Source organism: Petaurus breviceps, unplaced genomic scaffold, assembly GCF_028583685.1.
Source record: "Petaurus breviceps papuanus isolate PSGF00001 unplaced genomic scaffold, PetGlider_PUasm1.0 77, whole genome shotgun sequence".
Classification (NCBI taxonomy): domain Eukaryota; kingdom Metazoa; phylum Chordata; class Mammalia; order Diprotodontia; family Petauridae; genus Petaurus; species Petaurus breviceps.
Window position 1 is genome coordinate 6,524 of NW_027186492.1, and position 72,089 is coordinate 78,612.

Genomic DNA, 72,089 nt, shown 5'->3' on the forward strand with positions numbered 1-72,089 from the left:
GTAAATCTCACTCAATCTTCACGACAGTCCTGTATGGTAGGTGTTGTTTCATAGATGAGGCAGAGATTGAGTCACTTGCCCAGAGTTACACAGCTAGTAAACTAGGAAGTGTCTGAGGCTGGATTTGTATTCAAGTCTGTCAGTGGTATGTCATGTGTGAGGAATAGCAAAAAAAAAAATACAGTAAAGCACAGCCATAGAGTATGAGAAAATGAGTAATGATATAAACCGTATCATCATATGAGGGCAGGAAGTGTGGATTCAGTGGGAAAAATATGTTAATCTTGAGATGCTGGCGGAAATTCCAGTTAGTATTCAGGAAGAAATTAGGGCTGAATGTATAGATAATTGTAATCATCCACATAGTGATTATGACTAAACTCTTGGGAGCAGATGAGGTTCATCAAGGGAGAGGACAAGAAAGGATAGAACCTTAAGGATGTTCATTTTTAGTGGGAGATGGGTGACAATCTAGCACTGAAGACTGAAGAATGGTCAGGTAAATGAGAGAACCTTGAGAAAGTAATGCCGTAGAAGCCTGGGGGAGAGATTATGCAGGAGAAAGGGGGCAGAAGAGGGAGAGGAGTTAACAATAATCTAAAAAGCAACAGAGAAGACAAGATTAATACTGATAAAAGGTCATCAGATTTAGGAGTTAGTATATTATTGGTGTCTTCTTTGAGAGAGAAGTTTCACAAAAGTCTTGGGGTCAGAAGCCACATTGCCTAGAGTTAACAGATGAGTCAGGGTATAAGATATTCATCTAGTATACATGACATTTTCTGGTTCCTTGACTATGAAATGGAAAATTGATAATAGATGGTGTTTCAAAGAATAACAGGCTCCAATGAGAATTTTGTTTAAGGTGGAGTAGACCTGTAAGATAAATGTCTGAGGGAGAAACTGTAGAAGAGAGGTGAAATATCAGGTGGGTAGCATGAGGTTAGGATGGGAATGATAGAGGAGTCAAATTCCCTAAGAAAATTGTAGGGAATAGAACAACAGTCTTTACCCTAAAGGAACCATCTAATGGGAGGGCAGGTAAGGGAGAGGGCAAAATATATGCAGAATTAATAGAAATGCAAGTTGAAATGTGCTAAGTGCAGAGGAGAGATCATTCAGTCAACAAGAATAACAAGGCCAGGTACTGTACTAGATATGGGATATAGAAACAAAAATGAGACAGTCTTTGCCCTTAAGGAGCTTAAATTCTTTAAAAAGAGATGGTATGTAATTGTGTACAATTCTCTTGTGATAATCAATCTGTGAAAATTTATACAAAGTAAACTAACATTTTGGTGAGGAAAAGGAATGGGATCTGGAAGGCCTCATGTAGAAGATGCAATATGAGCTGAGCTTTGATGGAAACTTGGTATTCTAAAAGGTGGAGGTAAGAGGGACGGGGGAAGGGGGGAGGCAGCACCCACAAAGGCATGATGACAGTCCAGATGATGGTAGTATGTCATGGTGTGAAGGCTGGGGGGAGGGGGAGCTCAAAAAGACCATTGTGACTAAACTAACACGTAGGAAAATGAATAATAATAGAATAATCCTGGAAGGTAAGGTTTGTTTGTTTGTTTGTTTTTTAAAGCAATTGGGGTTAAGTAACTTGCTCAAGGTTACACGGCCAGTTATTTCTGGATGTGTGGTGCTAAGCATCAGAGCCCACGGTTAGGTATTTTATCCTAGTGGTAAAAGGACCTGCTGAAATTTTCTGAGCAGGATAGTGACATGGTCAGACTTGTGCTATAGGAAGATTCCTTTGGCAGCCATATGGAAGAAGATTGGGTTGGAGAGACTTGAGGTAGGGGAGAGCAGTTAGTAATCTAATTCAATCCAGCTGAATGGCACGGGGACCTTCAACTTGGGTAGTGGCTCTGTTGGTGGAGAGAAGTGATCATGTAGGAGAGATGTAGAACTGGTGTCAAGATTTTGCAATCAATTTTATATATGAGGTGAAGAGTTGAGGATGATGGAGTTTTTGAACTTGGGTTTGAACTTTGGAAAGATTCAGAGTTCCATGAGAAATTCAAAGAAATTGAATGAAGGAAAGTGAAAAAAAAGGAAAGATCACTTCTTCAGCTGAGGCATTGAGGGAAAATTTTATGAAGATGATTTAAAAAACCAATTATTGAATGTACCATACCTATAATATATGTATGAAATATTATCAGTTGATTTTGTATTTTTATTTATATTCTCATTTTAAAAAATTATAAACATATGTATGTATGAGTGCTCATTGCAGACCATAGGGTAAAATCACAAGATATAAAAGGAAGAAAAAGCAAATTTGTTAATTACTGTGACTGACAATGAAATAAAAATATCCAATCTTGTTTTGGTTACCAAACCCTAAATACAGAAGTAATGTAAATGTGATAATAATATCCAATCTTGTTTTGGTTACCAAACCCTAAATACAGAAGTAATGTAACTGTGATAATAGCTATCTCTAGTTTGGTGTTTACTTCTAATTATTATAAGGCGTTGTGCCATATGTGTTATATTATTTCGAAAAAATAGTTCACTGGTTTTGTTAAATTACAAAGGTTAAAAACTACAAATGCAAAGAACAAATTCTAAAATAAAATTCAGTGTTTTAAGGAAAATAGCTTATAAAAAGTTGGTTCTATAAACCAAGAGGGAAGTAGAAAGCATTGGAAATTTTATCTTACATGATGAGCTGTTACATTCAATATTCTCAGTTACAAAATAATTTTAATAGTATAATTATTATTAAATCTTATTAAATAAGTTGTAATATTAGAATAAAATTGACCTACATTTTTACCTACTAGAAAACTGTTGTAGAATTTTTTAAAGGATTTCAAAAGATTTTATGGCATTGGGTCCGCTGTGGTTTTGTTTAAAGAGAAAAGGCCCTATCACAGCAAAAAAGTTTTGAGAACTACTCAAAACTGGATTACATACCAAATCCAAGCTACAGTAGTTTATTTTCGATTTATATATGTATTTCTTGTCTTCCCAATTACAATGCCAGATCCTTGGAAGCAGGAATTGTTTAATACATTTTATTTGTATATCTGATGCCTGGCACGGTGCCTAGAATATCGTAGGTACCTAGTAAATGGTTCTTTCATTGATCAAAAGCTCTTCTTAATTTTGCTTACCTTATACTCGTTTTAGTCCAAACTCTCCTCTGCATGTACCAACCTCATTGCATAATTTGTGCCTATTGCCAGATTATTGTTTGAGCACCATTTTAGCTAAATCCTGAAAGGTAGCATCCCAGAAGATTGGAAACCAGCGGATAAAAGAACATGTGAATGAGGTGTTTTTTTTTCTGTATGAATGGATACACTTAATCTTCACCTTAACATAGAAATCTGTTGAAATAATAAAAACAATATTAATATAGAGCAAATATTTGAGAAGAGAAAATAGATTTTTATTTTTGAGTGTTGTTTGAAAGTAAAATTTTTCATTAAAAGAAGCAAATGATTGCTAACATTACATATATAAACAATTTTGTATTTTACAAGTAAATGTTTTACAGCCAATGTCTATAGCTATCACTATCTCTTACCTAGTGCCACTTGTTATAACTCTATGTAATTATATTCTCTTTAAGCTGGTGGCTAGAATAAAGTACATGGTAGTTTAAAAATACGTCTATATTGTATATATTTATCCTAAAATAACTGGTTGGTTTGTTTTACATGAGAAAAAATGTACTCATTTTTAGCTTAGTCTATTTTTAAATATTTCTGGCAAACAATGTAACAGTTTGATGATGGGGGTTTTGCTTTATTGCTCCCAAAATATCTTGGAAATTTTGAGTTATTAAGTGACCCCCCTTTTCCCTTTTTTTGCCCTATAAAATTTTCATCTATGGAGTGAGCAATTTCTAAAAATGTATGTATGTATTTCAGAAGAATAAAAGTTGTATTATTAATATGAGAAGTTCATAGAAACATGGAAAGAGTTGAATGAAATAATGTAAAGTGAATAAAGTAGAACCAGGAAACTGAATTCATGATGATTACATTAACATCAACAAAATTAACACCAAAAAAACTCAGATTAATCAATTTGGATTGATTAATTTGATTGATCAATTTTGGCTTTTAATCTCTTCACCAGAAACTGCTCTCTCTTTCTCCAACTCAGTGAACAGATAATGAATAATTTCCCTCTTTCAATTGAGAATTCAGTAGGGATCTTTGGGTGGAATGTTGGTATGCTGGCAAGAGGTACAGGCAGCTTTGTTTTACTGCCATACAATGTAGATAAAGGTGGAAGGTCCACAAGTGTTGCATATTACACATATTTTCAGACTTTTTTAAGATTGCTCAGTTATGCTGATTTCCATCCCATTTTGGGGGTTGGTTTTTGTTTGTTTGTTTTTGGCTTTCTGCAATATTGTTTGTTATATTGGATGGTTCTCCATGGATGCTGGGGAGTTTTTTTTTTTAAGCATTTGGTAATGTTTAAAAAAAAGGATAAAAACTTATTTATTTCAAGGAGTTCTCATTATGAAAGCGGAAATAGCATGTAAATAATTAAGTAATATAAGAGAGAGAGTAGATGGGAGGTGATCTCAGAAGGGAAGATAGTAGCAGATGGGGGGGACCAGAAAAGATCTCCTACAGATGATTGGCCTTCCAGATAGGTCTATGTGTCTGTAGAATGCATGGAGAAGGGAGTAAAGTAGACCAAGACTGGAAAGAAAAGGAAAGGCTAGTATAAAATCTTTAAATGCCAAAAAGAATTTCTTTCTTTCTTTTTTTTTTTTTTTTTAAAGCAATAGGGGTTAAGTAACTTGCTCAAGGTTACACGGCCAGGAGTTTCTGGGTGGGTGCTAAGTGTCTGAGCCCGGGATTTGATCTCCAGGTAGTCCTGACACTGGAGCTGGTGCTCTTACTCGCTGTGCTACCTGGCCGCCCCAAATAGTTTTTTTGGAGGGGGAAGGCAAGACAATTGGGGTTAAGTGACTTGCCCAAGGTCACATGGCTAGTAAGTGTTAAGTGTCTGAGGCCGGATTTGAACTCCTCCTGATTCCAGGGCCCGTGCTCTATTCACTGCACCACCTAGCCACCCCTCAAACAGAATTTCATACTTGATCCCAGAGGTAATAGGGAACCAGCAGAGTAGGGGGAGGTGATGTAATCAGACTTGCACTTTAGAAAAATTATTTTGGCAGCTGAGTGGAGGGTGGATTGGAGTGGGATGAGACTTGAGGCAGGGAGACCAGTCAGAAGGCTATTTCGGTAGTTCAGGAAAGAAGTGATACAGGGTCTTGAATGAGGGTGATAGTTGTCTGAGTGGAGAGAAGGGTGGACATATGAGAAAGATGTTATGAAGGTAGAAATATGTGCCAACAGATTTAATATATGGAATGAGTCCAGAGTCAAGGGTAATATCCAGGTTGTGCTCCTGGGTGAGTGACAGTGTGGTCATGCCCTCAGTATTAAGAGGGAGGTTTGGAAGAGAGGGGGATTCAGAGGAGGAAGATAATGAGTTCTATTTTAGATATGCTGAGTTCAAGATAACCTGAGATATTTGGGTACAAAATATAGTTACAGTTTAGGGAAAAAAAACTAGGGTAGGATATATAGAGCTGGGAATTATCTGTTTAGAGATTAGCATTGAATTGAATCCATGAGAGCTGATGAAATTACCAATGAAATAATAGAGGGCAAAAAGAGAAGAGGTCCCAGGACAGAGCCTTGAGGGACATGGCACAGTTAGTGAATGTGACATCAATGCAGGAACAGATAAGAGGAGAACCAGGAAAAATTGATGTTATGAAAACATAGAGAGGAGAGAGATTGTACTTAATGAGAGAATAAAGGTCGTGCTTCAGACTGGATGATGAATAAGAATTGAGAAAAGGCCCTTAAATTTGTCATTTTAAGAGATCGTTGATAACCTTGGAGAAAGCAGTTCAGTTCAGTGGCATTGGCATCACCTGGTGTCTGATGCTGAGAGCTCTGTAGCATATCAGGATCATGGATGTATAGCTGAAAGGAAACAATAGAAATGATCTAATTCACACCCCTCACTTTAACAGAAGAATACTGAGACCTAGAAGCTTCCTCAAGGCTACCTAAGATCGCACAGTGCTTTACCCAGGTAAAGTGGGAGTCCTAAGGTGAGAGCCTACAGTCCACGGCGTCCAATCTAGCGCTTGTTCCGCTGTGCTTGATTTTGGGTGCCTTCACCCCGATATTTTGTTCTCTCTCCCTAGGATCCCTGGTCCTTTTTATTTCCTCCACCCCTACTCTCTCTAGCTCAGCTACTTTAAGTAACTTCTTTGACACAAACATAGACCTTTAACTTACATTTCTTTCCTTCCTTTCTACCTCTTAGCCAAGTTTCCTGAAGAAAATGTCTTTGCGCGTTTTTCTGGCACTAACACAGTTCTATTTGAAACAGGCCTGCAAAAAATGTAGAGGAAAACATCCTCTACATTTTTTCATGTTTTTTACATGTTTTCTTTGGCATGCTTGTGGACCATAATGCAGGCCTGCTCTAAAACAATCATAATAATCATTAAGTATTAGTTTCAGCTGATTAATATTAGCGATACCCATATGAAGGAAGAATAAAGTAATAAGTTGAGAAAATAAATTAGATATAACAAAGAATTAATATCATCAACCTCTCTAGAACTCCACTTCAGAATCCCGCCCCCCCCCCCAGTCTCTTCTGCTTTTACTTAAATGCAAACAATCAAATTGGGGGGTGGGGAAAAGGGAAGGAAGAAATTAGCTATTATTCAACTTTATGTTTTTTATTTAAGTTAGTACCATTGAAATTGTATTTTTAATAATAATACTTCAGTATTGTAGGTGCCAAGCTAACCACCATTTCTGTCATAGCTTCTACGGGAAAAATTGGGACATAGCTTGTTTGGAAGTTGGGGACTTAATTTATGTTGAATTCCATCTTTTCAAAAAAAGAATGCATCTTAATCACTAATGGTTTATATCAGTTTTGCCCACAGAAATGCATTTACATTTTGCTATGTGGAAAAGAAATCTCTGTTGCAGTTTGTTGGCTCTTGGTTGGGGAGTGGGGGTAAAGGGAGGGTGTAAGCCAGAAGTGAAGAATAGTAAAGAATGTCATTAAAAATATGTTTGTTTTTTAAAAAAACTCTTGTTAGGAAAGCTGGTTTGTATTTATATGCATATATAGTCGGTGCTTAAAAATTTGAATGGGCAGGCGTGTAGAGATAAAAGAAGAAAGGGGAAAGCATTTATTAAATACCTGCTAGGTGCCAGGGACGCACAGATATTATCTCATTTGATGCCACAACCTTAAAAGATTGGTACTATTATGATCTGCATTTTCATTTGTGGAAACTGAGGCAGACAGGTTAAGTGACTTGCTCAGGGTCACCAAGCTAGTAAGTATATAAAGTTGAATTTAATCTCAGATTTTTCTAACTTCAGATCCAACACTCTTATCTACTACACCACCTGTCTACCTCTAGATATATGCCCTCCTGCTATTTTCCACTAAGAACACAGTTGTGTCATGAATAAATGCTACTATATGAGCTACCCAAAATTTATATACCTTTTGTTTAAGAATATAAAACAGTATATTATTGTACAATTCTCAAGCTCTTCATATCCAAAATAGAACTCATTAGGTCCCAAGAGCTTCACTGGAATTTGAATAGATCCTGTTTCTTACCTAGCACTTTTCTTCACAATCCTTAAGTTAGAGTGGTACCAGATTATAAATTTTGGTCTTGATTCCTAGAAAAAGAAGTTTGAACTTTATTACATGGGCAAAATGAAATCACTGAAATCTTTTTTGTTGTTAAATCAGATTAATACATAAAAAGCAAGAAAATAAATGCAGTATACCACTCTGGTGAACCTCCCACCTTTGCAAAGGAGTGGAATGGAATGTTTCTTCAGTTAGTTCTCTTCTTGGAGACCCTGCTTTTCCTTTTTAATTTTGCCACATTTGCTTTTTATTTTCTTAACATTTTAAATATTGTAAATAGTCATATATTGTTTTCTAGACTCTTCATTTTATACCAGTTCACATAGATTTTTCTGTATTCTTTATATTCTTCACATTTCATAGCATGGTTATAACTTTTGAATTCATGTAACCCAATTGGTTTAGCCATTTCCCAATCATTGGGCATTTACTTTGTTTCTAATTCTTTGCTATCACAAAAGGTGCTACTTTAAATATTTTGGTCTATACAAGAACTTTGTTCTTTTAATCTGTGACCTCCTTAAGCTGTATGCATAGTAATGGAATCTCTGGGTTAGAGGATACAGATATTTTCATCACTTTATTTGCATAATTCAAAACTGCTTTTCAGAATTGTGCTAATAATTCACAGCTTCACCAGCAGTGTGTTAGTGATGTCAATCTAAACAGCGCTTCCAACACTGACTTTTCCTATCTTTTGTCATCTTTGCCAATCTCCTGGGTCTCAGGATTGTTTTGATTGAATTTCTCTTCTTATTGATTTGAAGCATTTATTCTAATGAGATTTCTTACCATGAAATCATGATAGCTACTAATAGTTAGCATTTATATAGCATTTACTATGTGCCAGGTTCTGTGCTAAGCACTTTACAATTATCTCATTAGATCTTCACAACAACCATGGGAGGTAGGTGGTAGGATGGAGGTATCTCTTTTACTGATGAGGAAACTAAGGCAAACAGAGGCCTTGCCCAGGCCACACAGCCAAGTAACTGTTTGAAACTGGATTTGAATTCAGTTCTTCTGACTCCAGGCCCAACTCTCTATCCACTGCACTGTACCACCTAACTGATAAGATAGAATTGTTGAACAAATAACAAGGGCCCAGCTTAGCTGATAATGTACCATGAATTATAGTAAATCCTTGCCTATGGTTGGGACCCAGCATGAGCTGTGAGTGCACAAGCAGTGTGATACTGACTAGAACCTTTCCCATATTGGCAGAACCAAGGGCAAAGTTTTAGCCACATTATTGAAGTGCAAACTATGGGTTGAAGGTGGTAGAGGAACTATATATGATTAGCAGAATTTGGTGGTTGTAGATACAGGTCTTGGAACAAAAACAGCTGGGTAGTAACAATATCTGAAACCAAAGCCTCCAGATTCCATCTCCTTCAATTAGAGAGCCCCGGTCACTTCTGTTGCCCTCAACGTTTCCAATAACAACTGTGAACTCTTCAGTGGTAAATAACTATGTTAGTATATGTCTCCTAATGTCATTTGTGATCCCTCTTACCCCCAGCAAATATAATTATTCTTCTGCCTGAAGGATAATTCTTTCACATGGAAGTTTCTCAAATGTAGCACTTAACAGTGTCTATAAGTCACCTTGAAAAAGGGATCCAGCCCAAGCTATAGCTATACAGGCTACCACAGTACTAACTGAACAATGTCAGTGGGACTGGAAGAAAGGATGCAATGAGTGTTAAAAATATCATTGCTTGCCAGTGACTAGAGGTGAAGGGGAGCACTAAACCCTTTTCTTCCTTAGCTATACATTTAAAATCTTTAGATATTAAAAAGGAGAAAACTTAAAATACTTATAAGGGAAAATAAGAATTCTTAACACATATTGAAATATTATAGAAAGAAAAAGGCCAGCAAAAATGCCAAAACAGTAGTTTAAAAGTATTTATTACAGTTGAACTCTTTGTTGTCATATGTAAAGAATGATAGTTCAACTGTGAAATCTGAAGCTCTTCTCTGATTTCGCTCTAGATGGTATCAGCAAGAGTATCTATTCCCAGACTCTCAGTCCTTCATCTGTTTAATTAAAACACTTAACAGATTGGTAATCATTTCATATCAACTATTTGAGCTTTCATATTGATTAAGATGGTTAATACAATGTTTGGCTTATCTATGAAGTTTGTTCCTTTAAGCACCAAAACTTGTTTTTGAAGACATCTGTCTAAAATATACGTTATCCTTCCCAACCTTTCAATTTTTCTTGATAACTCACATTTGTATTACTGTAAATATAGTGATGTCCTTAGTACCTGTTGAGATTATGAGATTAGAAGAACTTTGTCTTTACTCTTAGTGATCTTGGGTTTCTGGGCTTTTAGTTCTTTTTTTTTTTTTTTTTTTTTTTTTTAAGCAATCAGGGTTAAGTAACTTGCTCAAGGTTACACGGCCAGTTATTTCTGGGTGTGGTGCTGAGTGTCTGAGGCTGGGATTCGATCTCCAGGTCGTCCCAACACTGGAGCCGGTGCTCTTACTTGCTGAGCCACCTGGCCGCCTGGGTTTTTAGTTCTTATGTGAACATCTTAAGAATTTTTCTCTCTGCTCACTGCTAGTGGTATTACCCACTTAGAGGAACTCTCTTTTTGATTTGCTGTTTTATCTGCTGTGAACAGAAAAACATAACTAAGCTTGTTTTTAAAAACGTGAAAAGAGAAGATTAAATAGACTTTAAATTAAAAGTTCATCCCTGTGGCTCAGTAAAGTGCATGAGTTTTAAAACATCACATATAATGTATTAAGCACTAGTGTTTGGAGGCAGTCAAACTGAATTTCATTCCTGGTTACAACTTGGGACTAGTTGTCTAACCATGGGTGATCATTTAATCTCTCTGAGCCTTGGTTTTGACATCTATAAAAAGGAGATAATAATGCAGATGAGAGAGAGCATTCCTGGCATGGGAGCAGCCAGAGAAAATGCCCAGAGCCAAGAAATGGAGTCTTGTTTGTGGAAAAATCAGAAGGCCAATGTCACTATATTGAAGAATACATATTGGGGAGTAAGGTAAGAAGATTGGAAATGTAGGAGGGGACTGGGGAATGAAAGACTTTGACTGCCAAACAGAGCATTTTACGTTTGTTCCTGAAGGCAATAGAGAGCTACTGGAGTTTATTGAACAGTGGCTGTCTAAAAATGAATATATTATTATTATTATTGCACCTTAAGTCTGTCATCCCTCTGGCAAGAGATGAAAAACATATTTTATCATCAGTCCTCTGAAAAATTTATTATTTGCATTGATCAGAGTTCTTAAACTTTTCACAGTTATTTGTTTTTATATTGTATTTTATTCTTGTATACATTGTTCTGCTTCTGCTTACTTCACTCTATCCCATTTTGTACAAGTTTTCCTAGATTTCTCTGAATCCTACAATCCCCTTACAAGTAGGTATGCCTTTTTTTTGTTTGTTTTTGTTTTGTTTTTTAAATGTTTAATTAAGCATTTTAAAATAGTACCAATTTTAATTTATTTTTTTCAAATGCTTTATTAACTTCTGATTTACATCATTCATTTCTGCCAGGTTTGAGTTACAAATTTGCTCCCTGTTTTTCCCCTACCCACTGCTCCAAAATAGCAGTCCCACAAGATATCCCCTCCTCTAATCTGCTCTCTCCCATACCCCTTTCAGCTTTTCCAGTGGATCTCTATGCCCCAGTGCCTATATATCTTATTTCCCAATTACATGTAAAATAGTATTAATAATAGTGTAAATATATATATATATATAATAGTGTATACATATATATATATATATATATATATATATATATTTAAACATTTTATTTTAAAACTTTGAATTCCAGGTTCATTCCCTTCCTCCCTTGTCATCCACCCTTACTGGGAAGATAAGCAGTTCAATATAGGTTGTGTACATGTGTGGCTAATGCAAAACAGTAACATAGTAGATATATTGTAAAAGACTGACTATATTTCCCTCCCTCCTATCCTACGTCCCACTTGTTCTATTCTCTACTTTGATGCTGTCCCTTTTCAAAAGTGGGTGCTTCCAACTCTCCCCCCGCCCCAGTCTGCTCTCCCTTTCATCATCCACCCATACTCTCCTGGAGGGTGAGATACCCTGTTTAGTGTGCATTTCATTCCCTCCTCAAGCCAAATTCAATGGGAATAAGTCTGACCCATTTCCTTTTGCCTTTCTATACTTCCCCTCCATTGTGACCATTTCCCCTTGCCTCTTCTGTATGAGATAGTTTACCCCATTCTGTCTCTCCCCTCTCACCTCTTAATTTCACCTTTTAAGTGTCATTCCTTCCTGTTAAATTGGTCCTATGCCCTTTATCTATGTATACCTGTAAACATATGCCCATATACCTTTATTCATATATATATATATATATATTTCTATTCCCTTCAGCTACTGAGAAAGGTTTCATAAGTTACAATTATTGTTTTTCCATGTAGGAATGTTAATAGTTCAACTCTGATAAGTTCCTTATGATTTCTTTTCCCTGTTTACCTTCTCATGCTTCTCTTGCTTCTTATATCTGAATGTCACATTTTCTATTCAACTCTGGTTTTTTCAGCAAGAATGCTTGAAAGTCCTCTATTCCACTGAATGACCATATTTCCCCCTGAAACATGATACTCAGTTTTGCTGGGTAGGTGACTCTTGGTTTTAATCCCAGCTCCTTTGACCTCTGGAATATCATATTCCAAGCCCTTTGATCCCTCAGTGTAGAAGCTGCCAGATCCTGGGTTATCCTGATTGTGTTTCCACAATATTCAAATTGTTTCTTCCTGGCTGCTTGTAATATTCTCCCCTTAATCTGGGAATTCCGGAACCTGGTTATAATATTCCTAGGAGTTTTCTTTTTGGGATCTTGCTCAGGAGGTGATCGGTGGATTCTTTCAACCTCTATTTTGCCCTCTGGTTTTAAAACATCAGGGCAGTTTTCTTTGAGAACTTCTTGGAGGATGATTTCTAGGTTCTTACTTTGATCATGGCTTTCAGGTAGTCCAATAATTTTTAAATTATATCTCCTGGATCTATTTTCCAGGTCATTGGTTTTTCCCATGAGATATTTCACATTGCCTTCTATTCTTTCATTTGTTGGATCTGTTTAACAGCAGCTTGATTTCTCATAAAGTCATTAGCTTCCATTTGCTCCACTCTAATTCTGAAGCAATGATTCTCCTCATTGAGCTTTTGAGATTCTTTTTCCATCTGGCAAATTCAGCTTTTTAAGGCATTCCTGTCCTCACTGCCTTTTTGAGACTCTTTTGGCATTTGAGTTAGTCTATTTTTTAAGGTGTTATTTTCCTCAGTCAGGCTATTGACTCTCATTTCGTAATTTTCTTGCATTGTTCTCATTTCTCTTCCCAATGTTTCCTCCACTTCTCTTATCTGCTTCTTAAGGTCCTCTATGGCCTATAACCAGCTCGTATTTTCCTTGGGAGCTTTTGGTGCAGGAGCTCTGACTTCACTGTCTTCTTCCTGTTCTATGCTCCTTTTTGTCCCCAGAATAGGAGTGTAATGTTGGAATCTTCTGTCAGCTTTGTTTCCTTTGCCTGGTCATGTTGCCCCTCATTCATTTGACCCCTGGGCTTTTTGCCACAGTAGGACTCTGCCACCAGACAGGGGAGCTTTCATCTCAATCGCTGGGGTTTTCTCAGCTGCCGGAGGTATTAGATGGATGCCCTCTCTGAGGCCTCCATACGCACTGACAAGCTGGACACACACCCTAGGACCTCCACCCTAGACTGCAATTCAGATCCAAGCAAGTTAAAGTAAGAACGATTACCCCTCAGACTGGTGCTTGGTCCCCCTACACTCTGCAGGCCAGAAGCTGAAGCTGCCACGTAGTGCTGGCTGGCTGTGCCAGGTGTCTCAGCATCTTCTCATCTCTGGGGCAAAAGCCACACACTCCCACTTACTGGGTCCCAAAGTCCAGAGTGCACTGACCTCTCACTTTGTCCATAGCATCTATGTGTTGATAAATCTGGAAATGGCCACAGCTCCTGCTGATCTGGAGTCCCTCAGGCCTACTTTAGGCCTGCCTTGGGGCTGAAGCCTCGGTGTGGAGCTGGGCTCAGCTCCCAGAGCGCTTCACTAGCCGATTCCTGCCAGCCTGCTGGGCTGTCCTCAGTGGGAGTTTAGCTTCTCTGTGTCATTCTGTGGGTTCTGCAGCTCCAAAGTTTGTTTAGAGTCCCCTTTTTACATGAATTGGGGAAGGTGGAAGCCCAGATAGGTCGTGCTTCTACTCCGCCTAGGTACAACTTCTTCTGAAGCATTCCCTTAATGCTATTTTCCAATATTCCATTCCCTTTCCCTTCCATTAGTCCTGTAGTTCTCTGCTCCCTTTCTAGTTTTCTCTCCTTTTTCTCTTCCTTTCTTTCCTTCCTTCCCTCTTCTGTCCTCACCTCTCTACCACCACCATAGGGTTGGGGAGGAGGGAAAAGCAGAAACAGATCTATAACTTTTCAGAGTTGGCAGAAATGCTAAAGAATATCAAGACAGAAACTTAGGTGAATGTAGGATTATTACAATTCATTCTTGCTTTCTCCTAATGCCACTTTTGTTCATTTCCTTCTATGAATCCTGCAAAGGGGGTCTACCCAGTATATTGGGGGCCTTTAACTCCCCTAACATTGTGTGTTTTGTTCTTCAATTAACAAAAATTTTCTCTTTATTTCACCACCCTACCCCAGGCCCATAAAGGTATTGATTTCATCTAGGAAAGAATTGAGATTTATTGTCTCCTGGGTTTTCTTACCCAGCTTGTTTGGATCTTTTACAATGCAAAGCCATTTATACCAAATATTCTTGACATAATTGTACACTTCCTCCTCTAGTCTTATAGTCACTTTCCTAGAGCTGGCTCCAGCCAGTCTACATACAACAATTATATTCAACTCTAACTTGGTCAGGTTTGCTGGTCTTTGTAAATAGATGAAAATAAAATATCTTAACTGATACTGATTCTATAAACAATTTGTAAGTGCTTTTGGAAGAGGATGTGGTATTAGTTAATTATGCTGCTTTTAATTATAATATTTATGCACCTTAATTTTAAATTGTCTAAAAATATTGGTCAAGCAATTCCATATTAGTCTTTAGAAGGGCCAGTTGTTGTTATTCACACTCTTTGATTAGAGCTTGATGGCCAAATTGAGGTTTGATGATAGATGTGTGATGTTTTATTTATCAGTATTCATTAAAGTTCTTCCTTGAACGTTCTTCCTTGAACTAGAATAACTATATTCATAATTATTACAATAACATTTGGAAATAGTGCTAAAAAGCAGCTATCTCAGATTGAGTACTATCACCTGTTTTGATGCCAGGGAGCAGATGATGAAACTCACTTTCATCTTAAAGCAGGTTGGTGGGAAGGGAATGACATGTAGATGGTAAATGATATTTCATATGCCACTAGATAACTTTGTATATTTTTTAAAAAGCAGAATAAAAACAAAGTTTGCATAATTGTTTCTCTCTTGGGTTGATGTTTTTCAATATAATGTAATAGATTAGAAAGTTAAACTACAGATTTCTCTTTAAACTTAAAGTTTTCATGTCTATAATTTGTCTTGGCATTAGATAGATTTTATGTTTTCATATTCATGTAAATTGTATGATTGGGTTTTGTTAAAAACAAATCTATAAACAGAAGTTCAGGAGGAAGCACAGACAAGAACTGTTTTCAAAGTAATGTGTGGAATTTTTATATACTTTAAAAAATAAACAATATGGGGGGCAGCTAGGTGGTGCAGTTAATAGAGCACCGGCTCTGAAGTCAGGAGGACCTGAGTTCAAATTCGGCCTCAGACACTTAACACTTACTTACTAGCCTTGTAATCCTGGGCAAATCGCTTAACCCCAATTGCCCTTCAAAAAGCAAAAAATAAAAATAAACAATCTGAAACAGATTTGTGGTTTCATATACAGTCTCTTTGTCTTCTGCTGTATAACCATTTTCTAAAGCCAGGGTAATATGTGAACACCCATCTATGAAATAGGAAGGAGAGTGGAGCCATCCACTATTTTTACTTTTGTTAACTCTCTCTAGCCATTAAGTATCCTAGAACCCTAAATAATATTTACCATAGTGACTTTATCATGTTTATACACTTTGAGAAGTTCCCAACTCAGGAAGAAATTTACCTATTAGTGTTTCTCACTAATAAGCTTGGCCTGAATTTCGGATATAACAATCATGAATTGAACAACTTAAAAACTGTGTTATTATCTCTGGCAATGAGTAAATAGTTTTAGCAAGACTCAAAATTGTTCATTTCTTCTTCTATCAGATATTTCCTGATAAGTGAATCTATTAAGAACTCCTAAGGAGAGTCAGATAAACTTAACTCCTTTTAGTAGATCAGTAATTAGTAAATGACAGACATGCTGACCTGCAAGTTTGTTTGTCTACCAGCATGCCTAAATTCTTAAACTTTTGTAGGTTACTTATCTGGCAATATTGGCTTCATTGATTATACTCATTTGAACAGAACTATATAGCCTTTCTGCAGTTGGTTAAATATGACAGCCATTTTGTGATATTAAACTCATCTGTGTAGAAATTAGGTACCACTACTTTTGCTAGAAAAATCAGCATTCTGCAGTGGAAAATGTCAATTTTATTCCTAGATCTGCCTATATTGTTCAGATGTATTATGTAAATGTGTTGCATGTACTTGCTCCATCTGTAAAATGAGACCATTGGACTGCATGATCTCTAAAATTCCCTTTCATCTCTAAAATTATTCTATTCTACACATCAATAAAGTATGAGTATTTATACTTTGATTCACAGTTTCCTCATTATATGTACTCTCCACCTATGTACATTTGCCAACTCATCTATGCATTTTCATTCCATATAATTCTTGTCCACTTCTGGCTAAATCCCCAGTAGAGGATCTGCACAAGAGATCTAGAGTGCTTCATCCAAGATTTATATTTTGTGGATATCGTTGCTTTTCTTCAGGTTTACATGTCTGTTGTGCCATTCTCTTGCTATATTATCCATAAATTGTTGTGGATCTCACGTGGCTAGAATAAGCCACTTGAAGCATTCTCCCACTTGCTTTGTTTTCTGATTTTGAGTACTGTAGTTTGCAATTCCGTCAAGATGGGGGTAGAGGTGTGAGGGTGTGTTTGGCTTTTGGTGGCATGGATGTTTGGTTGCTTTCCCCATTCTGATACTGAATTGAGCGTAAATTCGGTCCTGGAGATTTATGGGTTGTTTTGCCCATAAAACTACTAGTGCAAAAATAGGAAATAATTATTTCATGTTACATATTAGAAAACAACAAGTAGATTAAACTAGAAGCTTTTATAAATGTTTGATCTTAGGCTATTTGGATACAGTAAAATCTGTAAACATCTTTTGCCAAATAGAAAATTTCAGACCATAATCTGACAGTGGAACCTGAAAATGAGAAAGGAACTTGAGAAGTCATTATTTAATGCAATAAATTAACAAAAGAACCAAAGCTTTCAAATGTTTTATGCCTCAAATGTTTATTCATTCATCAGATATTTATTGGTTACCTAAGTAATTTGCATGTTGTATGGCGAAATGAAACTGTAGCTTCAGAAAAATTAAAAACATGTTACTTAAGTACAAAAAAATTCCCAATATATAATGTAGCCCTGGTTGAAATATTGTTCTTCTTTTCATATCAGAAACACAGGGGCTGTAAGGATCAATTTAATGTTCAGTGATACAGAAAGATAAATCCTAAGAAATAGTTTCTTTTTCTACCTCTATGAATTGAGAAATGATATACTTTTTCTAATAATAAGTTTTATTCTTTGTGAATTCTGGATGTTAAAAAGTAAACTTGTTTTATTTTCTAAATCTGAACAAAATAAGTGATTATTTTCAGTTATGTAGATAAAAGGCATATTCAAAAATCTTTCTCTACTTTTTAAAATTAGTTTGACATCTTTTCACATCAAATAGCACCGCTATTAGTTAGTACATATTTTTTTAGGTGGAATTCTGAATTGTTGGGTTTAAAAAACAAAATAGTATATGTTTTGTCAGAAAAGGGTCTCAAAATTATGTCATTTGGGAATTGTAGATTTCAGGAAATTACTATAACTAAGTTGTTTAGGAGGATTTAAACTGATACGTTGTGGTAAGTTGTTATCTGGTATAAAACATTTGAAAGACTTACCTTTAGAAACTTGTTTGCTAGAATGCAGAAGCAGTTATAGAAGGAATCTGAACTTCCTAATTTAATAATGTTCCAAATATCCTGAAAAAATTTTAAACCAAATGATTTTTCATAGTTTTCACGAATTGATCACATGTTCCTCAAATATAAATTACTTCCCCTTCTCTGTGCCACCCAGACTCTTCATATTTATCATTACAGCCATAGTGATTGGAAATAACCAAATAAAACTAATTTCCTATGGTTCACACCTCTGGGGACACAACCTAAACCCACAAGCAACAATTTAATATGGTTGAATGGCGCTATATAAGAGTCCTGAAATGTTAGTCTCATTTTTAGCAAAGCAGTAATGCTACTGAAAGAGGGATTGTGTTTCCAGTTGTAATAGGTAATTTTCTATACATGATTTTGCATCTCTTCATGAGAGTAGTTGGATACATCTTCTTGTCATATTATGTTATGTATTATATTCTTAATATTAGATGCCTTTTGTCAGGATTACATGAGAGTAAACTCATTAACGGTAGTAAAATCCTTCTATTAATTCAAATAGGATATCAAATAAGATACAAGATATTTAGAAATTGAAATATTAATTATCTATCCATGTATTTAATTGATCTTCTTATAGAATTCTTCTTTATAAGACACTTATTTGTGTTAAGAACGCTTTTAACAAATATTATCTATGGTGGAAACTCCAATAATATTTTATAATCATAATAAAAGATGATCTAGGTCTCCTGATTACAAAGTGTCATCTCTCTAGTCCTTCCCCCACATCATACTGCCTCTCCCACCTTTAACAGCTGACTTCTGATATGTATACCACGTGACCAAAATTCACAGGCAATCATCTGAGTTACAGAACCAGGTGCCTTTTGCTATTGATAGAGGGAGTCCCTCACCACATACTCCCTACAACTGAAGAAATCATAAGTCCAGTCCAAAAAATGAAGCCACATCCTTTATTCCATTGCCTCCAAGCAGAGCCTTATCTCAAATATTTGATATCTATACTGTCATCCATCACTAAGCAACCTTTTCTAACAACTATTAGTATGTGTAAGGTCTTCCTTAAATCTCTTATTTAAACTCACTTCTTTCCCAAAAATGTGAATATCTGGTGAGCGTCCTTCTAGTTAGTATAAAAGCTCTTCTTATACTTGAAGATAAGTCTCCAATCTAGGAATTCACACTTTTAATTTAAGAGAAAACATCTAAGCGTAGCATACACAAAGAGGAAAAACCTGGAGTTTGAAAGTTTTAACTCTCTTCTTTCTTCTTCCTATGCTTTAGGTACAAACCTTTCATTTTAAACAAATTAGATCAAAGTAAGTTACTGCATGCAAGTATAGTACCTCTTCTCTGAGCCTCCCTTGCCAACTTTAATTTTCAGTTACTGTTCGATTCCCCAGGAAAGTGAATATTCCTACTTAAAGGAATAATCTGTAGAGCCATATTCCTAAAATTGTATTTCAAGCATCCTCATTATTTTACTTACCTTTAATAGCTGAACTCAAAGGAAAGATACTTACTAATGATAAGAGCTGTAGTTACAAAATATCCTCCCACAAAAACCTAGGGCACATTCTCCCATAAATACAGTATCAATAAGAAGAGTGGACACATGAAGGAAGGAAGGAATAAGCATAAATGCTAAGGCATATACACTGGTAGTGAGACACATGTAGGAAATATACAGCCAAGAAAACTCATACTGTGATACTGCAGAGTCCCAATTACCTTTGCCTTATCATATGTCCTTCTATTTCTCTCATATGGTCATGGTGTCTCTGCTGAGTGAATAAAGATCCCAGGACCTGCTCCTGTATACAGCTAAACTCATGACTTATGAGTCTATCTTGAGTCCATCCTAATTCTCTTCTCTGCTGCCAGAGGTCACTCTGCTACAGAGCTTGAGGGTCTTTTTTGTTAAAGACCATCAGAACCATGGCTAATGTTTGGTCAGCCAACTGCCTTCTAATTCCATCAGGTGAATCTTCACACTTCATCAAGAAATAACAAAGGAAGAACCCTTCTTTGTGCTTTAACATCTTGTTTCTATTTACTGTATTCCTCAGTTCTTATGATGAAATCTTTGGACTGGGGGAAATTAATGAATCAAGAATGGTCTGGTTAACTCTTCTCCCTTCACCCCCTCTCCCACCCAACCACACAAGGATTAATTCATTGAATCCCAAAGTAAAAATAAATATATTAAATAGTTATATATCTCTTTAGAAAGATGAATCAATTTATATATTAAAATTTTTCATTCTTCTTTTCTTGGCACTGATTCTTTTGAATCCTAACTACAAATGCCATGTACTTTTTTAGAGTAAGTCATGGTTCTTGAAAGGAATATATTAAAAATTATTATTTACAAATGGAGATGCTATGAAATATTCTTTAGCATTTTCTTAGTACATCTAATCCAAGGTGCTTATTTTTTTATTTACATGACTTTTTAAAGAAAATATTTTAACTTTTGTATCACTATACTTTTAAAATAATATTTTAAGCAAAAATGACTTATTTAAAGCATATTCTGAAACATTTAATTTCTGGATTCATTTGATAAGAGTATGTGTGTATTAAGTAGCTTCAATTTTTTTTTTAAATAAGTTATTTGACAATGTGGTTAGCTGCACCACCCACAGCTACCAGTTAGAACTTATTCTACTAGATACTTCAGTATGAGTGCATTAACTTAGGTTTTTTTTTTTTTATTCCTGGTAGGTGGTTTTAGAATGTATGCTAAAGAAGGACCTCATTTACAACAAGGTCACCCCAACCTTTCATCACTGGAAGATTGATGACAAAAAGTTTGGCCTTACTTTTCAAAGTCCTGCTGATGCAAGAGCTTTTGACAGAGGCATTCGAAGAGCTATAGAGGATATTTCTCAAGGTAGGTTTCATGTCTACCTTCTCAATTAATTTAGCCATTATCTGTCAAATTAGAATTACTAGAGTCCTTTAAAGCTCAAATTTTGATTCAACATTTCTTGTGACTACAAATATTGTTCATTAAAAATGTCAAGAAACATTTCTTTTTTTAATGGGTGACTTTCATGACATAAGAACTTGAAAGGAAGATGAAGAATTCTGGGATATATAGAACATTTCCTTTTTAAATAGACTATAAATAAGGAGAAAATGTTCATGTAAAACTGGCTTATGTTTTTTTAAATAAAAATGAGTCCCATTAAAAACAATGCTTTCAAAAAGAAGAAAAGTCACTATAAGATACTGTTTAATTCTTAAATATATCTAATTGATAAAAAGAAGTTTGACCAGTAATTTGTGACAAGATGCAGTAGTCTGCATCCCAATTTTTAAAACATCAGATAAATTAACTGAAATAGATTTAGTCACAGAAATACAAATTTAAAAAGAACAGTCTTTTGGGACAGAAAATGAGTTAAGCATATTAATATCATTTCTAGCATACCTCATTATTCCCACCAACTTCTCACTATAATGTCATTGATAAAATAATACCTAATGTCTCTGTGTTTTCACTTCAATATATTTGTTACATTGTTGCTATTGTACAAATGCTGTATTTAACACAGAAGTTCATACCTACATATATGAAACACCGAATATATTAATGAGTTTAAGTAGATTTTACATATAGACCTGATTTCTGAATCAGAAGACTATTCTATGACATTAATTGTTTTTTTTATTAATCATATTTGAGCTCTATCCTCTCAGTGATTTGAAGACCTTTAGTTCATCTGATTTGGACTCAACTAGTTGGCCATAATTTGCAGGGGTTAAATGATAGTAAGGGAGTCAACAACTGTTCCTCTGCACAGAGAAAATTCTCACTGATTTTTGTCTGGAGTTAAGTTCACGTGCCTGGTGCTTACCTGACTCTCCGGTGGTCCATGTAATTATCTATAATTTCCAGCAGTATTGGGATGACTTAGGAATCAGTTGCATCGTGTGTGTCTGTGTGTTTATGTATAAGGTGTGTTTGTGTATACTCAATTTTGCCTAATTCCTTGTTCCTTAGACTCTCTAACGTCACAGAATGAAGTCGAAGTAGCTGAGGATAGCTTTCCAGTAAGTATTATATCATGCTTTTCATGAGTTTTTCTTTTTTTTTTTAAGGACTTGTGCTCTAAGAAAATGACAGCCAAATCATTGAGGGGTTTTTATTTGCTAATTGTGTTGCTAAATCAGAATCATCTTAAAATTTAACAAATTATAGCCAACAAAGTAGAAATAAAAAAACTTTATAGAAAAATGGCAACGTTTTTGAAATGTATTTAATTTTTTAAAAGTATGTAAAGCCTACTACCTAGGCTTACCCCATAGCCTCCAGCAGATATTGAGACTGAAAATGAAGGAGACTTTCTCTGACTCCTTTGTAGCTATGATGCCAGCAATGATATGGACAAAATTCTTTTTGAATACCATTTTCACATAGTTCATGTACTTTAGCTATATTTATGTTCTACAGTAAGACCCACGTTAATGTTATTTTGCCAGTTGCAGGTAATTCTATGAAACCAAAAAATCATTATAGAAGCATTCATAAGTTTCTGTAGTAATCAGTTAAAAGAGAACATTCTTTTTGGTTTATAATCATGCTTTCTGCTAGAACTGTATTTATAAGTTAAAGATGAATTAGGAAAGAAAGTAGATAAGAAACAGTCAGGAAAATGAAATAGAGGCATTAGTTAACATTTTTTCAATCACTTGGCCAGCCTCAAAATGCTTTCCTCACAACTCAGTTTTTCTAGATGCAGAAACTAAAACACCGAAAGTTGAAAGACTTGCTCAGGGCACATTTTGAGGAAGTATCAGAGGCAGATCTTGAACCCAGGTCTTGCTACTTCTGAGTCAATCAGTGTCTCCAATCCACCTTGCTTCTTCTAAGAACAGCAAAAAGTGCCCTCCTCCCTTCCTAATACTTCTTTATAATGAAAGCTTGCATTATATGTAGTAGATAATATAATAAAACTTCCCTATTACTTTATTCCAAAGAGATGGGAAAATAGTAAAGCTTCCTTTTTCACATTATTATTCTAAGCTAGATTATTTAGCAGATTAAACATGGTAATAAGCAAAGTGTCTTCTTTTTTTAAGTTTAGGAGGGATTATACAAGAGAATCTCTTTTTGCACCTGACATTTATTTCTTTTTAACCTCTGGAAAAAAAAATAAACTGTTTATCTAAACTTCTAATTACAGACCTTTTATTATTTCCTCAATGCTAGCCCAAGACTCAGTTTGTCCATCTCTTTATACCCTTGCTCTGGCAAAGTTGTATGACCAGCACTCCTTCTTTTGTGATTATATTTTACCTATGCCTTTTTTTGTCTATAGATCATCCTTGGCAGTGTGATGTATCCTATGTCATGCATCTCTCCATTGCCCTTTAGGTCACATATCTTTTTAATTGTTTGGATATTTTGGTGTTCTAGAAAGATTTTTCCTATAAATACCAAAAAGAGTATTTAATGCTTTTTAAAAACAGGTTTTTGTTTCAAAGAGAATCTTGGGGTCATTGAACTACTTCACAATGTTCCCTTATTACAGTCGAATTTTACTTTACTCCCTTTACTCCCACTTCACTCCCTTCTTTTAAATTCTGGGCCCAGCTAATTGTCTCTGTATAGTAGCTGACCAAGATAGAGATATTGTTGGACAAATTCAATGGATTGCCCATACTTTCTCTGACTTCCATTTCAAAAGCTTATCTAATGAGAAGTAATGGGAGGTTTTCAGTCTATTACCTGGATAATTTTTTTAAAGTTCAGTGTGTTCATTCTAATGTAGATAAATTATAAAATTTCTAAGGAAAATTTTATTTATCACCAAAGATTTTCATGATAGACAATGATGAATTTATTGGAAGGTTAGATCATAAATTCCTTCAGGGCAAGTATAACATTTTCCCTGTTTCTTAAGATCTATTTTGCAGTTTCTTAAACTAAAGCCTTAAACTTCTGGTATTTGATTCTTTAAAAGATTATCCAGGAATGAAGCTTAAATATTCTTTATACTCATTCTCTTTCTTTAGCTTTTTTTAATGAGCTAATTAGTATCTTTATTTTTTTTTAAAGGCTGGCCTATGCTTGTTTTGAGATAAATTTTACTATTTTACCTGCCAAGACTGCAAGTTCTAACACTGGAAGCTTATTATTTAGGTGTATTGGAATCATCAAGAATCCGCAAAGCTCATCTCACAATAGATTTGAAGTTATAAAAGTAGAAAATCTCAAATTTCATGCTCCAGGCAAATGAAAGATGAGACTTAATTGGTCTTAAACAAGAAATTGACATCTTTTCTCCTTTGACCCTAAGGAATACTTAAATGACTTATTCTTTGTCTGGATTAGGTATTATAATTTTTGTGCCAGAGTGGTAAAAAAGGCTATGATTTACCTCTATTGTCTTAAGTGGTTTTGCTTCAGGCAAGCAGGATGTGAATTTTTCTTGTACTGATTTGCAGAGGTAACATTTAATGAGGATTTTCTGTCTGAAGACAAAGTTGAAAGACTGAAGCCTTCTTGCAAATGAGTTTTATGACACTACTGGTAATAAGTATAATTCTACAGTAATTTACAAAGAATTCTCAAAGTTTTAAGTTGCTTTTTGTCTCCTTATTATGTGACCAGATAGTTTCTGCACAATCTGTTTTGATCGTATAAGATCCATTAAATATGATGCAGATGTAACTATGTTTTTAACTATATAACCACATTCCAGACAATAAAAGGTAGTTACTGACTTTGTTTTTCCATTTATGCAAAATTAACTTTTTCATTTAAAAATTTACGTAGCTTTATGTAGAATGTTAGAATAAAAAGAATTAAAGATGTGTTTTCCCTGTCCGTATTTGTGGTTAGCCATTGTTTTCTAATATGCCAAACCACTTTCTCCCCACATCACACCATCATCAGTTGTCTTTCATAATACCAAAATAAAAAGTTATTGTGCTGTAATTTTGAAACAAAACTTCATTTAAGAGGCAGAAAATGTGTCAGTTAAAGGTTATATTTCAATGAGAATATTACAGTCTAGGTAAAAGTACAGATTTTTAATAACTTAAATATTATAAATTGAAGTTTATAGTCAAGCCTAAAAGAAAAAAAAGATCATTTCAAACATCAGAAACTTAATAAAGTTTTTATCTCTATTTAAATGAAACAATAATTGCCTAAACCTTTCATTGCTGTTTATAACCTAAGTAGAAGAAAACTGTAGCCTCATAGAATACAACCATAAGAAGAGAGTTCTTAAGAGTAATGTAAAAGTCTCTGATCCCTTCTTCATAATCATTTTTATTTGGAACAGAACATTGTTAAAGTGTTTTCAGAATTGAGAGAGGGGGGGTAAGTGAAGAGAAAATCTTTGAAGAAGAGAGCAGCACAGTCTGGTTTTCATTTTTTCTACAGCTGTCATCTGGCTTTGAGTTCTGTTGGACATCTACAGCTGGAGTCATTTTATTGCTTTCCCCAGCCTCATTTTTGCCTTTGCACACAGACATGGTTTAGTAGTCTTAAGGAAAAAAGTCAAAGAATCGCTTAGCAACCACAGGACAATAATTATTATACCAGCAGCTGGGAGCAAACCAGATTTCCGTTGTGCATTAAAATCTGGCGTGCATTACTTTATAGATTATGCAGATTTCCAATCTGTGCCAGCACTTTGCTTTATTGGCTATGGGGTTAAAAAAAAATTGAATGTAGGAGGTATTTAATTGCTTTGGACATTTGAAGACAAGGTAAATGTACATCTATATGTGTAGTTTTTGGTTTGGGAGTGAGGTTTTTTGCATGTTATGCACTTCTGCTCTTCCCAGAGAATCGGTTTTTAGGGTGGTTTTCTTTTTTATGTAAATTCACGCTCTCCAGCTTGTATAATTAATACATAACGCTAGGAGTGCTTTACTTTAGATTATGTCAGTATTTCCATCAAGTGCTACTTTTCAGGTATTTATAACCTTGAAATAAAAGACTCATTGGTTTGCACATGTAAATATCTACATTTGTGTGTGTGTATGTGATCTAAAGTCAAATTTGATAAAAACAATTTAGCATATTTTTAAATTAAGGAATTGCAAAATAACTTACTGAACTATTGTTCACATTCATGTCTTTTAGTACAAATCCAAACCTACACCTCTTTTTTTTTTTTTTAAGCAATTGGGGTTAAGTAACTTACTCAAGGTTACATGGCCAGTTATTTCTGGATGTGGTGCCAAGTATCTGAGCCTGGATTTGATCCCCAGGTCATCTCGACACTGGAGCCAGTGACTGTCTTACTTGCTGAGCCACCTGGCCACCCCTAAGCAATTGGGGTTAAGTAACTTGCTCAAGGTTACATGGCCAGGTATTACTGGGTGGGTGCTAAGTGTCTGAGCCTGGATTCAATCCCCAGGTCATCCCGACACTGTGGCTGGTGCTCTTACTCGCTGTGCTACCTGGCCGCCCCAAACCTACACCTCTTTATAATGAAATTAGGTAGGTTGTGATGTAATACCTATTCATGTGGATATTCTTTTAAGGGGGAGGGAAAAGGAAACTTCATTAACTCATTAACAAGATACTGTCTAGATTTTCAGACTAACATTAATCGTCTAATAACTCTTTATTTCATAATTCTGTTTCTAAAATCTAGTATTGCTATGAATAGGGAGAATGAGAGTCATAACCCTCCAATTACTATTTTAGTTTAAAGAGAAGCAGAAGTAAAATATGCAAGTATAGGCAAAAACTGACTCAATGGTATTAAGAGACTCTTCTCTTTGAAGAGTTAGAATTGCATGTTAAATTGTATATATTGAATAGAAAGGAAATATACCTATAGTTAAGGTATACTATACCTAGAGTCCTTTACCTTTATAAAATTATTCTCTCCAGAGAGGAAGTTAATATTTTTTCCCACTTGTAAATCATTAAATATATCATTGTTTATTGCTCATACTTAACTATAGATTAAACTTTCAGGGGTTACACACTACTTTTCTAACAGTAATTTATTTGGGTAGTCTTTTTTTTTAATGTTATACCTGCATTAAATAATAATCACAATTTTGACTGTATTCTAATGAGCACATTTGTAAAATTATTGGGATCTAAGCTATTTCTAATTTGACAGATTAGTTGTGGAATATTTTGTAGTGCTACATAAGGATAATGACAAAGAAAAATGACATTTTTATTTAATGAAAATTATAAAGTAGGGGTGGCTAGGTGGCGCAGGGAATAGAGCGCCAGCCCTGGAGTCAGGAGGTCCTTAGTTCAAATTCGGCCTCAGACACTTAACACAAAAGCTAGCCGTGTTATCTTGGGCAAGTCACTTAACCCCAATTGCCCTAACTTCCCCCCTCCAAAAAGCAAAAAAAAAAAAGAAAGAAAGAAAGAAAATTACAAAGTCACGTGTCCTGGGTATCTTCATTTTCTCCAACAAAGTCATGTACGTATTTGAACTTCCTCACATTTGCAGCCAAACAATTTACTTTATAAAAACATTCCTCACTTGTGTTGATATCTCAACAGTACCAATGTTCTTCTCAAGCTGCCTTTTTTTTTTTTTTACTCTGTGACAGGCTCCCCTTTTTTGATTATATGTGTATTGAGTGCTGTGTAACTGGTTTTTGGTAATGTTCTGTAGCCTTCTGTAGCAATACATTGCTCATGTTTTTCATTGCACCTTTGCAAATTTAATTCCAGGATTATGGTGCTCAAGACTTACAGCCATATAACGGCACCAGAAAAATATTGCTCTTTTTCCTAGTGATTTTTAGTGATTAGTTTTGGATCAGGGAAAGCACCACAAATTTCCCAAATGTCTCTTCCTTCTCAGTTCTTATACCAATTCCTTGCCATATACAATGACTTTTCAATACATATTTGATGAATTAGTAAAAATTGGCAATACGTTTTTTATCTGCTTATGATTTTTAGTATAGCTGATTAAAATAGTACCTCCTGCATTGGTATGGATTTCACTGAGACTTTGTATTACAGGGTTTGTTGAATTTTGTGCAATGTCATCTGCAAGCAAAAGCTGTAAGTTACATATAAGTTCTTTATAAATTTAATATGGGTATGGAAGGGAATTCCTTATTTGAAAATAATCTCCAAGGCTAATTTTTGTTCTTCTGAGTCAAATCCTTCTTTAAAATGAGTAAATAGGGGCAACTAGATGGCGTAGTGAATAGAGTACTGGCCCTGGACTCAGGAGGACCTGAATTCAAATTCTCTCTCAGACACTTGACATACACTTAACTAGCTTTGTGACCTTGGGCAAGTCACTTAACCCCATTTGCCTTACCTTCCCCCCTCCAAAAAAATTTTAAAAATAAAATAAAATTAGTAAATAGCATAGTGGAATTTCCATTAGTTGAGTCACAATAAAGATAATATAATCTATTGTAGAAAATTATCTGCAGAAATCTGCTTTCTCATGTTTTTACCAAGAATATCCTCATTGTGTTTATAAATCATTTTCCTGAAGATTTTTAATAGAGATGACAAAATAATATGAGATAGTAGTTATTTGGTTTTTCTTGGTCATCTTTTTTTGGTAAAAACTGTATTTGATCTTTTTCATTTGGGAACTTAGAGAAAGGTCGCTCTTCTTTGAAATGTCCTGAGAATTAATCCCAGAGTCCCTTTAAAATTGTGTTGCCTTTAGTCAGGGGTGTGCTGGTAAATAGTTAAGAGCTGTGTCTCCAAGAAAAGAAAAGTATGCATGAAATATACATTTATATTTAATCTCTTATTATTTTCTCCAGTTTTTAAATTTATGCTTAATCTGAGATTTAAATGTTCACATTGAAAATTTAGCAATCAGCCATGGGCCAGTACAAGCTGAGTGCAGCCCATCTCTGCCTGCATAGTACAGATTTCTTTAACCCAGGTTTATTCAGCTACACAGCACAACTTTATCTTTTTTAAATACTGTAACTACCACTTTCTTACATTGTACTTGAATTACGTAGGTGGTAGAATCTAAATGTATCTGTCCTGTTGTAATTAAGCATTGGAATGGGTCCTGTAAAAATGCCTCAAGATTGATTCCATTTGATACATTCATTTGTTTTCTATGTTTACAAATGCCCCCATAATCTAGTATAATTGAATCTTAAGCCAATTACAGTCTATCTTTAACCATTTGGAAAAACAGTGTTTCCTTCCTCATGTGAATATTTTAACTTGTGATTTCAACTGATGTTGTCCTTGACCATCATATCACCAGTATGGCAAGATTGTGTGTTTACTGGCCTGACGTTTTCTAAGTCCTTTCAAGCACGGCACCTAGAAAAAGGTGGATTTGGGGTCTGAAGATTTCCTACTTGTCCACTTACTAACTGTGATTTTAGGCAAGTTACTTAGACTCTGAAAAATGGTGACAAAAATTAATATAGTCACTTTGTATAATTTCTGAAAGAAAGTATCTTATGACTTATAAGCATACAGTTCTTCAGTAGTCTATAAATTATAGATTTGGCCTTTGTCATTTCTGGACCCTTAGTCACATTTTTCAATGAAATTTTCATCAGCTAGCTTTGTGTCTTTTTGTATTTAAGTCACTGAGTATCAAAGTTGTATGTTGATTTTTCTTGAAGAACAGAGGATTCAGATTCTTCATCTGATTTCTCAATTTACTTTTGGAAATATTTTTTCCCTCTTAACTACATATATTTTGCTTATAGTTAGACTCATTGATTCACAGTTAATTAACATGAGAAAGTGTAATACAGTGTTCCTGTATTAAATACAATTTTAAACAATTTAAATAAGGCTTAAAATTGCACTAAAACTTTTGAGATACCTTGTATTTCAATGGTCCTCAGAGTATATTCCTTTTCTTATTTTTTATGTTTTCAACATTTTGTAGTTACAATTTGTAAATCACTGTAAAATTTAAGTGAAAGTTAATCTCACATTATCAAGTGGTTTAAAGTTAAAATATCAAATAAAATAACAAATATTAAAATATTTGTACATATAGACAAGAAAGACCAACAATTTGTTGTTGTATACTATTCTCCAAATTAAGAAAATAAAATAAAATATTTCTAAAAAATAGTTATGAGGGCGGCTAGGTGGTGCAGTGAGTAAAAGCTCTGGCTCCGGAGTCAGGAGGACCAGGGTTCAGTTCTGGCTTCAAACACTTAACACAAAAAAACTAGCCATGTAGCCTTGGGCAAGTTACTCAACCCCAATTGCCCTCCAAAAGAAAAAAATATATATAGTTATGGTATCTAAATTCCTTTTTCTTTTTTAAAGATCCCTTGAGTCTAGGGAAATGTTTTGAAGTCCTTGATGTTAAATTCTGACCCACTAGGTTAGGGACAATCTTCTTTTTATTGCTACATGGCATTTCACAGAACTCCTTACATATTGTGGGTGCTTATTACATACTTGAAAGGGATTTCAGTGGTCATCTAGGCCAGTCTGTACTTTAATAGGAAACCTTTCTACAACATTCCCAACAGGTTTGATATGAAGAAAACCTTAGTCCTAATAATTGGTACTATCCAAAAAACAGAATAACAAGTTATCCTTCACTGGAAGTAAAGCTACACAACTTCTGTTTGAATGCATGCCTCCAATAATGGGAACCTTACAATCCTATGAATCAGCCTTCTCTCTTGTTATTTGGGATATTTCTTATCATTAGGAAATTTATCCTCGTATCAAACCTAAATCTCTCTCTTTCTGCAACACCCCTTATGGAGTTTTAAAGAAACTTGAAATAAGACATGTGGCACAAGGAAATTGATTTTTCATTATTATTTTCCCAAGTAATTAAAGCATTGTAAATAGTGATTGGTATTAAGAATCTCTGACTGCCTCTTTTCCTATCCTACATGACTTCTACTTATATCAGGTTAAAACAAGTCCAATTTTTCTTCCATATAATAATGCCTCCAATTCTTGAAGATAACTGTCACATTTTCACTATTGCCCAGGCTAAAACATCCTCAGCTTCTTTAAATCAGTCTCTTTTGTTATTGTCTCCAATCCCTTTACCATCATCTTCATGGTCTTGTAGGGAGTTAGGTAGTAGAGTGGATAGAATGCTGGACCTGGAGTGAGGAGGACCTGATTTCAAAATCAGGCCTCATACGCTTATTAGCTATGTGACCCAGGGTAAATCACTTAACCCCTCTTCATTTCAGTTTTATCAACTGTAAAATGTGGAAATAGTACCTAGTTCCCAGGATTCTTGTGAGCATAAAATAAGATAATATTTGTAAAACACTTATCACAATGACTAGCACAAAGTAACCGCTAGCTGCTAATACTATTTTGGGCATGTTCAATGTCCTTTCTAAAATGTGCCAGAAACTAAGCAGTTTCCTAAATTTGTTGTAGTCAAGTCAGAGTTAATCAGGATCATCAGTCTGTAAACATTGTTATCTCTCTTAGTTTTGACATTATACCTCTTAATGTCTTTGTTAGCCTTTTTTGATTGCCACATCATTTTGTTGATTCATATTGATTAACTGAGATTTTTCAGGGGAATTATTGCCTAGCCATGCCTCTCTGATCTTATATTTTCATTATTATATAATATTAATTTTTATATTAATTACATTAATGTTTTTAGCCCAACCTAATATAAAACTTGCCGTTTATACTCAGATATTTTCATGTGTCTGTAATCTCACCAATATGGATACTCTTAGCAACAGTGCTTATTATCACAGTCTGTCATCCCATAAATTTGTCACAGAAGTTCCATTCAGGGTTCCAGGGTCCTTCCTCTACATCTTTTGATATTATATGAATACCATTTATTTTCACAGGATTGTAAACTTAGAGCTGGAGAGGACCCCATTCTATCCTGTCCAGTGCCTTTATTTTTACAAATGAGAAAGCTGAGGTCCAGGGAGTTTGTGACTTGCTCAAGGTTACATAGGTTAAATAATAAGTGTGAGAAGTAGAATTTGAATCCAAGTCCTCTGATTCCAGTCAGTTGTCCTTTCTGTTACACCATAGTGTCTCCCTAAACCTCATGTGAACTTTCTATTTATTTTACCTCACACTAGCTTCTTGGCAGACCCTCCTTTTCAGATTCATATTTTTTTGGCATTCTAATTTACTGTACTTCTTGACCAGGATTTCCCATTGGTCATGTAGTATAGCCTCTTTGTGCCCTTTCCCCTTTGAATGACTCATAATTGTGATTCTTTGACGATTATGGTATTCTGTGATTAATAGTTATATAGCATCACCAGAAGAATATTTGTTAATTATAGGGGGTTTTGTATCTTGTCATTAAAAGCACTTAGCAATTTCCCAGCTGTAATCTAGTTTCTTCTCATCCCCCAATTCAGGACTTCAGTCACTGTTTGTAAAGTATATCTAAGTACTGAAGGACCAAGTCTAGAGATTATTTATCCAGTTACATATTATAGTCTTGACAATAAGTGTTTCTTACCCACTGTGGTTTATTCTTTGTGGAAAATCATGTCAAATTCTGGAATGATTAATTATCATTTAGATTTTGAAATGTTTTATGACTTGAGTCACTTCACTTCAATTCAGCAGATACCAGCACAATGTCATCCACAAATGAACATCTGGAATTTGTCCTATCTGTTCTCCATGACAGTGACACATGGCTTTGGCAAGCATACATCTTATGTTATTTCTCATTTGATATCAATAATCATAATTATCAACAGTGATGGAATTTTTTATGATCTGAACATATCCCAGCATCTTGTTGGAGTATCCTTTAAGGTTGCATTTTGCTCAGTCAATTAAAATGCTTTTTAAAATAGTCATCCAGCACAGTGGGTTCTTGTATCCTCTAAATTTTTCAATTAATTGTTTGAATATATGGTCTGCTATAGAATGTTGTTTGCAAAAGATGAGAAAGGTTTATAATCACATTTTTTATTGTGATTTTTTTTCCTAATCATTTTATATCTTCACTTCTTTCATATATCTTTAAATCAATCTTTCAGTGCCTTAACTCTCTATACTTTATCTGGATCAGATTCTTTTCTTTTTCCTTTACTGCCATTTCCACTTCCTTTTTGGAGAATGATTGCTATTGTGACATTAAAATCCAAATGTGGTAGGTTCAGTCTTATTGATGGGGGGGAAGGAAGGGATCTGTATTATAGACATTTTGACAGAGCATTTCTGGTTTGGTTTGGTTTATTATTTCTCCCAGTTTTATCCTCAAAATCTCAGAATGATTTGACTTAATTGGGTTCCACATCAACCTTTATCATCATGTGTTTTTCCTGCCACTACTATTTTATGAGGTGATACTGCTTGTATTTTTTAACTTGCCTACTCTATGTGAAGAGCTTCTATTCTAAATCATTGTTGCTGTTGGCTACCATACCTCTCTGCTTGGCAAGATGATCAGGCCTTTGCTGACTCAGATAGACTTTATGCTCTTTTGACTTCCTCAGTGCATTTCACAGGGTCAGAGGATCACAGACCGGAAGCTGGATGGGACCTTAGAAGCCATCTAGTCCAGTCATTTTACCGATTGGAGATACTTGAGGCCTTGCCCACAGAGGTCAATGACTTGACAACTATAGTTAGGGCATTAGTATTTGTGCTCAAATGGATCTGTGGGCCAATTTTATCAGTTTTTTTTTTTTTTTATCAATGTGAGTATTCCCTTCAGTGATGTAAATTATTACCCATCCATGCCTATTCATCCTGAATGATGCTTGTTTAAGTCCTTCAATAAGTTTGCCATGAGGGCCAACCCAAATTACTGGGGGCCTTCTTCACATTCTCTTGACATCACATTATACCCATATGGATAGTGTACTTGGTGAAAACATGAGAAGAGAACAAACAGGCTTTTTGCAAACAATATTCTATAGCAGGCCGCATCTTTATTATTCACACAGTTAATCACAAAATATAGAGAATACAATAATGCACAGTGTGTGCACTTGATGAATGTTTTACAAAGTATTTTATTTAGTAGAACAAAAGGCAACCTTAAAGGCTATTCCAGTAAGATGTCACTGATGTATATGTTCAAATCATAAAATATTCCATATAAATTCAATAGATATCAAGAGAATATCATCACTGGAATGAATGAATGAACAAAAAAACTTATTATGTGCAACGTACTCTGTTTATAAATAAAAAATAGAGTTACTGCTTTCAAGGAGCTCACACTCTAATGAGGGAAACAACTTTTAATAGGGTTTGGCTGAAGTGTGAATGGCAAGGCTCAGGAATCTTTAGGCTAGGATGACAGTTCCTATGGGTATCAAAAGAGTACAGAGTGGGGCGGCTAGGTAGTGCAGTGAATAGAGCACCAGCCTTGGAGTTAGGAGAACCTGAGTTCAAATGCGGCCTTAGACACTTAACATAAAACTAGTCGTGTGACCTTGGTTGGGCAAGTCACTTAACTCCAGTTGCCCTACCTTTCCCCCCTCTCCCCCCCCAAAAAAATAGGAGTACAGAGAAAGAACAGATGAAAAAGCCTAGGAAGACTATCTGTCTTATCAAGATTCTTGTTGGTGACTCCCTGTTCATCCAAATGGTGTGAGCAGCCCTGGCCCCTCTACAGGAAGAGGGAATAGAAGGACCCTATGTACTACCATTGGAAAAGGGGAATGGGCTTACAGGTCTGAATGGTATTTGGATTCTGGGTTTCTTCCAGCAGGGGTCAGGGTGGTCAGTATTTATCCAGGAATGGAGAAGGGAAAGGAGAAGATCCGCTTGAGTATGAATACTAAGGCCTTACTACTGTGGTCAAGTCATTTATCCTCTGTGAGCAAGGGGTTATACAAGCAAGTTAAGTATCTCCAATCTGTAAAATGAGGGGACTGGACTAGATGACTTCTGAGGTTCCATCCTCTGATCCTGTGAAATGCCTCATTGAGGAAGGTCATTGATAAGGTTGAGGAAAAGTTTCCTATCATACTTGCTTCTCCAGGATTTCTGGCATTCTAATGGGTTATAAATAGCCTATGAAGGGAAAGGAGGAAGAAGTCTACTTTGCCAGTCACCCAGTACCCTTGTGGTTTTGGTGAACCTAGGGAAGGGGAGGGTTGGAAGACAAAATGGAAAACAAAGACTTTCCCAGTGGTTATATCCCATCACCTGACCAGCCCATTTTGTTTTTTCACTTAACCATTTCTTTGATGACATTCTTTCCTTTCTTATTCTATTTATCTCTTGTAATTCCTTCTTCTGGTCACATTACCTATTCACTTCTCTGTTCCCCAATTCAGCTTCAGTTCTTTAGAGATCTTGTTTTCTGGTGTTTGATTTACATCAGTTAAACCTATGCATTAAATTATTATGCTTAATGTTGATGACTTTTCCTTCATCTGTTTCCTAATTTTTACTAGCAATAGTTTATTTGAATGACTTGATTTGGAATTAATTTAATTGCCACTTACTTTCATTTTTATTCTTCTAAATTGATGTTGGTTTTAACTTTGCTCTTAAAGATTTTACTGATTGTAATATTTGGTGCTTGCTATGTCTGATACTACCCCCCAGCTCTCTCCTTGAAAAATATTTATGATGTGTGTTTGATTTCTCTGTAGCTTAAAATCATTTTGTTTCGTTGCGTTGCTTTTACTTTTTAGTCATATTTACCAACATTTTTTGCTATCTTTCCCTGTGTTCAACTTTCAGTTTGTGTCACTAAATATTAAAGTATATGTTAATGGAATTTGAACATTTTCAAGTTTTTTATAATAATTTTTTACCTAAATCCTCTACAATCGATGTTAGCTCTTCATTGGCAATTATTTTCACAGTATCTTTTTGCTTAAAATCATCCTCATCACTGCTTTGGTAGACAACCTGATGTCTAAATGAAATAATGTTCCTTGTTATGTTAGGAAGTATGGGTCGTCATTTGGCTACAACTTAAAGTTCCTTATATCTTCTAGTTTTGCTTATAGACAGAATGTCAATATTGATAGGACTTCTGAGGTCATACCTAGTTCTTGATCTGTTATCCTGTGATATGATTTATTTCCTCCAGTAATGTATCAATTTTTGTGATTTATTGTGACACAAGGATCACACACTTAAAATATGATTAAGTTCACATATAAGAACTATAGGAGTAGATCTCCAAAGAGGTAGAAGGGGTTACCTAAGACTGAGGGACATTCTGTATTTTTCTTTATTATTTTATATTATATAATTACCTTGTTGCAAGCCTCTGCATACTTAGCTAAGCTCATCCTCAGAAAGTAAACACATACAGTTTGCCCTAAGTTATAGCCCAAGACTTTCTTACACATATGATAGAGCTTATGCTTTACTGGTCAAGTCTTCAAGAATCCAAGATCAATTTTTTTTTTGCCAGAATTAACCACAGGAATTGTTTAAAGCTTGACATGTTTATAAATTCTGTCTTTTTTAATTAGTTCATCACCCAACCCTTCTTACCCCATTGCCCTCTGGAATATCTACTTCATAATTAACAAACTTCCTTTCTTCTTAAGCCTCTTCCTATCTCCTTCCACCTTCTTACGGTACTCACTAAGACTTGACTCCTCCTAATGAGATTGCATCTCTGACCACTTTTCAGTACTGGCTGTACTTTCATTCATACCCCCAACTCATTGGTCATAGAGTGAGAATGAGAATACTCCTTTTTTCCCCCATTTCCACTTCAGACTTTCACTCCAGCAAATCACTCAGCAACCTCCTACTTGGAGGTTCACACTGTCCAAATTTATCCACATCTTGTTGGCCATTGTTCTGGCTATTATCCATTGACCCCCAAGAGATTGTCTCTTTCATTAGTTATTCCAATGCCTAGCACACAGTGTTTTTCTCCACCCTTACTCCTGTCTTCATAATAAGGAAGGAACTTTATCATATGTATTGATACTTTCTCAAATACTCCAATTTCCCAGTTCCTCATGCTATTCTGTTCTTGTGACCACCCCACCTCATACTCCTGATGGTGTCATCACATATAATGTGTTCCATTTCCATGGCCATGAACTCCAAAATTCCTTTATCTGATCATAATCTTGTATGATTCTATCTTTCCCTACACCTTAAAATTCCTCACCCTTTTCTTTGTCCTCACCATGACCTCTTTTCTTCCCACCACTTAAATTTTTTCCTCAGAATATCCCTCTTGCTCTGATTACACTCTTTTCCCTTCCATTTCTCTACTCCCAGATTCTTTGCCCCCTGGTCCTTTTGGATCACACTTTGTTAGGACCACACTTTGGATCACATTTAAACTCCCAGCCTGGGATTACTCCTAACATCTCTACCTCCTTCGTTCCTATTCACATGCTACTCAATAGAGTTGGAGGAAATTATAAAACTCTGCTGATTACTTCCCCTCCAAATTTGTGTTATCTAATCCCAACTGGGCCCTCCTTGAAGAAAGGCAAGGCAGTCCTTCTGCTACTCCCTAATTGATGTTCTAACTCACTCTTCACAGTAGCCATTTAAAACTTGATTGCTCTTCCTTATTCCTCCCATGACATCTCCCCTCACTACTTTTTTTTTCTGTGAGGGCATCCCTTTATTTTCCAGTTTTAAAAGGTAGGAATACAGAGGATTGCACATTGTGAACAATTAGAGACTTCAAGGATCATTTAGTAGAAGCTTCTCATTTTAGAGAAGAAAATTGAGGTTAAGGAAAGGGACTTGATTAAGTCAGGGTCACACAGTAAAGCAAAGATAGCCAGCATTGGACCAGACCTTTCAGGGGCCAGGGAAGAGGCCAATCAAGGGTTATAGTAAGTCTTCTCTTGGCCTTGGGATGGGGGCCAGGCTGAGCACCTGGTAGGATAGGAGGCTAATGATCTTTGGTTTGAGGGTTGTCCAATCATATGACTGGGAGTGGTGTAGGCCCCTGACCACTGGAGCAGCCAGAACTCTGTTCAGTTTCTGTACTGAGTCCTGCTTCCAAGGGCTGTAAGCATTTTATTCTGTGAAGCTGGACTGGCCCAGGGGGGCCTTTGGGGAGCCTGGTTCCAGGAAGATGTTCCTAACTACAAATGAGAGTCTGACTTCTTTTCAGAGTTTTGTGTTATCTGGGCATAATCTATATCCTTCTGAGCTGGGAAGTGCTCCTTGGGGAAATCTGGACCTTTTCCTGCTTGAGTAGATCAAGGGGTATTTCACCTGGGAGATCCAGGGAGGATAGAAGGCTATATACCGTTTCACCAGCTGGGGGTAGATAGGGTCAAGCTCTGTCTGCATCTGATTTTTACAGGTTATAATCAGATCCTTTACTTCCATTTTGACTGCTAGAAGGGTGGCAACTCCTCTGTGGTTGGTGGTGACAGTGGTGATGGTGTTGGCAGAGGGTGTCAGGCCCCTTCTCCACAAGGGCTGCTCCCTTCAATGACAGTAGCAAGGACTGCCTGCCAATTCAGGATTCAGGTGTGCTCATGCCAATTACACATGAAAGTGACCTAAATTAGGATTCCGTTCCTCACTACTACATCCCTCTCTTAAGGCAGGAGTTGTTTCTTTGTTTTTTTATCTTTACTCTCTTTCACCCCCAATGCCCCACCCATAGGAGTTGGGGCTTAATCAGTGTTTGCTAAAGGAGTGTATATGTGGAATGGGCTGCCAGTGCTCCCCTAACTGGGAGTCTCTAAGCTAATGCTTGAATGAACGCCTTTGGTAGGGGCTACGAGGATGCTTGTTCAGCTACAGGATGAGCTGGATGGACTCTGCTTTCCTTTCCAGCTCTGGAGGCTTGGAATCCTGAGAATGAGTGAATGAATGAAGGGAGGTGCTGGCAGTGATGGACAGAAGCACCCGAAAACTTCACAGGGTTCTTCAACAGGCAGAGGGAGGGAGGGATGGGAAGAGAAAGAGGAAAAGGATAAGGAGAGAGGAGTGGGGAAGGGAAGAGGGAGAGAATGCAAGAGAGGATAGAGAGCAAAAGAAAAAACCACCTCTCACTACTCTTGTCTACTAAACATTGCTCCCAAGAAAGTTTATTCCATTTGCTTAGGGCTCCTTCTTCTCTCCTCCTAATCTCACATCAGTCAAACATCATCCTGCACTTTCTTCTTCATTCCTTTCTCAAGTAAAAAGATAATTATTCTCTCACCTTCCATACTCCAGTGTCCCTCTTACCTTTGCCCCACTAGCTCTCCCCATATCTTTCCTGCTCTTCTTAGCTAAACACTTCAAGAAAGCCATATCATGCACACTTGGAGATTCCACTTCATCTCATCTCACTCTTATAAATCCTCTACAGTCTGGCTTCCAGACTCATCATTCAACTGAAACTACCCTTTCCAAAGTTGCCATTGATTACTTAATTGCCAAATCTAATATCCTTTATTTTTTTTTTGGAGCGGGGGAGGCAGGGCAATTGGGGTTAAGTGACTTGCCCAAGGTCACACCTAGTATAAATAGTCTTTTAATTTTTAAAAAATATTTTATTTTTCCCCAATTACATGTAAAAATAATTTTAAACTTTTAAAAAATTTTTGAGTTTCAAATCCTATCCCTCTATGTACTTCTCCCCATTTACTGAGACAATAAGTAAATCTGAGATAGTGTTAAACAGTTGTCCCTTCCAAATTGCTATTTTGGTATATCATACGTCAGCATAAGAAATTAGGTGGAGGGGCAGCCAGGTAGCCCAGCGAGTAAGAGCACTGGCTCCAGTGTCAGGGTGACCTGGGGATTGAATCCGGGCTCAGACACTTAGCACCCACCCAGAAACACCTGGCCATGTAACCTTGAGCAAGTTACTTAACCCCGATTGCTTTTAAAAAAAAAAAAAAGAGAGAAAGAAAGAAATTAGGTGGAAATTTTTGGGGAGTTTTGTGGAAGCCACAGGCCAACACGTGAAGTTTCAGCCAAAAAACAACACAGGAAATTTCAAGTTTAGAAATGCATAAAATATATGTATAGTTTTGTATAATTCAGACCTATCTGGTATAGAAGGCCAAAAATTTTTTGCATAGGTTTTCCAGATCCCAGGGGAACCACATCCCTAACCCCTATGAAGTGGAAGGGATAGCTGTAGATGTGCAGTCATGTAAAACGTGTTTTCATATTAGTAATTTAGTGGTAGAAAACTCATTTAATGATTCTTTGAACAAGGTTTTTAAAGATAAAGCAAAGATTCAAGTGCTCTTATCAATAGCATAGTCTGTCATATCCTGGAGTATTCTTATCATTATCTAACCTGTCATATCCTGGAAGTAGCTCAGAATTGGATAAGGTCTTGTTATCTATGCGCCAGAAAGTCTTAGGAAAGGTCAGTTAACTCCTGTCATATGCAGTCACATAACAAAGGATGCTCTTTGAAGAGCAGACTTCAAGGCCGGAAGCCAAAGCTGCATCATCAAGGACATCTGCATAGGAACTGACCCCCAAGAATCAAATATTTTGGCTTACTACACCTACCCTCTCCCCATTTAAGAACCTGAGAAAAACAAAACCCATTTACAAACATGTATAGTCAATCAAAAGAAATTTCCTTATTGGGTTTGTCCAAAACCAATTTGCTTCATTATGCTTGTGAGTCCTTCATCTTTCAGGAGGTAGGTAGCATGTTTCATTATTAATCTTTTGGAATCCTAGTTGACCATTATGCTGATAAAAGCTCAGCACAATAGTAATACATCACATTTATATACCATAGCTTGTTCATCCATTTCCCAGTTTATGGTCCTTCCCTCAGATTCTCATTCTTTGCCACCTCAAAAAGAGCTATAAGTAAAACTAATCCCTCCCTTAATTTTCCCTTCCTCTAATTCTTCTTTCCTCTTCTCCCCTTTCCTATTTTTCTGTTGAGTAAAATGGATTTCTGTATACAACTCTGTGTGTGTGTATCTTCTTACTTCTTTTGACTAGTTCAGATAAGAGTGAAGTTCACGTGTCAAGCCACTCTTCCATCTCTTCCTCTTCATTTGTATAGATTTTTGCTTGTGAACTCTGATTATGTAAGATAGTTTTCCCTAAACTTCCTTTTCTTTCCCTTCTCTCACCCCTAGTGTATTTCTCTTCCCTTCTCCCTTTATTTTCTTAAGATCATCAAGATATAACAGAACCACTCTTAGGGCCTAACTTGACTCCTTCTGTGACCCCTGATGATGATAGGGTTCAGGAGGGATACAAGTGTCATCTCCTCACATTTGAATGTAAGTAAACAGTTTATCCTTGTTTAGTCCTTCAGCATTATATGTTCATGTTTACCTTTTTATGTTTCTCTTCACTCCTGTGTTTGAAGTTCAGAGTTTTGCCACAGCTCTGGTCTTTTCATCGGGAGTACTTGGAGTCCTCTATTTCATTATAGTTCCTTTTCCCCCCTGTAGTATTAGATTCAGTTTTTTTCTGGGTAAGCTATTCTTGGCTGTAAGCCCATATCCTTTGCCTTTTGAAATATTGTATTCCAAGTTCTCTTTTCCTTTATGCTGATGGCTGCTAAATCATGTATGATCCTGACTGACTCCTCAGTACTTGAATCTTTCTAGTTGCCTATAGTATTTTTTTCTTTGACCTAGAAGCTCTGGATTTTGGATGTGATGTTCCTGGGCATTTTAATTTTGGGGTCTCTTTCAGGATGTGACCAGTAGATTCTTTTTATTTCTACTTTGCCCTCTTTCCAAAATATGTGGGCAATTTTCTTTTAAAATTTCTTGAAATAGGATGTCAAGGCTCTTCTTTTTGGTCATGGTATTCAGATAGTCCTGTGATACTTAAATTTTTTCTCCCTGATCTCTTTTCCAGGTAAGTTTTTGTTAAGAGATACTTTATATTCTCTTCCATTTTTTTAGCATTTTGACTTTTTTGCCTCAGTCATTGGCTTCTATTTTGTCCATTTGAATTTTCAGGTAGTTTGATGTTTAGGCAAGGTTTGGTATCTCTTGTGTTAAGCTGTTAATAATTCCCCTTCCAGTTAATTCATTCTTTCATATCTATCAATTTTTTTTCCTCTAGCACTTATTCCATTAATAAAAAATTTTTAATCTCTTTTTATCTCCCAAGAATTCTGGTTGAGTTTGTGCCCAAACTGTTTGTTTGTTTTTCCTGAGGCATTGCCTGTAGATATTTTGGAGTCATAATCTTTTTCTGCATTTGTGTCTTGAGTGTCCCTGCCATCATAATAGCTCATTAGGGTATGGTTCTTTTTTGGTTTGTTTATTCTTCCAGCCTACTTCCTGACTTTAAACTTGACATTAAGGCTGGGCTCTCTTGTATTTTGGGGGGAAAGGTCTGAGTTAGCACTGTGGCTTCCTTTTGGTGGTATTTGAGTGTTCTAGGATCTCAGGGACAAGCTAAGGACTTGGCAGACTTATAGTGTTCTCAAAGGAGTCTGATCCAAGGCAAAGTCTCATCGCTGTCCCCTTGGTCTGAGTCCTGCAAGTTCCTGACCTGGATTTGGGTCTGTGTAAGCATAGCCTGCTGCTCTTGGTTCAAATGGGAAAAATTGTAGACTCTCCTTTGGTCTGGAATTCTTTTCCTGGTTATTTCTTTTTTAGTCTGGGCTAAATGCTAGGAGTTAAATGCTGTTTTGTGCCTGAGATCTGAGCCATATTGCTGCTGGCTTCTGAACTTGCTCCTTTCTCTGTACACTGCCCAGAGAAGAACACTCTCATGTACAGTTTCCCTTCTCATTCTGTCCTGGATCTCTGACCTGAGACTTAGTAGTAAGTGACAGATGTGCTAGTTGGTACCTGTTTCCATTGCAGTGCTCTGGTATGTGTCTGGGGGTGCCATCATATGAGTCTGGGAACTAATTTTATGCTGCTGTGCAACCTCTCGCCAGGTGCAAAAGTGCTTCACCCTAAGTGCCTACCCCAACTGTGTCATCCAATGTCTGCAGACTTCTTTGTCTCTATGCAGACTTGGCCCAAACAAAGGGCTCATTGTGACTTTTTCTGGATTCCTCCATCAGTATTTGGTTTGGTGCATTTTATACATCTCTTTGAAGGAGTTGCGGAAGAAATCCCAGTTGCATTACTTCTTTCTATTCTACTATCTTTACTCTTCTCCCACCTTCTCCCACACCTCCAACCCCATCATAGTTATTTGCATATTGCCTCTACAGTTAGAATGTGATCTTGAGGGAAGAAACTGTTTTTACCTTTATTTATATCCCCAACATTTAACAGGGTGCCTAGCACCTAATAAATGCTTTTTGATTGATGGAGAATTCTTTTTTTTTTTTTTTAAGCAATTGGGGTTAAGTAACTTGCTCAAGGTTACACAGCCAGTTATTTCTAGGTGTGGTGCTAAGTATCTGAGCCCGGATTCGATCCCAGGTCATCCTGACTCTGGGGCCGGTGCTCTTACTCACTGCACTACCTGGCCGCCCCATGGAGAATTCTTTATACCTTACCTTTGTCATCTACTATGGTAAATAGCCCTCCCAGCTTTGTGTTATCTAGCAAATGTGATAATCATGCCACGTCACATCTTACCTGGTTATACTACTTGAGGACTTATCTGACTTTTCTACTATGCTCCAGTTTCTGGTACCTTCCCCTCACCCTGCTTCTCAGCTCTTTTTTGTATGCTGTCTTCTATTACTACATTAGATTTTAAGCCCCTGGAGGGGGTAGGGTTTTTTGTTTTGGTATCCCCAGTGCCTAGTACAGTGCCTGGCACATAGTAAGGTGCTTAATAAGTGTTTATTGACTGTCTTTACCTTTATCCATGTAATTAATAAGCAAGTTTTTACAGTATAGGACCAAGGACAGATCCTGGTGTACTCCATTAGAAAACTTTTGCCAACTTGATACATGGATCCAGTAGTGAATATGTCCGTTCGTGCAACCAATTCTGAACCTATTTAACTGTACTGTCATATAGGCTGCATCTCTATTTCTTTGACAAGGTTAGCACAAGAGTTTTTGTCAAATGTCATACCAAAATCCAAATATACTATATCTATAGCATCCCTGTGATTTTTACCTGATAAGCCTGTCAGTGGAACTTCTTGTCTTGGACAAATATAAGCCTTTTGTTTGTTTGTGTTTCCTTTGTTTTAAAAATTGTATGTTACTAATCATCCCAGTGAATATAACAGTTTTATTTTATTCCATAGGTAGCAGAAGATGATACTTCCAGTTCTCTTGCAAAAGATCACTTTTTCCAACCAGAAACTGTTGTTACCAATGAGCCCTATAGAAGTCCAAATATAAGGCCCTTGCCCTTTGAAGATTTGAATTCCAGAAGAGTGTTCTTGCAGAGCCAAGCTAATCAAGTAAGGACATAATGTATCTTTATTGATATATAATAGTATATTTTTATCTTATTCTATTACACACATATGCACATATCCTAAGAGATCACATAGTCTATCCTTCTGTCTTATCTAAAATAATCACAATAATTCACTAATATTTAGACAACTAATTTATTTATTTGTTTGTTTATTTATTTATTATAAGAGCAGTTGGGGTTAAGTAACTTGCCCAAGGTTACACAGCCAGGTTTTTTTGTGTGGGTGTTAAGTATCTGAGGCCTGAACTGATTCCGGAGCGGGCGCTCTTACTGCGCTATCTAGCCACCCCTAGACAATGATTTAATACGTTTCTTAGAATCTGGCAATTTTTATTTGCATAGGTCCTTTGCTGCTCATATTTTTTTTCACTGACTGAAATGAAGACATAGATGGTATACATTCTTATATAGTTGAAAGTGACACAAAACTAGGAAGGATAAATAGCTAACACATTGAATGACTTAGGATTTTAAAAGATCTGAACAGTTTAAAACAGTGAATCTGGTCTAATGTAAAATCTTATACTCAGATTTTTAAAAATCAGTTATATAAGCACAAGATAGAACAGACATGGCCATAAGGCAGTTTATGTGAAAAAAAAAAATGTGTGGCTTTTAATAGACTGCAAGAGCTAGTAGTGTGACATGGTAGCCAAAAAGACATGATGCCACCTTTGACTGCATTTGGAGAACCATTGTATCCAATGGGAGAAGTGGCAGTTTTAATGAGCTCAGCCCTTGAGGCTATCACACTTAGAGTATTGTGGTCACTTCTGAGAGGTACATTTTGGGAAGGTCATTGACAAGCTGTAGCATATGCAGATGAACATGAACTGAGTGGTGAGGTGACTGGGGACTCAGGTTACATTATTGCTGTTTTCAAGTATTTGGAAGAAAATATATAGAAAATGAATTGAAATTTTTCCACTTGACCCAAAAGGCAGAAACTGGGACTAATGAGCAGAAATTTTTAGAGAAGCAGATTTTGACTTGATTTCAAGGAAAAAGAAAAAAAACTTGATAAAAGTTAGGACTGTCTATATACAAAATAGGTTGCTGTTTTCAGCACTTCTTTGTTACTGTGCATTATCCATTCTCGTTTTTCTTGGACATTCCCTTTGATTTGGATTAAAGTTCCATTATTGAAGGATTTGATTAGGAAGACAACACCAGAGTGTGGGCTGAGATGAGATCATGGAAGCAAAGCACTTTGCAGATTTTAAAATACTATATGGGGTGGCTAGGCACAGTGAATAAGAGCGCTGGCCCTGGAGTCAGAAGGACCCGGGATCGGTTCTGACCTCAGAAACTTAACACCCACACCAAAAAACTGACCTTGTAACCTTGGGCAAGTTAACTTTAACCCCAACTGCTTTAAAAAAAAAATACTATATAAATGTCAGCTATTATTCATCTGCTATATCAGAACTTTGATTCAGAGTTGACATTGGTGTCCATTCAACTGAACAGTGTTAAAGTGTAGCATAAAGTATAGTGAGTAAAGCTTCAAATTTGGAATCAGGTTTAAATCCTAATTCTGAGTGACAGAACTTCAAGCTATTTACCACCTGTGTGATTGTAGGTAAGTCATTTCATCCATGCATGTTAGTTTCCTCCTAATAAAAAAAAAAATGGAAGTTGGACTATACTCTGTATGATCCCTTCCAGCACCGACATTCTATAAATATACCCTCATGTGAACCATGTGAAAATTGCATAATGAAATTTCTTAAGATATTTTTATTACCTTCTTTCTACATAACGTGAACATGTTACCAAAAAGCACTGAACGTGATATGTCCTAAACCATTTTCTGAGAATTGTTAACCCTCTTGTTTTCAGTTTAGTAAATGAAATTGTAATCAGGGCTACATTTCTTCAATCTCTGTCTTCCATCTTTAGGAGAGATTCTGTATTCTTTTCACCTTTTTAAATTTTAAGAGTAGTCAGGTTCAAGTTTGAAGATTACAGACAGTGGTCACACTAATTTTTACACTTTGGCTTAGATGATGCACTTCTTTACAATTGTATGTAGTTTCACATTGTTATTAGCTTTCAAAACATTTAAAGAGATTTCAGGATAAAAGTACAGTAATGACATTTTGGGTGTTAGAAAATTGCTTATGACTTCTGCATTTTTGCCTGAACATGTAAAAGAGTCTCATTATCTATAGAAAATGGAAGAAAAATCATATTGTGATGGTTTGGTGTAAAACAAAAAAACAAAAGGAGTTGCCAGTCAATCCCATTTTTTTAGCATAATCGTTTGAACGGTGGTAGATTTTTTTGGTATCTATTTGTCTTGAAAATATACAGTTGCTGCAGTTAAAATTCCTAGAATCACATAATATTATCATTAAAAGGGACACTGAAAATGAAGTTGCCAAATTGGAGTGCATTTCAGACAGTTCTTTGAATTAGGGTGAAATGGTGGCTTTGTTTGAAAAAACACTTCAGTGTAACTCTTTCTTCTCTGCTGACTGATTCTGCCAATGGTTCCCAGTACTGGTTTGTTGCTACAAAATATCTATGAATCCATATTCTCGTCAAGCTTTACTGTTTTTCAGGTATATGTGTATCTATATGTATGCTGTTGTGATTAATAAAATACAGATTCACTTACTATTGTTATAGCATGCATTGGAGCTTTATGTTATGTATTTTCTAAATCATCAGATACTAATAGTAGCACAACTACTTTCACAATCAATATCTGAGAAGAGTCTCAAACACCAAAAGGTTGGGATTCATTGACCTTTGAATAATTGAATAATTAATTACATAACAACTATGGCTGTTATGTGTCAGAGATATTGAAAACTCCCAATGAAATGAAAACACAATTTAGTAATCCATATATAAAAATATTATAGATTGATTCTCCATTTGATTCTTCCTGTTAGATAGGAGTTGGGTAGTAGAAGTAGTAAATGAACATTGATCTCCCTGAGAACTTAGTCTCACTCACATCTCCCCTGCCCCTGAGAATTACTTGAGATATTTTGTATTTATATGTTTATATTCCTCCCAGCACAATGTGAGTTCCTTAAGGGTAGGAAGTTTTTCGTTTTTTCTTTGTATCTGTTGTGCCTAATATGGTGCTTAATAAATGTGGAGACTTAATAAATATTAATAAATATGGAGACTTAATAAATGTGAAAGAATGAGGAGTGAATGCATTGCTGAAGGCAGATTTCTCTCTTGATTTTTATTGCATGTTAGAGCTATGTTATTCTCTGTGGGAATGAAGTTAAGGAGAGTATGTCTAGTGGAAAATTTTGATTTGGGAGAAATCAGCTCAGAAATATTTTTAAGACATATGTAAATTAAATTTAAGGTATATTTATGGTTAGTATAGAGAGAACATATATGTCAGAACAAAAATTAAGTTAATTCCCATGGCCTAGAAGGCTTTCCTACCCTTTTTTTTTTGACCTGTCCAAACCCTCCCTATTCTCTCATGTTCAACCTTAGTCCCTGACCAATCTAGGTCACAGTGATCCCATCCTCCACTGAATTCTGATAGCACTTATGTCTTTATTACCTATTTGGCAGTTAATCATATATTGCCAGTGTTGATTTCTAGTTTTTTGCCTGCATATAGCTATCTCTCCAACTGTAGACTTTTAAAAAAAAATCTGCAGCAGCACCACATGAAGACATAGGGGGAGTATTGGAGCTTTGACTCTGACAACAAAGGACCTAGATTCAAATCTCACCTCTGGTGTTTACTGTGTGACCTAAGGCAAATCCTTAGCCAGTCTAGGACTCATTTTTCTCATATAAAAAGAAGGAATTGGATTAGATGGCTTCTAAGTTCCCTTTTAGCTCTAAATCTCTTATAAATTAATTGGTCAGTCCATAATATAACACCTGCTTCAAATGTTCCGTTTTTCCTGACTTTCCTGAAAATTTATTGTGTTTTAGACTATATGGTGAGAAGAAACATTAGTGAAGGGGAAAATTGTAGTAGGGGTTCTTTTAAGTGCTGTTAAGAACAGAGCATACTGTATTAGGAACTGGGAAAGTAAAATTTAGATTATGTACAGCTTCTAGTAAGAGGATGAGATATAAACAGAGATTATTATAATACACAATCATGCATTAAAAAATTGTAAAAAAAGGTAGTGTGTGAAGTCTCAGGAGGAAGGTTATTATTGATCCGGGGGTGTAAGGAAAAGGAGATGATATCTTAGTTGTGCTTTAAAGAGTAGAGTACTAGGTTCTTTCAAGCAGAAATTATTCCTTATACTTCATGGAATTCCCCATAGTACTTATAGTTTATTGAACATACTATACATATTCAATAAATATTTGTTAGATAATAAAACTAAAGAAGATATCTTCTTTCTAAGCTAAACAAATGAACCACATGATTTCTAAAGTTCCTTCTAGCTCTAAAATTTAATGATTCAAAAAATGAAAAGGAAATACAAACTATTCTCAAGTTTTTATGTTAATTTGTCAGTCAGAGATTAGTAAAAGTTCTTTTTTTAGCCATTAGTTTTAAGTAGCTTGAAATTTCACTGGATTTTACAATCAGAATTGAAAATGGATTGTTTAATTCTTTTTCCCCTACCTATCACTTGGTGTCATGTGAATGAGACTCAAATACCAAGGAGTAGAGGAGATGATTAAGACAGTGATATAATATGTTTGATAATTAACTCTGTTCTTTGCCTAAGAATAGCAGTGTAGAAGAGGAAAAACAGTAAATAAAATAAAGTCCCTTATTACAAGCAAATTTTTCAGATCTACTAGAAATTATTTCTGGAGTATTAGAAATATAAAACAGTAATGAAAAGCACATTAATTTTTATGTTTCAGTAAAAAACAGGATTACATTTTCTTGTCACTTAATTAGAATGTTTACTATTACAGGTAGCATTCAACCAGCCAGACTTGGACACTTCACTTCAGGCCAGATCTGGGGACTATGTACATCGGCAGATTTCAAAGGAGGGTGGAAGTCTGAAATCCCAAAATCGGGTAAATAACCTGTTCACCTTGAAATACTTTGTAATATGACTCTTTTACATTGAAAGTGTGCCAATAAAAATTGTGAGAGGTGGTATCTTAACATGAGATTAAATCACTTTAGGAAATATGTTTGAAAAACTTTGATCAAGCCAGTTTGTTGCTATAATTGATTATTTCCCTGAGTCTCTGAGGTCTCAAGTAACAGATTTTTCATGTGACAGACTTTATAAAGTAAATCCTATTAGAAGTTATTTGAAACTTTTGTTCTTGTGCAGCCCTCTAAGTTTGATGTCAAGAATGAATCCTTACCCTGAATTTCTAAAAATCCAAAGTAATATTTATAAAGGAATGAAATTTTATCACAGTATCTTAAGCCCTAAAATGTACTTGAAATACTTGAAAAAAGAGAAGAGTTACTTGATACTGCAGAAAACCTTATCACAAGTTCACAATTGAAATTAGGAGAGAGCCTGGACAGGCATGGTGGGAATTGAGCACCCCATGGTGACATCCATATTGCTACAGATTGCAGTTTTGGTGAAAAAAGATTGGCTTTTCCAGCTCCCCTCTGCCCCTTCTACTCCACATTGCTGAAGTGGGTTATGTGCTTAGCTTTAGTATATGAAGTATGCACATGTATAAATTTCTCTCTTTATGTTATAAATCAAAGCTTTAAAGCCAGATGCAATATTTGTAGCATCCACAATCACAATAAAGATATTGCATGATGTTCAATCACAAAATATACCAGATTTTCCAGGTAGAGGACAGAACTGAAGTATTTGTTTAGACACCAGAAAACCAAATCCCAAAACCAGTAAGCTGATTCCATCATAGTACCAAAGATATTAAGAAGCCATAATAACAGTGAGAGCCACAGTATCCTTTAGCCTACCCACAAACCAATACAAGATCAATATCTACTCATGAGCCTGTCTGACTCCTTGCCTGAGGGCCCTCTCTCCCATATCGTCTTGCTAGCTCTGGCTCCCAGCTTCCTCTGGGCTCTGCTTCCCTTCAGCAAACCCCTCCCACCACAGACTCCATGTGACTATATTTAGCCTATTAGGGGATACAGTTTATCTTTACAGCAGGGAAGCTTCCTGTGGGCTCTGCTGCACCCCTCAGCAAATTCCCTCCATCATAGGCTGCATGTAATTACATTGAGCCTATTGGGGGCAGAGTTTACTTTCTAAACAAGGGAGGTCTTCAGACTCCCCCCTAGGTCTATTAAGGGGCAGGGAAGATCTTCAAATTCCCATTCTCATTACACCAGATTATGCCCACAGCAGAGAAGAACAATTGGCAGTTTAATTGGTACTTCTGGGTTAGTTTATAAAGCTCCTTCTCCACGTTGTAGATTTCAGCAAATGATGACTGAACTGTATTTTCTGCTCTTCTCTTTTGCTGCAAGCAACCACAGACCACAAACTGACAACTTGTTAATTTATTTCTTTATAGAGTTAAGGGTTTTTTTTTCCTTAACTTAGTGGACCCTGTTTGTACATAATCAAAAGATTAAACAAAGTATTTCTGGTTGACAAAGTGAGTACCGGACAGTGCCCCTTCACTTTTATTCTAAATTAAGAAGATTGTAACAGTCGGCTAGTGATGATCTTTGTGCTGAATCTACCTAATCATCCCCAAAGTTATAGAATAGCTGTTGAGAAATTGTGTCTTCACTTTAACAGAACAAGACTTAATTCTGCCTTGGAACATAATGTTCCAGTAGGACTTGAGTTTGTTTGTTTTTTAAATTAATTTCTCCAAATAGAAACCTTATCAAAAATGTGTTGTTGTTTTATTTTAAAATTGGAATTTTATTGAAAACTTGATGGTTTAAACGTCTTTTTTGTTGGTGGTGGTGTTAAAAGTTTTGCTGAAGCCAGATTACCCTTAGGTAATAGGGATATGAATCCCTTTCTTTCCCCCAAGTCCTCCTTGTCCATAGCTGGCTATAAATTCCTTCCAATAAAGTGAGATTATAAGGAAACTGACTTTAAAAAAAACCCATGGTAACAAACCAAAAAGAATTTCTGTAAGATGTTATTCATAGTATTTCACAGCATAAAATGTTGAGTTAAGAAGGGTAGAGGTATCGGGAGACCCAGGATTGGTTCCGGCCTCAGATACTTGGCACCCACACAAAATAACTGACCGTGTAACCTTGAGCAAGTTACTTAACCCCAATTGCCTTAAAAAATGGAGGCGGGTAGAGGCTTCCTTTTTCTAAAATTTGATCTCTTGTTAGAGAATTTTTTTTCAAATAGAAATTTCTAAACCCTTCTGACTTTTGTAATTTTTGTATTTCCTTTTTAGGCACCTTTGAAATCAATCAGGCACGTCAGTTTTCAAGATGAAGATGAAATTGTCAGAATAAATCCTCGTGATATTTTAATACGTCGTTATGCAGACTACAGGCATCCTGACATGTGGAAAAATGACTTGGAAAGAGATGACACTGACTCTAATATTGAGTTTTCAAAATCAGATAGTAAAAAACCTGACTATCTGTACTCTTGTGAGGATGTGACTAAGTTAAATGTGCTCAAAGACTCTGTGGTATTTAAGACACAGCCTTCTTCCTCATTAAAATTTAAGAAGTCAAAAAGAAGAAAAGAGGATGGTGAGCGTTCTCGCTGCATATACTGCCAGGAAAGGTTTAACCATGAAGAAAATGGCAGGGGACAGTGTCAGGATGCTCCAGACCCTATTAAGAGATGCATCTACCAAGTTAGCTGCATGCTCTGCGCGGAAAGCATGCTGTATCACTGTATGTCAGACTCGGAGGGAGACTTTTCCGACCCCTGTTCATGTGACACCAGCGATGACAAATTTTGCTTGCGATGGTTGGCCCTGGTGGCGCTGTCTTTCATCGCACCATGCATGTGCTGCTATGTTCCCTTGAGGTTGTGCCATCGCTGTGGCGAGGCATGTGGGTGCTGTGGAGGAAAACACAAAGCTGCCGGATGAAACCAGCTGGTGCCAAAATGAGTCTGAAGTCTTTGTTTCCAGGAATTAGCTAACTTGGATTGGTGGAGGCTTTTGGCAGGCAACGTGGCACCTGGCCTGGCATCACAGGGGGCCAACCATGGGAGAAGCCGCAGAACCTGTCAGTTCTTGCCATTTCACAGATTCTAGCAACCATGCTGGACTGTTTCCTTCGAGTGCATGGCACGTTTTGTTGAAAGTTGTAAAGGATTATTTGAGAAAGGAAGCCATTTCTGGTTATTGGCTATATTATAAGGGTGCAAACTCTGATCCAACTGAAAAGGAATTAATTTGGCATTTTGTACATTTATTGGCTTAGGTGATGGGGAGGGATCTTCCAAAAGAACTGAATGCATTTGACACATAATTAAGCAAAAAAATGCACTAGTGGTGGTTGATTTCAAACTAAGAAAAGTTAACACTTGGCAGATATCAGAAATGAAACTGAAGTGCAACTAAATCATTTATTAGTTGTTTTTTGGAATCAGTTTTATGTATAAATAACAAATGTTTATATTTAACTAAGTATAAGGTACGAATTATTACATAATAAACTTTTCTTCCCCTTCCCATTTCTATAGTAGATACATTTATATCTACTGTCACATTCCATATTTTGAATATTTAACTTGTCTAGTTAGTTGCATTTTTATTCCACGTGAATGAATTGATATTTTCATCTTCATTTCCCTCCAACTGCAGTTTGTATTGAGTTATATCTGTACATTCTGGTAATCTAAAATCTTTTAAGATATTCTAATAGTCTTGAGTGACCAATTTTTTTTAAGCACAGATGTAATTGTCTGATGTTCTGATGGGAACATAACACTTATTTTTTTATATATAAAAAGACTGATTAAATAGTATCAGAAAAAAGTGGAGTTTTGTGTTGTTCAACCAGCAAGTTGTTTTCTTTTGGGGTTTTCTCCTCTAAAATATTTTAATTGCATTTACCGATGCTTAGCAAGTTAAAAGATATAACCAAATAGTTACATAGGATATGTTCTTTTGAAGTCTCCATCTATCATTCTGCCCAACTATGATCATGTTCAGCTGTTTTATTAATCTTTGGTACTTAATCCTAGTACTTGCTAGTTTACCCTACCTACCCTCACCCCCGCCCCTCATCCCCCATGGTAACATCACTTTTTTCTGTTGCAGAATTTTGTTTTTATTTGAACTGGCAAAAGCATAAATATCTTACATTAAAAATGTGGTGTGGTTTAAAATAAAACAGGAAAAAAGTTTAATCTGGGATATGAATGAAATGTCATATGAATGAAAAGCTTTTTTTAATCTGCTATGCATTACTTACTAGATAATAATTGGATAATGTTCTAACAGATTATGTAATACTCCAAGGATCATTTTTAGTATTTCAGTAATTCTTTTGGTAATCAATTTTTAGTCATTTTAGTAATTTTTTTAATGTTACATTAAAACTAACCAAGTTGAGGGGTGCTTTGCAAAAGATTCTCTTGGGGGGAAAGGAAGAAGGGAGAGGGACTGAACTTGAGAAAAATGCCCTTTTTTATGGCCTAAAATCTTAATTATAGGCAGTGAAAGTAAAAAAAAAAAACACACTACCTTTTGAAGCTCCTTTTCTATGCAGGTTTTTAAGGTCATGTATTTCTTTTTACATATCATATTAAAGCTTGTTACCTTCCTTTTCTTGCCCTAAGATCAAACTGAACAATGTATATAACACTATCTGTCTGTAAGATACTTTTTTTTAAAAGAAAGCATTTATATTTATATGACAGCTTGAACTGACAACATTATGTACATAGATCATCTTGAAGTATTATTTCACATTGAAAAGAAGACAAATATATTGATAACTATAGAAGTTATGAAAAAGAGCTTCTTTCTAGTTTTGTACTAAAAATCATTCAGATGAGCTAAGTCCAAGAACATTAACACTGTAGCAGCAGTCTTAAGTCTCATTTTTACAGTTTATATATTTGAAAGCTGCTACTGTGGATAATTTTCACCCATCACATTTTCAGCTAAACTTGATTTCCCAGAATAGACTGTTAACTTTCAAAATTACTCTTCATTGGTAAAATGAGAGTAATAGTTTTTTTCTTGTGAATGAAATTTGATATTTGTAAGTGCTTAGTTTATAATTCAGGTTTGAGCAAGGTGTGAACAACTGAAGAAAAGAACTTGCTGGCTGTATAGGAAAGTGCTGTGGAATTGTACTGTGTATATACTTTTGGGAAAAAACAAACCTAACAATTTCCTCTGTTGAGCACTAATCAACATAGTGCAACTCCTGTTCCCGTACTGTATTTTATATGCAACAAATATGCTTTAATATTTTTAATGAATTTGTGCATTAATATTTTAAATTTGTTTAACCACTTTGCTGCTACAATTTTGCCACCCCCTCCCCTTTCTTTCCTTTACAATCTAAAACTATTTGCTTCATTAAAAATTATGAATATGGATGTTACAGATTGTTATTTCATCCTGGGTCTTTATAAGTTAACTACACCCAGTTTCTATACCAATAACATGATAAACCTAGGAAAATCAATCTATGCCATAAACCCAATGCTATAATATATCTGGATCCTTATGGAAAGGGACAGATTATGTTAAGTTAGCTAAAATGGTGACATGGAATCAGATACCAATATCAGTCCATATATGGGGGAACCAAACATATAACTAAATTAAGCAAGGTTTATTTATACTGCCCTTTAATGCTTGAACTTTCCTCTGAAAAGTTCCTTAGGCTTTTTGTTTGTGAGATTGAAAGTAGAAAATACAACTAGCTAAGTGACATGGAAAGAAACACTCCCATGAGTTTACTGTCGTTTAGTGTTATCATTATTTAGTGGTGTTTCCCTTAGCCTGCCCCTGAAGGGTAGAAGTGTTTGATCTCTGAAGACTGCTCAGCGGTGGCACTTCAGCACCACCTGCTGGAATAACATCCATCCCGAAAAACATTTGAGAGCAAGGGACACGTTACACACCCCAGTATTTACAGGTCAAGGGCTATTAAGGAAAGGCACTTTGACCTTAGGACACCAGGAGTAAGAAGTATGTAGGAAAGCCTATAAATCATTTTCTCCCTAGTGTATCTTGTTGAAGCCTAGGAAACTTTATTATTGCCCTTTTTTGGGTCACTTATGGGGTATATAAACCATGAAGTTTTCATTTAAAAATTAATTACTTAAAACTGGCCACTGTAGTAAGCATTGAATTCTTATATGGACAGATATTAAACCAGTTTCTGCTCTGATAATTTATTTCTTGGCAAAAACCTTAACCACAAAGAACTTATGTGCTAAAGGAAGAATTTTTGAGAATTTTGCCAAGGATTGTAGCAAATTTGTTAGAGATTGTATGTGTATGTATGTGCGCGCGCGCGTGTGTGTAAAAGTAAAGTAATGGCTTTGAGTTTATATTCAAAGGACAAAAGATTGAAATTACCTAGTTTCATTGGTTATGCAAACAGCTATGCCCATAATTCACTCTTGGAGTAACACTAAAACAAGATGCACTTTCTGATCATACTTAAAACATCATCTGTCATTACTAGGGGCTTTTTTGTTTGAACAGCGCAATAAGTTTTTTAAAAATCCAGGTAAGATCCAGAATATGAGAAAGGGACAATTGAAGCATAGCATCACACATGTCCTGAAAAACGTGTTTCACCTGTTAATATTCGTTGAAACTTTACATATATAGTATTGTTTAAATAGCAAATGGTCCATTAAGCAAGCATATCATTTTTTCCTACATTAAAATATGTGTGTGTACATATATATATATGTATATGTTATACATATATATTTAAACATTGGTCCCTTGAAATATCTGAAGACACTATAGTGCCCTTTGCTTTTTTGACTTGAACTTCAATCACTTTTCTGAGAAAGCCCTGAAAACTAGCACAAACATACCATTTCCCCCTTTTTCCCACCCTGCCCTGTGATCCCCACCAATCCTTGAAATTGAACCTTAAATTTTAAAATGATGCCATTGTAACGTGCTTTTCAAGCAGTTTCATACATGAAATTAAAATAGACCATGATGATTGATAGAAAACGAAGATGTTAATAGGCCTTAAGTTACTGTTTGCCTAGCAGCCACATGGTTAGAAACTTCCGTATGCTTTGGTGCACTGCTAAATGTTAGCCTTTGTTCCTGAAAGCTTAAACTAAAAACTTTGTGATTAATTTTGAAATATTCTAAAGCATTATCTAGTGTAAAAACCCTTTGTATTTGAAGCTGCACTATAAATGGTACGTAGATTTTGTGAACACACTGCCTCTCCTTTTTGCAAATAGTGCCATTTGCTTTTTACCCTGACCTCAAAAAGTGCCTCGCTTGTATATTATTCCCACTACCCTCAACTGCTTTCTTTATAATGAGCAATGTATGATTTAGTTTAACTCGTCATAGATGTATTTCCTTTTATGTATACGAATATATAGCTTGGTACTTTTTAGTATATAATGTAAATATGCATATATAAGTTTATAACTTTTGTTACACCATATTTGTGTAATTGGTCATATCAGATATCATAAAACAGTTTGTTTTTAATGGTCCCCACCCTGTAATTACCTGATTAAACCTGTCATAAAATTAAAAAGGGTTTTTTCTTAATGTCCTGGGCATGTTTACACTGACACATGAGGGGTTAGCTAAAAGTAAAGAATAACAAAAATTCTAGCTTTTAGTCATACCTTTTAGAAATTAAAATGTTATAACGGGGTCATTTGTTTTTAAAACCCAAAGTTCATTTAAACATCACTTCAAATAACTGGTTCCTTCTTGATTACATTAAGATGTTTTAGAGCCATAATGAATGCTGCATTTCCATTCGCTGACATGGGAACAAATTACTGTTAATTCTCTAAGATCAGTTTGGGATCACTTATAGCAAACTTTAAATCCCACGTTGCCACATTGTTCCATGCCCTGTGTGCTTCTCAGCCAATTCTTTCCATTTTCGGTTGGCATTTATTCAAGAAATACAACCTAGTTTTATTACTTGCTTAAATGAAGTGTTATGGGGAAGAGGATTTTTTTGTTCCTTGTCCTTCTGAATCTGTGATTTCTTATCAGTAAGGAAACTCCAACTTTTAGTCAAAAAAAAGTTGGGACATTGAGAGGTTAAGTGACTTTAATCTTCCTGAATTCAAGGCTAGCCTTCTCTCCAGGCTACTTCTTAATTAGGAAAGTGAATCCACAATAAAAATCCTGTAATACTTTCCAAGGATTTTTGGTTTATGCATGACATTGCTGGCCTCTGAATATAGATAGTTCAGAATTGACTTCTTATGCTTGCCTTGTATTATTGAATCTTGTTATAAAGCAATTTTTTGCTATTTTTATTCCTAAGTTTTCATAAACATAAGCTTCCTTTATCTAAAGAAACTTTAATGTTCACCAAAGAAATTGAAAACAGGTCTGCTACAACTTGACAATGAAAATGTGTTACAAATAAAGATAATACTTAAATTAAAAGTAATTCTTGCAAAACTTTTTCGGCTGGCCTACCAATCAATTTTTTTTAACTTCCTTTAGATTCTCTCAGGAAATACTCGGCCTGATGAAACCTCCCAAAAGTCAGATAGTTTGACTCTAAAACTATGTTAAAAAGACCAACAGTAAACTTTTATGTTAAACTTTACAGTAGAGGAAAAGTCATATTTAAGTGAACTTAATAGAACATGCTTTGTTGTAATAAAATATTGTTAAAAATCAAGACTACTGAAAAACACAATTCTTGCTTGTTATAATGAATCAGCAGGTGAAAAGAATGTAGTAAGCAACTATAAATGGCATTGTGAGCACATTACCTTCATCCCTCCTCTCTTCTAAAGATGTTGGGGTGTGATACTGTCATGGAGTGTCTCCTAAGAATTTTAGGAATTTTAGGTTTCTATGCAAAGATGGTTAAGGTTAAAAGAAGTCATGGGTAACTGTCACTTGATCAAAGATTCTATAATTTAGCATTAGCAAGGGGTCTTAGAGATTGGTCATCTAGTCTCTCTGATTTTACAAATAAGGAAACAGTTCCAGAGAGATGAAATTACAGACTCATCCAAGATTATACAGAAACTTAAAAGTAAACCCAGGAGTAGAACCAGGGCCTCGTCATGCCTCATCTAAAGCTTTCTGTATTCCACAATTGGTGGCAAAATGAAAGAAGTAGAAATTCCTCAAGTATTACACATTGCACATATTTTTGGACCCAATATATTGGTTGTGTTGATTTTTTTTCCTCTAAAAAAATTAATTGGATGGCTCTGGAAGGGAAAGGTAGAGGGATACTTTGGATAACTGTGATGGTTAAATAAATATCAAATGTTATTTATCAAAAGTAATGTTAAGTTTTTAAAATTAAATATCAATAAAAACTATTTTTTTAAAGTAGAAAACTCAGCTTGATGCTCCTCTCTGTTTACACCTGTAAATTTACATGTAAACAAGATGACTAAATTAGTTTCCTTATAAGGAGACTCAAGCAGAATGTAGTTAAACCTCAGCCATTTGGAGGAAAAATTTTATTTTGAAAGCTAGGATCATCATGGAATGATTTGGAATCTGAAGGCCTAGATCAAATCTTAGCATTTGATTGCTTACTACCTGTGTGACAATAGGCAAGTTAGACCCCTCATTTCCCCTTCTATAAATTGAAGGGAGCGGATCAGATGGATAGTTATTTAAATAGTCCCTCTCCCGTCTTAAATCTATGACATTATTTCAACTTTGTTTACCTTGGATGTCTTTTTGCAATTGCTTTTGTTATAATGGGAAGAAGTTTAAAATCCCCACGTAGTCTGTATTTATTTCATTCTTCTTGATGAGCTTTGGAATTGGTACTCCACATTTTACCCTTACATAGCATATGTTCCATCATATAAACTGCCTCTAACTTAGGAGTTCTTAATCTGGGGTCCACAAACATTTTTTAAAATTTTCCTATTTCAATGTAATTGGTTTTCTTTGTGATTCATTTATTTGATGCATTTAATTACATTCTGAGAATGGGCCCACAGGCTTCCCAGACTACTGAAGGGGACAATGATCCCTAAAAAAAGAATTCGGAACCTCTGCCTTAAGGTTGTTTCTCCATGTTGTCTTTGAAGTGGACTAACTGATGAGACTTCTTATTCTTTGGAATTGATTAGAATCTTCAGGATTTTTATGTTATCAACAAAAATTCTTTATCCTGCACGGTTTGTAGGATTCTGTTTGAGGGAGGGTGAGAAACAGTGCATAGGAATTCAAATGATAGACTTTGATGTATTGCTATCAATTTTATCTTCTTCATGGGACTGAGCTGTGTAATCAGCCTAGTTTCAGCCACTGACCTACCAAAATGAGGCTCCTTGCCCACTGGGTTTTAAATTTTTGTTTCCTGGGCTTTAAGAATGTCAATCTAAGGAGTGTGTCCTTTTGTCTCACTTTCAAATTACTTATGCACCCTCTTTGGAGTCCAATTGGAAAAGCACCTGAAAGTTTTTAAGGGTTCAGGTTATAAACTGATAGTTTGAGTTTGGAGATGTCTTCTACACATCCTCTATAGACAACTCCAACTGGAAGAACCAAATATAATCCAGTATATGGCAAAATCCACTGGGCTCAACTGTTCTTGGTAATCTAAAGACACTGGAACAAATTAGAGTCCAAGAGTCTTGCTGTTAATAGGTTGTTTTCTTTTGCCAAGACTAGAAATACTCTGCCTAAGGCAGTATTGAACAGCACTCCAAGATGACTCATCTGCTGTGTACAGTGAGCTCTTTTCCATAATGACGAGCCAGCCATGTGCTGTCAGTTATTCCAAAAGGCCTTCTTTTGGACCAGTGTTCCCGTTAGTTTAAGGACCACTTCTCCCAAATGTTATAAAAGTGCTAGATTAGGATTCCCTCCTCCCACAAGCTTCCAACCATACTGGAAATGATACAGGGAAATGAAGAGGTTTATATTTTCAGAACAGTACTATTCTAGTTTAAAACCAATTTCCCAATCATTAACTTGGGGTAGAATATTCTAGCCTCTCCAGTACCCAACAGAACACAGGGAGCCTTGTTGTGCCTTAGCCTTTCTAAGGTTGAAAATCAGAGTCCATATAACCATTTAATCTTATTAAATGCATCATGAAACAAAAACTCCCTAATGTTCTAATCCAGAAAAAATAGCCAGCCCTTATAGTATCTTCCCTGCATCCCCAATTCCATAAAAGAAAGATAGCTGACTTGACAGCATATATTTTTTTTTTCACAAATTCACGTTTAAGCCAAATTTTTTTTTTGGTCACTTAAAAGAAAAATTCAATACAGAGCCCTATAATAGGATGTCAGCCAATTAGTGGTCATTTCTAGACTAGCAAAGGGGAATGCTACTGTTTTGTAAAACCAAAGCAAAACAAAAAACACAAACCAGAATGTCCAGGAGGCAATGTTGTTGAGAGAAAACCTTGAATGAAAAGGACTCACGGAAGACCTAAATTCATCAGATATTAGAGCTAAAAGTAACCTTTCAGACTATCTTATCTACCTCCTCTCCCCCATAAAAGGAAACTACCCCAAAAGAAGTTTTTGGTGGGGTATTTTTTTGGTTTTTGTTTGTTTTTGGATTAGTCATGTCAAACTTTTTATGACCCTACTTGGGGGGGGGGGGACTGGGGGGGGGTTTGGGCAAAGATACTAGAGTGGTTTGCCATTTCCTTCTCCAGCTCATTTTACAAATGAGGAAACTGAGGCAAACAAGATTAAGTAAGTTGCCCAGAGGCACATGGCTAGGAAGTGTCTGAGACTGGATTTCAATGCAGGTCCTCCTGACTCTAGCCCTCCAGCTACTATACCACCTAGTTGCCTACCCAAAGAGGTTACCCAATATCAGATAGTTTATATCTGAATCACATTCACCCACTTCTGGGTCAGAGGCTCAGTAGCAGTTTAATGTGAGGCTGGATAATTTTTTGAAAATGGCAAATCTGTCTAGTTATCATTCTGATGGGGAAACTTAGGAATTGACAATTCAATATAGAAGACCTCTCCTTAAGCTTGGGCTTCCATTAAATAAAATGGACTGTTTGCAAAGTATATAAATATATGTACATATGTATATGTGTGTATATCCATATATACATATATGTGTGTGTGTATATATATATATTATATATATACACACACATATAATCTCACTTGATTCCCACAACAACGTGGGGGGTTGGTATTATAATCCCTTCTTTTCTTTTTAATTTATTTATTTACTTTTAGTTTACAGCATTTCGGTTCCACAATCCCCTGAGTTCCAAATTTTCTCCCCCTACCTCTTCTCCTCCCTCTTCCCCCCCCCCCCACACCCGCCATCATGCAATCCATATTATCACTTATTTCATGAATGAGGAAACAGGCTGAAAGAGATTAAGGGGGAGTAGCAAGGTATTCTGTGGGTCCACCATGTAGTGAGTGTATGTGGAAAGGAAAGATATTTTGGACTGTCATCTGCCTAGAAGTATAGGTGCTTCAAATTGCCTGCTACCCATGTCTGCAAATTAATGCAATAGATATTAAGTACCTACTATGTTCAAGGCTCCAAGGACACAAGGCAAAAAAACCCCAAAACTCTTACCCTCAAAGTGAATATTAGATTACAATCATTTGAGAAATGGCATGTCATCTGGTACTAATAGGAGATTTTAAGCAGGAAAGTAGGAAATTTTAAGACAAAGACCCAAATTTCCTCATCCATAAAACTGAGAAGATTGAACTAAATGATTTCTAAGGTTTCTATCCATAACACTAGGTAGCATTTTACATAGTACATTAAGGTTTCCAAAATGCTTATATACATATTATCTCTCTTGATCCCCACAACAACTGAGAGGTAAATGCTATGATTTTTTATATATTTTTTACATTATTTTACACTTTACAAGATGAGGAAGCAGACTGAAAGAGATGAAATGACTGTCAGCTCTATATCCTTTGAAAGGGGGAGAAGAGGAATAAGCATTTATTAAAAGCCTATTATGTGCCAGGCACTGTACTAAACACTTTTCAAATATTTTCATTTGATTCTTACAACTGGAAGGTAGGCGGTATATGATTCTCATTTTACACATAGAGAAACTAGCAACCAAAGATTAAGGAGTTACCCAGGGTCACAAAGCTAGTAAAGTGTCTGAAGATTTGAACTCCTGTCTTCTAGACTTAGCACTGTATTTTCAATGATCCCAAATGACTTGCTGCAACAAAAGTCCATCTCATTAAAACCACTGTTATTAATGAAAAATTCAAACTATAAATCATCCTAAGAGTGATCGAAAGATTCATGGTGACATTTAAATACCCAAATGGACCCATGATCTCATCAATATTAAGTACCTCCAGCAAATCAAGTCACAACTCATGGATGTCTGCTTATCCCATGTAAGTCTTGTCCATACCCTCCCATAGTTTTGCCACAAGGGATCCATCTAATATTCTGGTAGCCTTCCTCTATTTTTTCTGGTGTAAGGCCGGTAAGGAAACCAGAGGACAGCAATGAAGGTTGATTTTTGTTAAATTTGGGTTTTGGAAGATATGGTTGAGTTTTTGCCCCCTACTACATTAACAGAAAAGAGAAGCATCAAAGAAGAGATATTGTTGAATGGGACAGCGATAACCACTGTGAGAGAAATTGGAGCCGCTCAACTCTTCTTTGCTTCTCTGTTGAGGTCAATGATCCTTTGACTGGAAAGGACTCAATAAAAGTGCCTAATAGATTAGTAAAGGGATAGTAATTGAGTGCCTAATTACTCTTAATAAGTTCAATTCATAAGCCCCAGATGAAATATATCCAAGGGTACCAAAAGATTTGGCAAGTGTAACTTCTGAGCCACTATGAATGACTTTTGAAAGATTGTAGAGAAAATAAGAAATAGTGAAGAATTAGAGGACAAATGTTCTTTTTTTTTTTTCAAGAAAGAGAATGAAGTCTATAGACCACAACCTAGTGAGTTTGACCTCTACTCTTTGCAAAATTCTACAAAAAAATTTCTTAACGGTATAATTAGGGAATATTTAGATGAAGCAGCAATCACAAAGATTCTCTCATGGCTTCATGAAGACAATTTCATGCCAAACAAACTTCATTCCCTTTTTTGACATTACTACTGGAGTAATGGTCAGGAGGGCAATATGGATAGAGATTTTTGCAAGGAATTTGATAAAGTCTTTTGTGCTATTCTTGTTGAAAAGATGATATGTGGCCTAGATGATAACACAAGTAGGTGGCTTCAGAGTTGATAGAATAGCTGGAAATGAAGAGTCATTCAACATCAGTTTGGTAAAAGGCCTACAATATAGTACCCCATGGATCAGAGCTGTTTCAACATTTTTATCTGGTCTGTTTAAAATTTTTATCAATGACTTCGATAAAGACATAGAGTACTTATCACATTTCTGGGTAACAAAGACTTGTAGGACATCTAACATACTGCATGATGAGATTGAACTAGTCCAGCTCCATCTTACAAATTAGGAAACTAAAGCCCTGAGTGATGAAATTACTTGTCCCAGGTTATACATATAGAGATACCTTTGAGTGTCATATAACCAAATATAGGAGTCACACAGTCAAAAGCAGTAGATACCACCATATGAGATTTTGATTTTTGGAGTTTAAAAAAATTCTATTAGTCCTGAATTAATCCAGTGGATGATGCAGTGGGAGTAAGTAAGATCTGGCTAGATCAAAATTGAAGTTTTGACCTACAATTCCCTTGCCTGGAGTTTTCTTTCAGATCTCAATATATCATATTTCCCAGGACATATATTCCCAAATATTCCCTAGGATAGTTTGACCAAAGAGACCTTCCCTGATAGCATTCAACTTTGCCCTGAGGGGTCAACAACTCAAGAAAGGATACTTGGTTTCCAGACAAGGCTGTCCATTTAAAGGAAACTAGTGTTTCTGGGAGGCCCAGCAAAGAAGAAAGAAAACAAGGTCTGCTTTGGAACTTTTTGCCTTTGAAAACATTCATTCCACAAGGAATGCTGTTCTCTGAGCTAGTTCTAACCCATCCCTTGGTGACTGCCCCATGCCCTTCTGATGGTCATGGCCCCCATGCCAGCAAGTAGTTTATGCATTGTTCACCATCAAATACTGTTTATTCAGCTCAGTTCTAGGGCAATGAAACAGGCTAGAAGTAAATCTTTTCTGGTTGATTGATTAGATAGAAATTGTCTTGCTGAGATTTTTCCTCCCACTTGGTTCTTCTGTTTCTATCCTCTAAAAGCCTACCTAGAAAATAGCCTCATTTAATCATATATGACTTTAATGTCTATGCCTTAATTCCAAATAATCAGAAAAGAGTGTAAATACCATTCAGGTTATTTTGATCACTTTATTTTCAAATTTTCCTCCAGCTATTTCTTCAGCATTTTGTACTTGACTAGACAGCCTGTTTGTCTGAAAGTCATCTCCTCAGGGTGGCTAAAATCCTAAGATAAAATGCTATTTTATGCTATTGCTGCCTTAAACTAATTTTGTTTCTGTTTAGTCATTTTTCAGTTATGTCTAACTCTTCATAACCCCTTTTAGGGTTTTTTTTTTTTTTTTGTTGCTGTTGTAGTTTTGCTTTTTTTTTTTTTTGCTTTTTGGAGGGTGGAAGGCAGGGCAATTGGAGTTGTGACTTGCCCAAGGTCACACAGCAAGTATGTGTGTTAAGTTTCTGAGGTCTGATTTGAATTCACTGCTCCACCTATGTGGCAGGAATGGGCTAAAAACAGGGTTACAGACTTCTGCAAGAGACCTTTTTGCTCAGTCCTGGTACCTTCCTGAGGTTTCTCTAATTATACCCTGGAAGTGGCTGACCAACTAAGGTACCTAAAATATGACTGGAGTGTCATGCACCTTCAGTGTAGTGTGTTTTCACTAGTATAGCCTGTCTATAGTGAGTGATGGACTGATTCATGAGTAAAGACTGGCTGGCCTCATTATCTCATTCACAGTTCCAAAGAGAATCCCAGAAGCCAAAGAATTGCCACAACAGAGACCTGTTCATAGTTCTTTTTGAAACAATAAGGGATAAGGTAGTTGTTGAGAATGGTTCTATTCATTTATTTTCACCATTCATTTTTCCATTTCCGAGTTATGGTTGTAGACTTAGACATGATTCCATAATTTTTCATCCTAAATTAAATGCTTAATGTTACTGCCCTTCTACTTTCCCTTACTAGTGACCTATTTTCTGAGTCCTCCCTTTGATACAATTCAATGAACATTTATTAAGCACCTACTGTGTGCCAGACATTGACTGTCTAAGGAATTTCTTTTTTTAAATAACCCAGTCTCTACCTTCAAGGAGCTCACAGTATAATTTAACATATAACATGACAGAATGTGGTATACATGCAAAGGAGGGGTGCAGACTAAGCGTTATAAGAAATACAGGGAGAGCAGCCAGGACAAGAAGAGGAAGCCTCCTCTGGGGACTCTCTGCTTTTATTTGCTTTTCTTTGGTCGCCTTTGACTTTTTTTTTCCCCCTTAAGGTATTTGCTTTTGTCTTTGAAAAATTATTATTAACTTGTGTTTTCCACTGATGTATTATTACTCTGACTCTCAACTAATCCTAAATTTTCAAAGGATAGCCTATGGGATTAGCTGCATGGCTCCCATTACTATCCAAGAAAATTAATGTCGCTAAGTCCTGTTCTCTGCTTTGAATACTTAAGGTGAAAATGACTAACACAAAGGTCAGGCTTTTAACCATCCAGGGCCTCTAAGTAGGAAGCTCCTGAATGCTTTACGTTATAACAAAGAAACCTTTATTTGCTTCCTGGTAATGGGAAGGCATTAAGTGGCAGCCTTCAGCCATCCACAACTTCCTGCCTTTGGATTTACAGCCGATTTAAGCCATCTCTCCTTCCCATGGACATAATGGATAGAAATTCAGCTTGTGTTTTGCTTAATATATGGTATTACTTCTTGAGATACTACAGGCATGATTTTTAGCTCTCTCCTTCTACATGAAGAATATTTTTCTTAGACTCCTCTTAGCCAACTACCCATCGTCTGTTTCTGCTGTCAGTGAACAATGCATGACTCCAACTGAATGTAGCAGATTTTTGTTTTCATATTTATTTAGCCTCACCTAAAATTTTAGTGCCTCATCATTTTGTCTCATTTTGTGTTTTTCCCACATTCAACCTTCTGACAAGCCTTATTAGTTAGGCTTTTGTGGATGTTTTCCTGTAGGAGTCTCTTATCTATTTGTAAAATCTCTTTTATGTACTGAGTAATTAATTGCTTTCATTCCTGGTGGTGAAATGAATCAGAGCCTGTACCAGGGTTTTAAAATTCTGTAACCCCCAACAAAGATGGGAGGAAGCAAATTACTGAGGGAGCAGGACTTCTCTTCCCTATCTACCACCCAGTTTTACAATTATAACACTTTTCCTAGTGCTCAATCAATAAGCATTTATTTAAGTGCCTTAATCCATGCCAGGCAAATGGGGTGCAAAAGCAAAAATACAATAGTCATGACCTCTAGGACCTTAAAAGTCTATGGAAAGAACCAAGATGTGTTTAATAAATCATGAGCACCACCATAGCTCTCTGGCTAGATCATACAGGCACAGTTATTGGTTGCTCATTATCCTTGAGTTGTTTATGAGAACCATTTCATCCTAGATCTCCCCATGGTCAGCAGGCACTGATCTCTAAGATCATTGAAAAGACCAGACACAAGTGTAGAAAAGATCATCTAAGTCTAGTCAAGTTCACAAGCGTTTACTAAGTATCTGCTACATGCCAGGCACTGTGCTAAGCACTGAGGATGCAAAGAAAGGCCAAAGACAGTCCCTGCTCTCAAGGTACCTACAGAATAATGGCAAAAACAACAGGGAAAGAGCTATGTAAAAATAAAATATATACAGGACAAATTCTAATTAATTGCTAGAGGGAAGTCACTAGTATTAAAGGGGATTGAGATGTACCTTGGCAATTAGTACTTAGAAAAGACTGCAACATGAACTCAATGCATGTACCCTCCTGACCTATTAGCACTCCTAAAGACCCTGATTGTGATTCAGGACATCAAGAACCTGACAATTGTCTTGGGACTCCAAGTAGGTCTTTCCCTTGAAGTCTGGGGACATTAAAGATGAGGTCACTGGTTTCATCTCCGTGGAGGTCAGTTAACTCTTTCTGCTCAACAACCATGGATTCTACTCATAAATCTGAGAAGCCCTACAAGAATGTTTAGATGATTCTGTAAAAAACTGTGATTATTGTTGATGGGGGGAGGGGAGTCAAAGGTCAAGGTCATGACTGAGGATGAGACAGTATCAACCTCATGTGTGATAAATAGCACTTTATTGATTAAACACCATATGCTAGCCACAGGGCTTTAAAAGAAACAAGTAATGAAGAATAATGAAGAATCTGATGGTCAAGGGACCATAGCTTGTTTCTGATGGACCTTCAGATGCATGACTTCTCTATGCGCTTTTTCAGCCTCCAGTGGTGGGTAGGATGAAGGTACAGTTGCTAGCTCATTTGTCTCCCTTTACCCCTCTGGTGATCAGGAGCATTTAATCTATTTTGTGTTTTGCTTTTAGTTAGAACACACATGGATGTTTCTAAATCTCTTGACCAGTATCCACCCTGTCTTAAGAGGTTAGTGAGATGATCACCTTTCTTAGTCATTCCAAATCTTTTCTGGGATCAAATATTACTTGTCTGAGTGTTTCCCTTCTTTCTGTAGATACTGCAAACTGATCTGAGGTTTGCCTAACTTCTAGTTCTTGAAAGATTGGGAAAGAGATAGCTGGAAACTCTCGGGGCACCTGCCTTGGACCACAGCAGCAGCAACAATCAAGTAAGGCAGTTTCCTCTGCTGCTAATCAATTCGTCAACCAATAAGCATTTATTAATTCCTTGGAATTGATTAATTCCTTGGAATTTATCAATCCCAAGTGCCAGGCACTGTGAGATGCACTGGGAATACAAAAGCAAAACCAAAAAGCGATCTCTGCCCTCAAGGAACATCCAGTCTACCAGGGAGATGTGTACAAATAAGTATATGCAAGATATATTCAGGATAAATACAAGCTAATGGGGGAGAGAAAAGATTCTAGCAACTGGGGTATCAGGATAAGCCTCACATGTAGGAGATGGTATTTAAGCTGAGCTTTGAAGGCAGCTAGAGATTCTAAAAGGCAGAGGTGAGAAGGAAATGCAGGCATGGGGTCAAGTTCAAAGGCACAAAGACAGAAGGTGGAATAGCATACATGAAGAACATACAGAAGGTCCATACTGGATCTTAGAATCCCACCATCTCTCTCTCCAAGACAGAACAAAAACTAAGAGGGCAACAGTGGGTACTGTCCTGAACTTGACCTCCTACTGGATCTAGATATTCAGGCAGATACTTTAAATTCCAGGTGGTCCAGATAGCGAGGTCATTTCTGACTCTACCTCAACAGTCCTTAACTAGAGGGATTTTTAGGGGATCAAGAAAATTGAATGGGGAAAAATATATCTCAATTTTTACTTACCTCTGTAATTTAGCATTTGCTTCCATTTCAAATGCAGGCAATAAACTATAATCAGATTATAGTCACAAATTATAGATTATAGTCACAGCAGTGCCTATGACTGTTATCAATAGAAATCAGAAATACTTTCATATCACATGACAATTGTTGTAGATATCTCCAATTATAATTTACACTCATGAGGACTGCAAAATTACTGTAGTTTTTACACTTGCTACTAGATCACATCTTTCCTATGTATGGACTGTATTTCAACACACTTATTTTTTTCGTAATCCTATGTATGTTATGTAATGCATTTAAAAACACTAGACTGAAAAAGGACCTGTAGGCTTCCAAAGACTGTCAAAGAGGTTCATGACATGCACAAAATGCTTTAAAAGGTGCTTCTTCAATTATGAGCACTTGTCCAATCAAGATTGAGGTTGATTATACAAATACCTCTGCTACTGCTGACCATGTCTGAAAGGATTAATGTACCTTCTAGTTAATGCTAGGCCCTAGGAGAACCTGGATTAACAGATAATTTTAAAATGAAACAGAATCAGAAGAGTATCATTATTGTTAACTCCCATGCTGGGTCCTCACAGAAATGAAGAGAGGCAATGATAGGGTTTGCTTTGTGTGGGAGTCAGAAACCTGGCACCTTTTTGTACTGAATAGATCATTACATACACAGAGGAAAATAGCTGTACTTTGTAGGGTACTAACTCTGAGTTTAAGAAATGTTTTTATACAGAGTCAATTCTCAAGGATATACATTGATGGAGGGTATGTCATGTTGTAGATACTCTGTAATTGCAGGTAATCCAAAAATCACTTCTCCTTGACTTTGGAATATATCTTTAATCTTGCATCTTCACTTTCCTGTGTAAGCTTTGATCAGATTGATATTTAAAGTATTTTTCCATTCTCTAAGCATATAGCAACTGACTGATGTGTATGAGGTAGTAGCCAGGGGAGTTGAGCAAAGAAATGGTCCGCAAGTAATCTAAGCAGTCAGAGCAAAAACAATCAATCAACCAAACTGATAAGAATTTATTAAGCTTTTACTATGTGCTAGACACTGTACTAAACACTGAGGATACAAAGAAAAGGCCAAAAAATGGTCCCTGCTCTCAGGGAGGTCACATTCTAATAGGGGAGAAAAGATGTACATATGTGGGTGTATATGACATACATACTACATAGCTATAAGGTAACTTTATAAGGGAAGGCACTAGAAGCTGGGTAGACAGGAAGGTTTTATGCAGAAGATGGTGTTTGAGATGAGGCTTAAAGAAAGCCAGGGATTTCAAAAGATGTAAAGGAGGAGGAAGAACATTCCATGCATGGGGGATAGCCAATCTGGGATTGAAATTTTGCTATAGATAATCCACCAAGGAAATAATCCACACATAAATAGCTAGTTGCTGACTGTTCACTTTATACATACCCTTTAGCTTAGAGGGAGAAATATCATGGACTTTTGGAATCACCAGAAAAAGAGGAATCAACAGAAATTCATGCTTCTGCTATGTAGGTAGGACTTTATCTAGATCCCAAACCACTCCCAAGTACATGGAGGCCTATCCTCTCCTTTCCTCACACTAGGGAAGAACATTCCACACCCTCAGTTAGTCACAAATCCTATGCAAATAGTCCTGAAATTGAAATCCTTGTGACTTAGAGCTGAAGGGGATCGCAGAGGCCTCATAGTCCAACCTCCTCATTTTACAGATGTGGAAACTGAAGCCAAGAAGAGTTCAACGACTCATCCAAGGTCACTCAAGAAATGTCAGAAGTAGGATTTGAACCCAGGTCTTCTGATTTCAGAGCCAATACTCTTTTTGCCCTGTACCACATTATCTTCCTCTTGTTCTACCATAAGAAAAGCTAGACAATGGCCATTCCCTATCCTCTGTGACATTTTCTTTAAAGGCTGTTGTTAAATCCCATCCTTCTTTCCTTTGGTTTTCTCTTCTTCAAGATCAATAATGCTAACTCTTTTTACCCTTCCTATGGAGCCTGTTCGTCAACTCTATAGTCATTTTCATTGTTTTCTTCCAAACTATATCCAATTTCACTACATCCAAGATGGCACCCAAGGCACCATATTGTAGTGAAGCTAGAGGACTGGGCTTGTGTTTGAGAAGACTTAGGTTAAGGTCCTGCTTCTAACACAAAACCAAATTTACTATGTAACCATGGCCAGATTCTTAACCTCTCAGGCCCCCGGGAAATTCTCTTAGGACTATAATCCATATACAAGTTTAGGAGGGTGTTTTTGCCCTGACAAAATTATTACCAAGCACTGTCTAGGGTCTCCCAGGTGCCAGAGAGTCCCACCCAGACTATGCTGCTTCCTGGGATATCGAAACTGTATCATTACCTTTCATCAGTGAGTCAAATCCCATAGATTCATGCCTCAATTTTCCATTTTGATTGACCAGAGATACTTGGCAATGAAAACATTTCTTTTGATCACAAAAGGAGGGGAACCATTCCCACCTCCCAAAAAATCACAGGTCCAGACTAAAACCAAGTGATTGCATGAAGGCTGATTTTAGATAGTGGGTAGGTCAATTTCTGCCATCATGCCCAGTCCTCACAACTTTTTTCCAATTATAAACTCCCATTGCACACTGCTGGCAGTTATAGCCAGACAGTTCTTTTTCCTCCACCATATGCACATATAGGCACACATATGAGGCAGGGTATTTTCAGCCCCTCTGCCCTGTGAGATTCAGCATATTCATACCCTACTTCTCAATATCAGAAGAACAAAGGGAAAAACTAGGGTAGTGTTTGATCACTTTAGCCAGTATTTTACCATGGAAACTGGGTGCAGGTAAGTATTGTCCCTATACCAAGCTGTTCTTTGCATTTGGATTACTAAATTGGGCATTGCATTAACACTGTGCTAAAATGGACCAAGATTGGAGGAGGGGAGAGGAATTCAATGATATGTTTACTGATGTAATCACAGTGATATAGTTTTCTTTTTCAAAAAAAAGTGTTGGTAATCTTTGTTTCAGATCTGGTTACCTTACTCCCTGGCACTCCTCAGCTTTGAGAGACTGCCACCCCTTCTTGTAAAACACCCAGCACTGAAAAGCAGCTTCCTTCATGCATGCATAGACATATGCATTTGGAGCAGATTTCTCAATCACAGCATTGTAACTTCCATCAGAATGGAGACATTTCTATTAGAATTGGCAAAGGTCATATACCAAGTCGTGGCCTGATTCATTCCCTTTGCCATTTACTTCAAGAAGGCATTTTACTAAATTCAGCTCCCTGACAGATCACACTATGAATCACCAGGGCCCCAAATATGAAGAGGGAATTGAGGTGATTATCCAAGTAATATAGTGCTGCCTAGGAGCTACCAGAGACCCATTCTAAACAATACAGAGGGATCAACCTAGGGTATAATGGGCACTGTTCTTCCAATTTCCCCTTGTCCTTCACATCTTTTCTTTGCATAAAGGCAGGGGTGAGACTTTAGAGAATACCCAGGAGGACCAGAATGAGGCACTGAAAGAGGG

At 36.2% G+C, this 72,089-nt stretch overlaps 1 protein-coding gene across 2 annotated transcripts; it reads left to right on the top strand.

The window, feature by feature from the left end:
- The first annotated feature begins 20,604 nt into the window (after positions 1–20,604).
- Positions 20,605–57,540, top strand: SPRED1 (sprouty related EVH1 domain containing 1). 2 transcript variants are annotated; one of them, XM_069105715.1, is made up of 6 exons: positions 20,605–20,793; positions 21,910–21,959; positions 27,880–27,921; positions 43,886–44,044; positions 48,946–49,053; positions 51,364–57,540. In XM_069105715.1, exons 1-6 carry the CDS (start codon positions 20,640–20,642, stop codon positions 52,015–52,017), a joined length of 1,167 nt encoding a protein of 388 aa, XP_068961816.1. In that variant the 5' UTR covers positions 20,605–20,639; the 3' UTR covers positions 52,018–57,540. The 2 variants fall into 2 exon arrangements, with proteins under 2 accessions (XP_068961816.1, XP_068961817.1); XM_069105716.1 differs by lacking the exon at positions 27,880–27,921.
- The last annotated feature ends 14,549 nt before the right edge of the window (positions 57,541–72,089 follow it).

Excerpts from the sequence above, each read along its gene's own strand:
- SPRED1 (XM_069105715.1), top strand. The coding sequence starts at position 20,640 with ATGCTAAAGAAGGACCTCATTTACAACAAGGTCACCCCAACCTTTCAT. Across the intron at positions 20,794-21,909 it reads TATAGAGGATATTTCTCAAG|ACTCTCTAACGTCACAGAAT; the intron begins GTAGGTTTCATG and ends CTTGTTCCTTAG. Across the intron at positions 49,054-51,363 it reads GTCTGAAATCCCAAAATCGG|GCACCTTTGAAATCAATCAG; the intron begins GTAAATAACCTG and ends TTTCCTTTTTAG.